At 31.1% G+C, this 72,089-nt stretch overlaps 2 protein-coding genes across 6 annotated transcripts; one reads left to right on the top strand and one right to left on the bottom strand.

The window, feature by feature from the left end:
* Nucleotides 1-10,388: 10,388 nt before the first annotated feature.
* On the top strand, nt 10,389-15,877 carry LOC120070072 (cytokinin hydroxylase-like). The gene is made up of 4 exons (XM_039021919.1): nt 10,389-10,695; nt 11,905-12,134; nt 13,720-14,337; nt 15,368-15,877. The coding sequence occupies exons 1-4, from the start codon at nt 10,389-10,391 to the stop codon at nt 15,800-15,802; spliced, it is 1,590 nt and encodes a 529-aa protein (XP_038877847.1). The 3' UTR covers nt 15,803-15,877.
* Nucleotides 15,878-41,923: 26,046 nt separating this feature from the next.
* Nucleotides 41,924-55,985, bottom strand: LOC120069040 (pectin acetylesterase 9). Of its 5 annotated transcripts, none has more exons than XR_005479426.1 (13): nt 55,747-55,985; nt 55,585-55,667; nt 52,436-52,565; nt 48,590-48,669; nt 48,420-48,506; nt 47,015-47,139; nt 46,831-46,891; nt 45,770-45,826; nt 45,584-45,661; nt 45,326-45,431; nt 44,763-44,814; nt 42,387-42,503; nt 41,924-42,288 (listed from the first exon to the last, which is right to left on the bottom strand). XR_005479426.1 is itself a non-coding variant. In XM_039020703.1 (13 exons), the coding sequence occupies exons 1-12, from the start codon at nt 55,877-55,879 to the stop codon at nt 42,399-42,401; spliced, it is 1,194 nt and encodes a 397-aa protein (XP_038876631.1). In that variant the 5' UTR covers nt 55,880-55,985; the 3' UTR covers nt 41,924-42,288; nt 42,387-42,398. The 5 variants fall into 5 exon arrangements, 3 of the variants coding, with proteins under 3 accessions (XP_038876631.1, XP_038876641.1, XP_038876653.1); XM_039020703.1 differs by having other exon boundaries at nt 44,763-44,911; XM_039020713.1 differs by having other exon boundaries at nt 41,924-42,503.
* Nucleotides 55,986-72,089: the final 16,104 nt, after the last annotated feature.

The following is a 72,089-nucleotide window of genomic DNA, read 5'->3' as shown; positions in this document are numbered from 1 at the left end:
CGTTGATTGATTATATCCACTGGACACATAAATATATATGTAATGCAAAAAAGTGCAACTGTTGATCTTTAATGGAGTGACCGACAGTTAATGAAAGTTGGTTAATTTAATTAAAGAGTTTAATTAATTAATCAAGTATCATTGGAACTTCAATCTATAGGTTCATAAGGTCCATTTGGTAGCTCAATTGAGATTTATGAGAATCTAATTCATTTTGGATTAATTTGAATAATTCAACTTAATTGAGGAAATTAATTATATATGATATAAGTAAAGGTACTGTGAGGTCCGCAACGAAAACAGGATCATTCCCAATTTCAATTTTCAGAGAATTAAATACAGTAAACATACAATTATACATAAATAGAAAATTTACAGCATGCTTTTTAATAAAATAAAGAGAAAAGGGTTAGGGATTAACTTACCCTTGAAGAACCACTTCTTCATGTAGTCCCTCGAGCCGGTCACAAACTCTCCTTGAAACTTGATCTTCCAAAATATTCCAACAAAACCAAGTGGCCATCACCAAAGTGAACCTCATGTATTCTTCTTACGGAGTTGAGAATTAATAGGAGGTGTGAGCTCTCCTATCTTCTGGGAAGAGGGAGAGAGATTTTTAGTGGAAGGAAATTTCTTGTAGGGAGATTATATATCGAGTAAAAAAACTCACAAAGACCTTTTCTGTGAGAAGATGAAAATGTGGAAATTGAACAACCACTCCCTACACATTTAATGAGAGAAAATTAAGGGGAAGGGAGTTACAACTCCATCCCTTTAATTTTGAAGTTAAATTAAAATTAAAATTAAATAAATTTAATTAATAATTAGCAGCTCACTTGGAACCCATTAAATGTATATATAACTATATGTTATATCAAATATAACACATAACCTATAGTTTTCGTATTGTATCAAATACAATATAACCTATTGAAGGAACTCGTATTGAAGGAAATCCTTGAGCGAAAGCGGATCGTCCAAATTCCATTAATTATTGAAAATATAATTTATAGTAAATATAACACATAATTTATAACCTATAAATTATGTTATATCAAATAACCTATAACACATAATTTATAACTTATAACACATAATTTATAACACATAACATATAATTTATATGTTATATCAAATATAACACATAACCTATAGTTTTCATATTGTATCAAATACAATATAACCTATGAAGGAACTTGTATTGAAGGAGATCCCTGAGCGGAAACGGATCGTCCAAATTCCATTAATTATCAAAAATATAATTTATAGTAAACATACAAGATATGCATTCAAAATAAATTACAACATGCTTGATGCAAGAAAATGGTTCAAGATACATTATCTTTGAAGATCTTTTCTCTTCAAGTAATATCCAATATTTTTCTAAAAAATTCCTAGACAAATTCAAATAAAATTAAAAAAAAAAAAAGAAAAAAAAAAAAAGAAAATGAGGGTTTGGGATGTGAGGTTAAAAAAATTTGTGTTGGAAGAGTTAATAGGGTAGCAGTAAAAAAATTCTGAAGTTGGTAAAGAAAAAATAAAATAAAAAAGTAAAAAAAAGTCATTGAACTGAGGGCTTTCCACGTGGCACGTGCATATGAATTCAGTCTTTACGATAGACTTAAAAAACCTGCTCTATTTTCAAATAATTTCCAGCCAACTTGCTTTTTGCAAATATATTTGCAAAGAATCCCATTTTTAAAATTAATTCTAGAAGCCATTAAACTTTAAAAAATTCCTAAAGGTCTTTTGACGAACATTTTTAAAATTTATATACCTATTAAACACCAAATTGAAAATTTAATAAATTAGTAGAATATACAATTCAATTTAATGAATAATAAAATTATTGATTTTAAAAATTTTGAATATGTTTTAAGACATTAGATATAAAAATTAAAAGTTTATAACAATTTAACATTTTTTAAGTTTACAGATCTATTTAATATAAAACTAAAAGTTTTAAATCTGTTAAATACTTTTTAATCTAGAGACTTAAAATAATAAAATGTAAAATTTGAAGACTAAAGTCTTAATGTAACCAAAAAAAAAAAAAAAAGAGATTAATTACTTCTCTAGATTTTGAATTAATACTCATCTTCCCTCTTTAATTTTGAAAGATTAAATTGCTTTGTACTTTATTTAATTTTGACATTTATCCTAAAAGTACTTACCGCCATGAATGGAACATTTTTTTTAAAAGCAACATCTAGTGCCAAAACACTTTCCTCTCTATCATTTGCGCACATCTTTTTAAATATTGTTACCTACAATACTATAGTATATTATATTATAACATGAAATGTTTTACTTTAACCTTTTAAGTATTTACATTCGAATTGTTATTTTATTTGAAAAATTATCGTACATGTTTTAATGATGCATTTTAATCATGTTGATTGAAAACTAGTAAGTTCTCAAAAATATTCACTTTCTTCATTTACCATTTTAAATATTTCTAAAATTTATTTTCATCCAAAATAAGCATTTCATATTTTTTATCTTGTAACTTGACCACATGCAAATCATTTTAAAGAGGTTAACATGTTCTAGGTATAAATGTAGATCATTTATTTTTATCAACTCATTCATATATATATATATATATATTACTATTTTTTGGACGGTAGAAAATGAGAAAAACATAATGAAAAATCAAAATTAAAGATATGCATAAATCTCTATAACAACATATTAAAAAAACACATGATTTGACGAAAGTACGAGAAAATATTTTGAAAAAGACTCAAATAACCTCATGATAACTTATGTGCAAAATACATGAGACCAAGTCAATTTTTACGTCATAGACTTATATCTCCAATATTTTTATTAAAAAAAAACGACCCTACTATATATATATATATTTTTTTTTGAAATATCATGAATCTCATGGTCCTATTATCCTAATAAATAAATAAAATAAAATAAAATAAAAAATCTCATGATTTTATCCGTAAATTTTCAACCGAGCTGAGTCAGCAAGCCCCATTTATAAATCTTAGAAGAGAAAAAGGAATTTTTAACTCATTGAAGTTGATACACTTTGAAAGTCTTTAAAAAGTAAAATCAAAATTAAATTAGAGATCCATAATTTCTATATCTTATTATAGAGTTCATCTTCGCCGTCCACCTGGACTTTGCACCAGTCAACTGACCGAAGGGTTGACCGTTATACGACATGAGAGCCACTTGCTGTTATATGGTGGCTAGGTAGTTGCTCATGTTTCATGCATGTGATTAATTGTTTATTTTAAATTATAACATATTCTTATTTTATCTGAATCAATTTTTATTTGCCTTTATTTCGCAAATGATTTATGTTGCTTTTATTACTTTATTACTTTATTTTAATGAAAATGTGACATGTTTTTGTTATGTCATGATTCATTGAATATTATAGAAAAAATAATATAAACTATAAAATTGATTCAATTAATCACAACCCTAAGAAAAAGATTTTTTTTTTTTTTTTTTTTTAACGGTGGTATAGAATATTTCATAGGCTTTTAGGATCAGAAAAATTTTGAGTCCACGTGTACTCGTTAAATTTTGGAGTTTTTATGATTGAACTACCGAAAAGGAATATGTGCCTTGTTAAAAAAAATTATAACTTTCAATCCTTAAATATCCTTCAAATCTTTCATATTCGAATGTGGTCTTGATTCATTTATATACCTTTCTAAACTTGGCGTTATATGTGAATTGTACTCACAAGAAATATCTTCAATAATATTCATGTTAAATGTATATTTTATTTTTTAACTTAACAAATGTGGTAGTTTTTTTCTTAAAAAATCAAATGTGTTAGTGAGAAATCTACTAAAAAAAAGGGACATCTTTCCATAAATGGATAGAAAAAAGATCGGATATTAAAGAAATATTAAAAATTTCAATATTTACATATATGTCTGCCACGAAATAATTATAAATTTTTTATATAATATGTCAAATACTCTAATTATCCTTCCAATATTGAAATTTTTTTATTTTTTTATTTTTTTTGCTAAAAAAAATTACTGAAAAGGAAAATTTTCCATAAATATATTTCTTTTTGTTTAAAGTTTGCCTACCTTGAGTTAATGGATTTATGATTTTTTAATATTTTTGTTTTAAAATTGCTATGATGTTTGTATTTGTTTAAAGTTTGTAATAAATATCATATATATTTGGTTTTTAACATTTAAATTTTATGAGATTTTAGTTATTAGTAATGTGCTGTAAATAAATTTACGTATTTAAAATTAATAAGAAAAAAATAAGTTATAATCCGACAACCCAACCCAACCAATCCAAATTTTAAAAATAAATAAAAATTTCAGTCGTTCGCCTTTTATGTGGTCCTTGGAACTTCCCGTGTAAGTGGCCTTCGTGCATGTTCGGTGATTGCACGCGTCCCTCTCCCCATCGGTTTTGCATAACCGTTGGCCTTCAAGGGCTATAAATACGCCAAATTCCTTCATTCTGAACAAACAAAAATTTTCTCCTCTCTTCTCTGCTTACTTCTATCTATTCTTTCCTATACTCTTACGTGCAATTTACATATTGAAGGGTGTGAGTATTCCGATCGGTTCTGGTATAGCTCCGATCGAGATAGATCTCATTTTTCTGGGCTGTTTTATCTTGGGGATGGCATGAAATTTTTTTGAACTACTTGCACAAGGGGTAGAGCCGCAAAACGTTTTAATGAGAACGAGCTCCGCGACTCAACCTATAACCGATTTTCTATTTTGTAGTTTTTTTTTTATATTAGATGTCGTTCGTTTGCAACCGTTTTCTGCCCACCGAAGGTAACTGTCCCAACAATTTTAATACGTTTTTCATCTGCCATTACTGCATGGCCCTTATAAATCAGAACGACATTATGACATCCGACCTCAACCGTCCATTCCGATTCGAAGGAGCGAACTTCAAATAGTGGAAACAGAATATGTTGGTTTTCCTCACAGTCAAGAAGGTTGCCGATGTTTATACTACGGAGAAGCCAACTGTCCTAAAAAAGATCCAACTAAACAACAAATAAAAGAAGCTACTGATTGTGAGTATTCCGGTCGGTTTCGGTGTAGGTCCAATCGAAACAAATTTCATTTTTCTAAGTTGTTTTATCCTGGGGATGGCATGACAATTTTTTGAATTGCTTGTACAACTTAAAAAGAGCGAGCTCCGTGACTCAGCCTATAGCCGATTTTCTGCTTTGTAGGTTTTTTTTAAGTTAAACGCCGTTCATTTGCAACCGTTTTCTGCCCACCGGAGGTAGTTGTTACAACAATTTTAAGACGTTTTTTATCTACCATTATTGCTATGGTCCTTACAAATCAGAATGACATTATGACATTCGACCTTAACTGTCCATTTCGGTTCGAAGGAGCGAACATCAAATGGTGGAAGCATAATATGTTGTTTTTCCTCACAGTCAAGAAGGTTGCCGACGTTTGTACTATGGGGAAGTCAACTGTCCTGAAAAACGATCCGACTGAACAACAGATAAAAGAAGCTACTGATTGTGAGTATTTCGGTCGGTTCCAGTACACTTCGATCGAGACAACTTTCATTTTTCTGGGTTGTTTTATCCTAGGGACGACGTGGAAATTTTTTGAATTACTTGCACAAGGGGTAGAGCCGCAAAACGTTTAAAGAGAGCAAGCTCCGTAACTCAGCCTATAACCGATTTTCTGTTTTGCAATTTTTTTTTTATTTTTTATTTTTTACTTTAGACACCATTCGTTTGTAACCGTTTTCTGCCCAACGGAGGTAGCTGTTCCAACAATTTTAAGACATTTTTCACTTGCCATTACTACAATGGCCCTTACAAATCAGAACAACATTATGACATTTGATCTCAATTGTCCATTTCGGTTCGAAGGAGCAAACTTCAAATGGTGGAAGTAAAAGATGCTACTTTTCCTCACAGTCAAGAAGTTTGCCGACGTTTGTACTACAAAGAAGCCAACTGTCTCAAAAGAAGATCCAACTGAACAACAAATAAAAGAAGCCGTTGATTGGGAAGAAAGGGATTTCTTATGCAAAAAAAATTATTTTAAATGATTTGACTGACGATTCGTATGATTATTACAGTAGAATGAAGACAACAAAAGATATGTGGGATGCCTTGCAGAAAAGTATGACACCGAGGAGATTAGTTCGAAAAAATATGTCATCAGCCATTACTTAAAGTTCCAGATGACGGATGACAAATCTGTGGACACCCAACCCCATAAACTACAGAAAATAGCCCATGAAAGAATAAGTGAAGGTAAGCCCCTAAATGAGTAATACTAAGTTGTCATTATTATTGATAAATTACCTCCTTTGTGGAAGGATTTCAAGAACACCTTGAAGCATAAGACCAATGAGTTTTCTTTGGAGAGTCTGATCACCTGACAGAGGATTGAGGAGAAGGGCCTGAAGCAGGACCAGAAGGAGGAGGTGAACATTGTTCCTAGGAAATCCTTTGCCGTGATAAAGCCTGACCAAAAGTCCAAAGGAACCAAGAGGAAAGGTCAGAACTGTGGTTTCAACAATTAGAACAATCATAAGAAGCAGAAACCCTCCTCGAGAGAAACGGTACAGTTCCTTAGCTTTAATTGTAATAAACCTGGACACAGGGCTAAGAATTATAGGAACAGACACCGTCCTGTTGGTTAGGCTAACCTGATAAAAGATCTGTTAGTAGCCATGATCACAAAAGTAAATATGATAGGTGAATCTGAGGGGTGGTGGATAGACATTGACGCTACATGTCATGTCTGTCATGACCTTAGTCTCTTTAAAACTTATATTGAAACTAAGGATAAAGACATTATGTTGGGGGATCACCACTCAAAGTACGTTGTTGGAAATGAGGAGGTGGAGCTAAAGTTTACCTTAGGGAAAACTCTCACCTTGAAGGATGTTCTGCACACTCTAAAGATCAGAAAGAACTTGGTCTCGGGCTATCTTCTCAACAAGGCCAAATTTACCCAAACAAAAGAGGCAAATTTATATACCCTTACTAAGAATAATTTATTTGTAAGGAAGGGTTATGCAACCGAGGGCATGTTCAAATTAAACCTTGATATAAATAAAATAAAATCTTCTATTTATATGTTGTGTTCTTTAAATGTTTGGCATGCTAGACTTTGTCATGTTAATAAGAGATTAATTTGTAACATGATTAAGCTAGAAATGATACCTAAGTTATCCACGAATCAATTTGATAAATGCGAGTATTGTAGTCAGGGTAAAATAACTAAGACTTCGCATAAATTTGTACTTAGGGAATATAAGCCTCTAGATTTAATTCATTTTGACTTATGTGAATTTAATGGCATCTTGACTAGGAACAATAAAAGATATTTTATTATTTTTATTCATGATTTCTCCAACCTTTCTATACTTATTGAAAAATAAAAGTGATGTGTTTGATACTTTTAAATAGTTTATAACTGAAGTAGAAAATTAGTATAACCGAAAGGTTGAAAGACTTCGTAGTGATAGGGAATTGAATTCGACTCAGATGACTTTAATGAATTCTTTAACTCACATAGAACAATACACGAAAAGACTACACCTTATGAGGGAACGGTGAAGTTCCATTGTGGAGGTGGGGATTGGCCCAATTCTTTATTTTTTATGGAACAATAAAATTACAGAGAACATTATGCATTATCACAAAAAATTACAGCATGCATAAAAGATGAAGAAAAGAGAAATAAGAGTTTGAAAAATTAAAAAACTTACCCTTGAAGAACCGTTCTTCACGAATTTCTTCCTCTTCGATCACGAACAATCACGATCCAAGATGGCCGCCACCATAAAAGTTTCATGTGTATTCTCCTTAGGGTAAGGTGAGAATATCAAGAGTGTGTGGGCTCTGATAAAATATATAAAGATATCGTTTTTGCACAAACGGCCAACTTAAATAAATCCAATTCATCGTTAATTCGAATATAATACAGTAGAGATAAAATACATTTTATCATTTTTTAAAAGTCAATTTGAATATAACACAGTAAATAAAACATCCATTATCTTCTCAAAAGGCAATTATTATGTCTTCATCCTGCAATTTGTTGATCGAAAAGGAAAAAAAAAATCAAAATCAATAACAAAAATGTAGATAAAACGCTTGCTTTCCATCCAAAAAGTCGATAATTCATTATCCATTTACAATGATTCATCTAATAACAAGAATAATATATAAATAAAATGCACCCATGACCTAATTACCCAAATAATTAAAGTTGGGTCTGTAGGGTCAGGATGTTTTTGTGTGTGTTTTTTTAATTAATTGAACATAAAAAGAACCGAAAATGACACTTTAAAAAAATAAAAAAGAAAAAAAAAACATCAAATTGAGTATCCAAAATGAAAACAATTTTAGAGACACCAAAAACAAAACATTTTAAACATTCACTAAACAACATAGGCTGTTCATGCACCGACAATATCAGAAACGTCCATACCACTGCCTAAAATATCAACTTAGCTTATTTTGTTTTTAGTTGTTTTTTTTTTTTTTAAATATTTATATATTTTTTATTTAAGACTTTCAACTATGATTTTCATATTGAAATTTTAACATTTGAATGGCTAGGTTTTTCTTTAATAATAAAAATAAAATTTGGAAACCACTTTGTTCTAGTTTTCAAAACTTAGTTGAATTTTTAAAATATTAGAATCTTATTTAGTAACCATTTTATTTTTTGTTTTTGTTTTTAAAAATTAAGTCTATTTCTTTCTAATTTCTTACAATGATTTGCATCTTTCTCAAGTACAATGATTAAATTCTTAGTCAAATTTAAAAAACAAAAACAAGTTTTTAAAAGTTACTTTTTTTAGTTCTCAAAATTTTACTTGTTTTTTAGACAATTGGTAAAAAGAAGATATAAATGAAAAAATTTAGAAATTGAAATAATATCTATAAACTTAATTTTTTAAGAATAAAAAATAAAAAATTAAATAGTTACTCAACGAAATTTAGAAGGTTGTGGATAACAATAATAGAAGCTTATAGGATAGTGCTTCTAAACATAATTTTCTAAAATTAAAAAAATTGAATAAATAAATAAATAAACAAATAGGTATCTAATGAAGCTTAATTAATTATTAGGTCAATTATATAACCATTTGTCGTTCTTTTTCTAAAATTAATAACAACATAATATAAAATTGTTCAATTTAATAGTGTAATGCATTTTTTTTTTTTATAATATATGGGATTGAGGATCGACCTCTAATTTTGAGGTTATTATACATATTTGATGTTGGTTAAGCTATACTAATTATGATTGTAACCCAAACTTTTGTATTCATAGTACTAACCCAAAATTTTGCATTCATGGTATGTAGTAGCAATTTTGGATTCTTTTTGTATATAGCGAAATAGCCAATTTATTTATAAATATAGTAAAATGACAAAAAAGAATTTAATTTGTCATTTTATCATTTTATTATATTTCAAAATATTTTTATTTTTTTTATTTAAAATAATTTCTCTAGAATTTTACTCATCTATTTTTGCCGAAAAAAGGAGAGAAAAAATAATTTTACTTTCATCTAAATTATTTGGTTTATTTATATTTTAAAATCCAAATCAAATTCCAAAAAGGAAGATAGAAAGCAGAGGGAGGGGCTGGACATTAGAGAGAGAAAAGAAGATTTTTTTTTCTGCTTGGAGAGAGAAAAAATGTAGTTCATTTTAGTTTTAATTATTGGGATTTATTAATTGTTATGTTATAAAATTAATGAGTCAAGATTTAGTCACATAATCTAACATTAAAAACAATCTTATAAAATTAACTTAAAGAATTCCCTCTACAATGTATTTTTTTCCTTTTTTTTTTTTTTTTAAGAAAAAGGAATATCATTTTGATGCATTTCTCAGTCAAATAGAAAGATTTTAAAACTAAAAAAATGTAAAAAATGGGACAATATAATGTTCATCTCAACCTTATCTTTTTTATAAAAAAAGAAAATAATCAACACGCGATAGTGAAGATTCAATCCTCAAAGATCAAATGTATGTTTAAAACAGAGGTTTCTGTAGTCTATTTTTTGTTGCATTATTCTCTCCAATATAGCAACATCAATATTTTCCATATTCACATTGAAAACAAATAAAAATTTGTCAAATACATTCACACAGTACAACAAATTTTTATTTACTAAATTATATATGCAATTTAATATATTTATATATTCATCAGTGGAAAGTCAAATATTCCCACAATTATTATTCCCACCGGACCCATCTCTCCCCTCTTTTTTCCTATATAAACCCTAGACCCAACGCCACAACTTTCAACTATATATTGTGTATATCCATACATAAACATACACAAAATTAAAACACAACTCTCTCATTTTGTTTTCTTTAACATAAAAAAGTTTTTAAATTTTAATAGAAAATGGAGTTGATTTGTGTGTTGGTTATGTTAATCATGTGGGCGATTAGGGGTACGATTATGGTTTTTTTTGGAAAAGTGGTGGTTTCATGGTGGATTTTGCCAATTTTGGCTCATAAAAATTTGAAGAGAAATGGATTTGAAGGTCCCTCTCCTACTTTCCCTCTTGGAAACATTACAGAGATGAAGAAGATAATCAAAGCTGCTGCAGCCATTAATGGCGGATCATCCCTTGCTTCTTCAAATAATCTCTCCCATGATATTCATTCAACTATCTTCCCTCACTTTGCTCAATGGCAGAATTCTTATGGTAAAATCAAACAAAATCCCTCTTTCTTATATATATTTGACTTTTTTAAATAGCAATGGTCTTTTGTTACTTTTATGATTCTTTGATGCACAAACTTTTTTTTTTATAGTAATAGATTCCATTTTCTCGATTTTGGGGTCAACTAAAATCCAAACCAAACTGATTGGTTTTATAAAATAGAGAACCAAATCGATATCCAATAAAGGACAAAACCAATAGTTTATATTTGATTGGTTTTGCTCCATGTTGGTTTGGTTTTTAGTTTTGGATTCAATTGGCCATTTTCCTTATTCTTGGGTTTTTTTTAAAAAAAAAATTATTTTCGATTTTTGTTTTGAATTGGTAATTTTTGTTTATCTCAAATTAGAATTTTACCTATTTCTTTTTTTGTAGATTGAAATTTAGTATTTTTGTTTCTTTTCTTTTAGATAATAATAATTGGATCTTTTCTAAATAGTAAATATATACTTACACCCTAATAAAGTAAAGTACTAAGAGTATAAATAATAATACAATCCATAGCCAACAAGAGTGTAGCTTAACTGGCATAGTGTTCATACTATCGACCTAGAAGTTTGAGGTTCGATTCCTCCACCCATGTAACGAAACTATACTTACCCATCCTACTAAATTGCCCAATCATAATTTGCCATGTAACAAATTATGATTACTTCATTTGATGTGTGATGAAAGTGAGATGCATACATATTGGTATATATTTTAATATGCATTCAAGTATCTCTCATCCTATCACAGAAGAAAAAAAAAACCTTGGAGCAGCATGCGCAAACGCACCAATAAAAATCTACCATGCAACAGAATTAAAAATAAAATAAAATAATTATTTTTATTTTGTTTTTTTTATCATGCAAGGACAATGGGATACATGGGATTAAAGTGTAGCCTAATTATTACCTCAATTATATACCAACTTTTTAATTGGCGTATTTATATTGATTTTAAATAAATAAAAGCCAGCAAAAATACGGCACAATAGAAAGTCACTTAAATGCACATGGAAGCAGCAAATTACTCAATTACCTAGTTTAATACTTCTAAATTTTTAGCTAATTTTAATATTACAATGCATTCGGAAATTGGAATAAACTTGTTAATTATTTTACTACAGAAATACTAGTAAGAGAATTATTAGAAATGCAGCGTAAGAATGATTTTTTTTTTTTTTTTTTTTTTTTGTTATTACGACAGGGAAGAAGTTTGTGTATTGGTTGGGGACAGAGCCATTTTTGTACATAGCAGATCCACAGCTTGTGAAGAAGATATCTGAAGCTGTGATGGGGAAGAGTTGGGGGAAGCCAGCTGTCTTCAGAAACGACCGAGAACCGATGTTCGGCGATGGCCTCGTCATGACCGAAGGCGATGATTGGATCCGCCATCGCCATATCCTCACTCCCGCCTTCAACCCCACCAATTTGAAGGTAATTTAACTTACATTTTTCACTCTTAATTTAAGTTTTCGTAACGAATCAGGTCTGTACATGTTTGCCAAAATACCTATCTATTGCACAATAATTTTACGTTTTGTTTATACTCTAAATTCAAACTCGTTAAAGTTGTAGTATTATTATGAAATTAGGCAGTAAGAAATATAATAATTATTGTTATTATCTTTATGATTATTATATCTTTTTTGGCAAAAGACAAATTTTATTTGTTTATTAATATATAATGTGAAAACAGACAAGCAACCGTTGGTGGGGGTATGACATCAATCTATTTGGACCAATATCTTTAATGACCAAATAAATTAGATGATTAGTTGATGGTTTGGTTGATAAGATTGATTTGTCTCTTTCTCGTAATAAAATAGTTTATATATTAAAAAACAAACTTTCTACTTTCTTATTGTTATTGTTATTTTTTTAAATACCCATTTCGTTCCAAAATTTTTACTTTTTTTCAGGTTAATATTTTCATTTGGTTTATAGTTTTCAATGATAGAAATAAACTCTATTTAGAGTTTAATTGACTTTCATTTTTTTTTTTGAAAATGTTACATTTTTTTTTCTTTTAATTTTCATTTTGTTCTCTAGATTTCAATATTTTATAATTTTATCTTCGAGTTTCGTCAATAAACTAAAGATATGGATTGAATTTTTAAGTATTTAAATAAGTGTTTAAGTACAAAAAAAAAATGTTTATAAACACTTAGAAATCAATCCAAACGGATCCTAAAACTCACTTTTGATTTTCAATATACATTCAATTAATTAATTTTAAAAAATTATGATGTGAAAATTTCTAATTAATTTTAATAGTGGCAAAAAATTAGTAAAGAGTAATTTTTTTGGTAAGGGGTTGTATTTAAAGTGTGAGGTGAGGAAATTGAACCTCAGACCACGAGATTGATAATATAAACACTATGTCAATTGAGTTACGCTCTTGTTAGCAAAAAGTAATTATAATTAACATCAAAGTTAATATTTAATGAAAAAAGCAAGAAAATTAATCATTGAAATCTAAGACCAAAAATAAAGACTATACTAAAAAGTCATGGATAAAAAACATAAATTATATTGATATGAATTATATTGATCTCCTTTTCTGTTATAAAAATTCGTGAATGATATATAAAATCTTATCAATGAAAGAAAAACAACATCGACATTAAAAATAAATAATAATCAAATAATAATAAGAGTTGTTTTCGAAGACAGAAAAATAAACTAAAATATCTATAAATATAAAAAAAATATCACAGTCTATCTGTGATAGATCGATATAGACTGTGATAGATTACTATTTGTGTCATGATAGTTATAGATAGTAGTCTATCATACTCTACCGTAGATAGACGATAACATTTTATTATATTTATAAATATTTTTAAATAATTTTGTCCTTTAAAATAATTTTTTTAATAAAATAATAATAACAATAATAAGTTTCGGAGAGTTAAGGATAATGTGCTTTTCTTTAATGATTTATATGATGAATATGTGTCAACTAATTGAGATATCCATTTTTCTAGTATTTTGTCTAAGAACATAATTTAAATTTCAGGCAATGACAAAGTTCATGTTGGAGTCCACCACGAAAATGGTAAAAGAGTGGAGAAGCCTCGTAAACTCCGGGCAATCGGAAATAGACGTGGAGAGAGAAATCACAGCAACCGCCGGCGACATAATCGCAAAAGCAAGCTTCGGAATTTCAAGTGGCGGCGGCGGCGAAGAGGCGTTGAACAGCCTGAGAGCTCTTCAATTGACTCTGTTCTCGAACAGCAGCTACGTGGGTGTCCCATTCAGCAGTCTGTTTCTGTACCCGGGCCGAACCCTAGCCGCCAAGAGACTCGGTGCTCAAATCGACCGCCTTTTCTTTTCCATCATATCTCACAGGAAACTCATCTCCTCCGGTTCTGATTCCGATTCCGATTTGCTTAGCCGCTTGATTCAGAGTCAAAGTAACAAGTACAAGGGCGGCGCCGCTCTGACGCCGAGAGAAGTGGTGGACGAGTGTAAGACTTTCTTCTTCGGAGGACATGAGACGACGGCGCTCGCCATCAGCTGGACGTTGCTGCTGCTGGCGACGCGACCGGAATGGCAAAAGATTTTAAGAGAGGAGATTAAAGAAGTGATCGGAGATAAAGATATTGATTTCTCCATGCTTTCTGCTCTCAAAAAGGTTTTCTACATATTTTCACTTTTTTTCCATTAACTTTCAACTATGCAAGAAAACAATGATTTTATGTTTATAACACAACTCATTGAAAATGGGTCGATAGCACGATTAGGTGCAACCATTTCATTTATCCAGTAAAAAAAATATATTTTTTTTTTCTTTTAAAAAAATAGGAGTTTTTATTGATGTGTCAACTTGCTAATTTTTTTTTTTGAGTTACCTTCTATATACAAAAATTGAGATATATATTTATTTTAAAATCAAGAAAAAAAATTAAAAACCCATTGTTGGATTTCGAATTACAAGATTTAAATTCATATTTTGATTTTTTTTTTCAAACAGACGATTAAAATTAAAGTGAAAGTTTAAGTCTAGTTTGGTAGTCATTTTATTTTATTTTTTATTTTTTTTGAAAATTAAACTTTTATTTCTAAATTTCTATATTATGTTTTCTATTTTTGTCTATATTTTCAAAAATCAAGTCAAAATTTTAAAAATTTGTTTTTATTTTTAGATTTTGACTAACAACTCAAATGTCTTTTAAGGGATAGTGTAAATTAAGAAGAGAAGAATAAGTATCGAAAACGGAAAATTAAAAACAAAATGACTATCAAATTGTTCTTTTTAAATTTCAAATTTATTTATGTATATATTTTGTTCTAAAAAATTATTTTTATTTGATATTTGAATTTTAAAAAGAGTTCTAATCCTTTACTTTTATCTTCAATAATAAGTCTCTAAATTTTCAATCAAAAGTCTAACATTTCATTGACCGATTCAATTTTTTTTCTTTTTAATACCGATTACTTAGACATCAAATTGAAAATTTCAACTCATGCTACTTTTTAAAACTTTTGAATATATCATGGATTTATTTTAAAAAAAAAAAAAAAAAAAAAAAAAAAAAAAAAAAAAAAACTAACAGTTTGGAATCTATTAGATAGAGTTATTTTTTACACGAACATGAAAATACATAAACTTTTATTAAATTTTCATAAATATGAAAAATAATGATAAGAATGTGTGGATGCAGATGGGATGGGTGTGGAATGAGGTACTTAGGCTATACCCCTCAGCCCCAAACATACAAAGACAAGCAAAAGGAGACATTGATTTAGGGGACATGAAAATCCCAAAAGGGACCAACATATGGATAGACATCGTCGCGATGCATCACGACCCGACCCTATGGGGCGACGACGTTAACGAGTTCAAACCCGAGAGGTTCCAACACGACACCATTCATGGCGGGTGCAACCACAAGATGGGATATTTGCCATTTGGTTTTGGAGGGAGAATGTGCATTGGTAGAAACTTATCTTCTACGGAGTATAAGATTGTCCTAACACTAATTCTTTCTACCTTTTCACTCTCTCTTTCTCCTTCTTATTCTCATTCTCCTGCTATTCTACTCTCTCTAAGACCCACCCATGGCATTCCTCTCATTCTTACCCCTCTTCACCCTTAACTTTTTTCACGTCTCACCTATATTTCTATTATTTAGTTCAACGTAACATTTGGAGGTCAGAGGATTCCAACTTCTAACTTCTTTTTTTCTTTTTTCCTATTTTTTCTTTACTTTACAGTCTATGATTCAAAGATATGTGCTATAATAAAATGTCTTCATCTAATTATTGGTCATTTAACATTAGGTTTTATGACCTTAATGAGAATATGAGACTATATATTTGTATTGTAATATATTTCTTTCTGAATTTTATATCCATTATTTTTCTTCTCTTCGTCATTATTACACAATTTTCTTTCCAATATGTTATCTCTCTATCTTAAATTCCTCACTCCTTGTAAAAAAAAATAATAGTAATAACAAAGAGTAATATTTTTAGATTTATGTTTTTCTTTAAAATTTTAAAAATCTCAAAATTGAACATGAATTAAGAACTCTGAATTAAATATTTCCATATGGATATTTATTAAACAAAACCTGATAATATATTATCAGATTATTGTTAAATGTGTGTTTATAAAACTATAATTTAATAATACAAATTTTTATTAATAGATTTCACTAATTTTGTATAAATAAATTATTTTAAATGATAAAACTGTTAAAAATATTTATAAATAATAGCAAAAAAAAATCACAGTCTATATGTAAATTATTACATATATATATACAAATAGTAGTCTCTATAGTAGATAGACAATAAAATATTATTTATAAATATTTAAAACTGTCTAATTTATTTTATCTGCAATCATTTTGAAAAAGTAAAGATGATATTAATAATCAATGAAATTAATAATTAAATTAGTTCCATCCTGATGTGTTTTTAGGAATTGATAAAATAAAAACAGACCACTTGCAAGTGTCGGGATATAAATGACAAAGTAGGGGAAAGAGAAAACATTATCCTCTTTTTTTCTTTTTGCTGAAAGCAACATTATCTTCTTCCTTTTTTTTTAAAAAAAAAAAAAAAAAAAAATTCTTAAACTTTATATATATATTCTTTTTATTTTTTCAATTTTTTGTTATGTATTATATGGGATTTATATTTTTAACCCTTTTTTCCTTTCAAAACAAACCTCTTTTTTAAAAACTAGTTTTTTTTACCTCATTGAAAAATTGTCCAAACTAATCCAAAATCTAAAAGCTTCTATATACTTTACCTCAATTTTTGAAAACATGTTTTTTTGGTCTTTGAAGATGTGAAATACCCACTTTACTCTCACTTTAAAATGAATCACTTCTCATTTCATCTTTAAATTTTGAGTTTCTCCTAAGTGTTTCTTCTTTGTTGAGATATTTAGGCCTTAATTTATGTATTTAGACTATAATTAAGTTATCGTCTTTTCTATAAATTCCCTATGTAAATCTCAAGTTAATATATAAAAATTATTCATTCATATATTCTTTCCACATTCTTATATTAACAAAACTTCACATACCAAAAATGATCTAAGTTTAAACTTTCTGAAGTCATTTATAAACGTAAAGGTGCTTTAATATTTTGCCCAATTTATAAGCATGGTTGGAAAGAACACGAAAAACATATAAAAATGAGTAGTTATTTAGCTAAAATGGAGTTGCACTACAAGAAAATTCATTTTCAGTGACAAAATTTTAGCGATGTAGACCATTTTTGTTGCTAAAAGCTAAGTTATAGTAACGCTTTAAAATTATGTCCCAAAATATCCTTTTTAACAACGAAATTTACACTAGCGTCACTAAAACAGTTTGTATCGTATTAATCAATGCCACTAAATGTTAAAAAATTTTACCAACGTATTTACCTTTGTTGGGATTGGTGTCTTAAATCTCTTGGTAGTCTGGTAGTTTGTAAACATATTGTTATAATAAAATAAGTATTATTTTATAAACATTTACTCAATCCAATAAACTAAGATCCGTAGTTATTTTATGTAACTTAAGCATGTATGTGAAGACATACAAGTGAATCATGCCTTAAGTAATAACCTAAATAGTCTGTAGTAGATGGATAAAGGAGGGATACCTTATCCTGATGACACTACAGATATGATCCACTTTGTAGATATTACAAGTATTGTAAAGTTCTACAAATGGTTTGATCCTGACCATTATGTGGAGACATGCGAGTGGAGATATCCTATATAAAGAGTTTATATAAGACTGGACCACGAAATGATTAGTCTCTTTATATAACATTGTTGATAATTGAGACTTACATTTCACTAGAATGACTGTAGGTGACATGACCTTAATCCTTAGTGAGTTGGGAACTCTTACTTACGAGGGCGGTTCTTTGATTTGTATGGGTGAGAGTGACCAGATTGCCAACTCAAAAAGCCTACCATTTTGGGGATTCACCTGATTGGGGAGCTAGGAACTCAGCTACACAAGACGAAATTCACTCATTCCCCAAAGCAAGGGTGAGTAAATAAATTGCTTCCTTAAGGGCTGATTCCGGGTCTTGAACTTAGTAGTCACACCCTCTTTTGGGAAGAGAGGACTCAGTCATAGTGGGACTATGACTTGTTATTCATTAGAGGAATCAGTGGTACTTAAGGAGTTAGATGTAACTACAGGGACAAAACAGTAAATTGGCCCAGCTGTACTTACGAGCGATTTATGAAGGGTCATCGTACTGTTGAAGGTTATATGGACACAGAAATATATCTGTAGTGTGAATAGTGCAGCTGTCAGTCTTTAGTAGAGTGATCGACAGTTAACGGATGGTGGATATCGTGATTAAAGAGTTTAGTCAGTTATTCATATACCGTTGGAGCTTCAAGCTACAGGTCAATAAAGTCCTTTTGGTAGCTCAATGGGTTCAAGTTGAGAATCAGATTTTGGGTTAGTTTGAAGTGTTCAAATTAACAAGAGAAATTTGATTATATATGATATAATTAAATTGATTTAGTTATATGTGATATAATTGATATGATGTATTTGATACATTATTAAATTGAAGGAATTAATATAAATATGATTTATATTAAATACTATAAAATAGAAAAAGAACTATGGTTTATATGTTGCATATGATGCAATATTAAAGTTATAGGTTATAAATATAATATGATAAGTTGGTTATTATATTTATTTATAATATATTAATTATGTGATAATTTATTATTATTTTTTTTAATAATCGACTTGAGTGGAAGGTTATTTTCTGTTTATGGTAATTGTGAGATAAAAAGGATCAAGTATTCGAGTATTTTATACGATAGTTACTCGATCGTATCGTCTCACAAAAAGAAAAACTATCGAGTAAAAGAGTTTTACTAAACGATAGTATCTCACAGCCTAAACGATCAAGTATTCGAGTATTCTATACGATAGTTACTCGTTGCTAGATGATCGAGTAGCAAGTCTATACGATAGGCTTTTTCTTACTACACGATCGAGTATCAAGTCTATACGATAGACTTCCTTCTTTTGTCGCATACTCGATCATTCACTTCCTCCATTCCTCTATCTAAAGCCATACAGAGCCCACAACTCCTAGATTCTCACACCGAGAATACTAAGGTAGCCTTTGTGGTGGTGTTTAGTTCCGTTCGAAGGTCGAGGATCGAGTTCTACTTGATTGTGTTTGAAGATTCTACAGTTCGTGTTGTTTGTTGTGTTTATCGTTGTGTTCGAGTTTCTGTTTGGACGCGTTGAAGTTTGATCGAGGGAAATACGTGAAGAAGAAGTTCTTCAAAGGTATTATACTCGATCCCTTGTATTTCATTAAGATGCATGCTATAATTTACTCGTTATGCATAATCTGTTCTTTTAGACTGTAATTGTTTGTGTTCTTTCTCAATGGAGTTTGAAACGATCCGCTTCCGCTCACTAGTTCTCTATTTAGATTTCTTTCAACCTTATCGCTTGAAGTAACAATATTTCGTAAGAAAATTAAGTGAAATTTTTAGACCTCTCCATAATCTCTCGATTTTCCCCTCTTATTTTGTTTTCCCTTCCATCTTTCCCCCATTTCAATTTCCCCAAACTCTTTCCCTTTTGACATCCATCTTTCTATTTCCCTAAATGTATCACGTCATCCCGTCAATTCACTCTTTTGGTGCCTGTCTCTCTTCTCGGCGATTCTCTTCTCCATCATTCTTCTAGTCTTGGCATCCCCCACAATCTCATGGTTTCTCTGTTCGACATCTCTCAAAATCATCAATCGATGAGTTTTTTTTCTCTCTCCTTGTTGTTTTCCCCCTCTCCCTTTCACCATCTTTGTCCTCTCAATTTATCAAAACTGCTCTTAAGAATATCAAAATTCAATTCTGATAGATGAGGGTAAGGTTTGGGTAAGTGAAGTTACTTTACTTGTATTCAACCAAAAACAAAATTCCCAAATAATTCATGAACTTTTTCAACTCAATTAACCCTCAATCAAGTATAAATTCCAGTACATTGAGGAAAAATGGAAACCTCACTTAAGAAGTATATCAACTATCAGTTACCAAAAGTTTAGAAATACGCAAATTTCACAATTTTTGTACAAATAAGAGATGAAAAACTACAAGATGTTAATGCATTTTTTTCAGTTTTTTTCCAACCCACAAAGTAGTGAAAGAAGCCATAGCTGGAAAAGGCCAATAAGAAGATAACTATATTAATAGTGTTCTTTCGGATGGATTAAAGTCGAAGCTTTCCAGCTAAGATGGAGTTGACATAACTTTTATTTATTTATTTTTATTGAATTTAATGTTCGGGGAGATTCATGATTTGTAAGGAATTAGAATACTATTCCTCCATGTTGGTCTATATATCACTGAAGTGTCTGATTGAAGTAGCAATCTTCTATAGTTGTTAGTAGTTAAACGTGTATGTGTAAGAGTATATCAGTATGCTGCGGAAGCAAAAATGATCAATAAGCATTCTAATTCATTAATTTTGGCTATAAATAAAGTATGCTCATACAATAATAAGAGGGTTTCAAGTCATACCTCTGTAGAACCTCTTGAAACTCGAATTCACCTGCAAATCTTCTTGTGAACTACTTCAAGGCCTTCCCTACTATTCTCTTGGAGCCTTAGATTGAGTTGTGAGACTCAAAATAAGCTTGAATAAAGAGAATTTGGAGAAGAAGCATATTGTTGCATCTATTGAAGAACACCTTCTTCAACTCAAGTTTTTCAGCAAAAAATCAACTAATGCATGCTCGATTCTTAGCTCAATCTTTCCTATTTATTGCAAGAACATCATGCAAAGAAGGGTTGGATAGTGGAAATCTCCCACTTTTTCCATTTATGTTTTTCAAATTTTGATTTCCAAAATGATTTCTAAAATCAATTTTGTTTTTCAAAATTAAAACTTTATTAATTTTACAAAATTAATTCATAAATTAATTTTCTAATAAAATTAATAATAATTAATTAATTAAACAATTTAAATAATTCTAATTAATTTAATATCAAATATTAAATTAATTTTACACAAATTCCACCATCATGAATCTCTATTCATGAATTTAATATTTAAATTAATTTAAGACCCGATGTCAGCACTTAAGGGAACAACCTTTCTACTATCCCTAAAAACGGATAGGAGTGAGTTCCATCTTGCACCCTATGTCCCCCGCTACCTACCCGTTCTTACCCTTGAAATGGAGGTTTATTGAGCTAGTGCTATTGAGCCAACCCTCATCTATGCAAATCTAAGGATGATCCTGAATAAACAGGAGTTCATAGTTAGCTAAGGATTAAGGTTAAGTTACATAGGTCATCGCTTTGAAATAGTCAGTCGTAAATAGTAAACAACGCTATAAAGTAAGAGTAACTGATTTCGTGGTCCGATCTTGTATAAGCTCATTGTACAGGACGCCCTCACTCCTTATGTCATAATATGTACGAATTAGGATCACATCGTCTGTAGCACTTTATAACTCCTTTGTTAAACTACAAATTTATAACTTCTTTGTAACAACTATAGAGTGGGCGAAATCCAATAGTGTTACCAGAATAAGACACCCAATCTCATTCATATACTATAGATCATTTTGACTATTTACTCAAACCTGATCTACTTTTATGTCTCCACATAAAATTCAAGTACTCATGTAATAGTCATGGATCTTTTAGTTTATTAGATTTCTAAAACGAAATAAGCAATTCATATATTCAATAACAACTTATTGAATTTTCAGAATAAGTTTTATTGTTTACAAACCACGAGTTTTAGGACATAAAACCCAACAAAGTCCCACTTAGACTAAAACTCCAGTGGTAACCTATATATCTTAATATATAATACTGAGTTTTTGAGTTTTACAGAGAAATACAATAAACTAGGCATCACATACCCATGGTTTACCATTCGGTTCATACCTTTGAAGAACCTCTTGAAACTTGAATTCAACTACAAATCTTCTCCAAATCTTCTTGTGAACCACCTCAAGGCCTTCCCTACTATTCTCTTGGAGCCTTAAATTGAGTTGTGGGACTCAAAATAAGCTTGAATAAAGGGAACTTGGAGAAGAAGTACACTGCTGCACCTTTTGAAGAATACCTTCTTAAACTTAAGTTTTTCAGCAAAAACTCAACTAATGCATGCTTGATTCTCAACTCAATCTTTCCTATTTATTGCAAGACCATCATGCAAAGAAGAAGGTTGCATGAAGAGCACCTCATGCTTGGAAGATTGAATCAAGAATAAGGTGGGAAATGAGTGAGCTATATGGTTGGATAGTGGAAATCTCCCAATTTTTCCATTTGTGTTTTTTCAAATTTTGATTTTCAAAATTATTTCTAAAATCAATTTTGCTTTTCAAAATTAAAACTTTATTAATTTTACAAAATTAATTCATAAATTAATTTTCTAATAAAATTAATAATAAATAATTAATTCTAATTAATGGAATATCAAATATTAAATTAATTTTATATAAATTCCACCATCATGAATCCCTATTCATGAATTTAATATTTAAATCATATTTAAATATTAATTTATTCTCCAGTTTCATTTAATTCCAAAATTAAACGTGTAATTATTGTTGGGATTGGTGTCCTAATTCTCTCGGAGTCTCGTTGTTTTGTAATGATACACATTGTTTGATGAATAAAATAAGTGTTATTTAATTCTGGCATTTACTCATATCCAATAAACAAAGCTCCTTGGTTATCTTATGTGAACTTAAGCATGTATATGTGATATACAGGTGGATCATGCCTTAAGTGATAACCTAAATAGGTCTGTAGTATAAGGATTAAGGTGGGATACTTGATCCTGGTAATACTACGTATACGGCTCCCTTTGTAGAGGTTTGCAAGTGTTGTAAACTATTACAGATGGTCGATCCTAATCATTCATTTGGAGACGTACGAGTGAGGGTGTCTTATATAAAGAGTTTGTATAAGACCTGGACCACGAGATGACTAGACTCCGTATATAACGCCATTGATACTAGAGACTTGCATCTCACCTAAACGATCATAGGTGACACGACCTCAATCCTAAGTGTTTTGGGAACTCTTACCTTTGAGGGCGGTCCTTTGATTAGTATGGGTGAGAGTGGCCAGATTGTCAACACAACATGCCTACCTTTTTGGGGACTTGTCTGATCTAGGTGCTGGGAACTCAATCCACAAGATGAAATTCACTTCTTTCCCGAAGTAAGGATAAGTAGGGCTGATTCCGGGACTTGAACATAGTGGCCACAGCTTCTCTTTGGAAGAGAAGACTCAGTCATAGTAGGACTATGACTATGTTCATTAGAGGGATCAGTGGTACTTAAAGAATCAGATGTAACTACAGAGACGGTTATTGGCCTAATTGTACATGCGAGTGATCTGTGAAAGGTTGTCACACTACTGATTGGTTAAGATGGACACATAATATATCTGTGGTAAGGAAAGTTCAGTTGTCGGTCTTTAGTGGAGTGTCTGGCAGTTAACAGATGGTGGATCTCATGACTAAAGAGTTTAGTCAGTTATTCACGTAGCATTGGAGCTTCGAGTTACAGGTCCATAAGGTCCCCTTAGTAGCTCAATAGATTCAGTTGAGGATCAGTTATTGGTGTTGATTTGAAATATTCAAATTGACAAAAGGTATTTTGATTATATATGATATAACCGGTATGATGTATGAGATACATCTAGTGGAGGATTGATGTAAATGAGATTTACATTAAGTATCATGGAATAGAAAAAGAACTATGGTTTATATGTTTCATGAGATGAAATATTAAAACTATAGGTTACAAATATAGTATGATAAGTTAGTTATCATTTATATTTATAATAATATTAATTATTGGATAATTAATTCTTTTTCTTTAATAACCAATTGAGTAGGCGATTATTATAGATTCATGGTAACCGTGAGTTAAAAAGGAAAATTGTTTTCCTAATTTTAGTAAGGTTTTTACAAAAGTTTTCATAAAAAGTTTTTTGAGATTTCTCTCTCGCAGAAAGGATCTCACGGTAGTCTTCAGGTAAATATAGATTTACTAAACGGCAGCTTGGGCGAGCTAAACTATCATGAAGTGGCAAACTAAACGATCGTGCAATGTTTACTAAACGACAGCTTGCCCGAAGCAAATGATCGTGTAGTGTTTGTAGGCGACAGACACCGAGCTAAACGATCGCATAGCTTTTGCTAGACGACCACATAGTTTTAGCTAAACGATTGGGCATCGACCTGCCCTATACGATAGGTCTCCGCCATCTCCCACTTGCCCAGTTGTGTACACGATCAATGTTTCCTCCTTCATCTACTTCATTCCAAGTCCGAACAGAGCCCACCTTCTAGATTCTCACACCGAGAATATCAAGGTAGCCTTCTTGGTGGTGTTATACTCAACTCGACACAGTCGAGGTTCTGTGGAGACCATTTGTATTGCTGAGGAGTTCGTGATCGAGGCAATCACTGAGGACGAGCGTGAAGTGTTCGTGCAGTGTTGTGGTCATGTTGTTCGAGCATTCGAGGATGCTATGTTCGAGTGTTCATGAGAAAGGTGCATGGAGACGAGTCTATAAATGTTTGTAGAGTTCTTCCTTGTTCATTTGTAGTGTTTATACTGTAATTTCTATATTAATTGCATAACCACATGTTTTGTATACGACTGTAATATGTAATGTTCATTCATGTTTGTAACTTGGAATGATCTTATTTTCACTGCTCATGGAAATCTCGAGTTCGATTTCCTTCAATTATATCATATATAATTACCAATTCCCTTAATTCTAATTTAAACGTTTCAAATTTACTTATCATGTTATTCTAAGGCTGATCCATTTACAAGCTAGTAGAGGGACCTCGTGGACCTACAGATCATGGGCTCCAACGATCCTAGATTAATTGACTAAACTCTTTACACTGAATTAACCCCCATTCATTAACTAATGGGTCACTCCACTAAAGCCCATAGTTGCACTCCCCTCACTGTAGATATATTATGTCCACTCGATATAACCATGATTAGTAAGTTAACTCTTTCATAGGTTGTTCGTAATAACGTCTGGGTCAAATGTCTATTTTACCCCTGAGATTACCTCTTGTTTCTTAAGTCCCACTGATCCTCTAATTAACAGTTGGTTTATGATTCGATCAACAAACCGAGTCCCTCTCGAGCTAATGAGAGGGTGAGGCCCCTTGTTCAAGACTTAGAGTTAGCACATAAGGAAACAACCTCTCTACTATCCCTAAAAGTGGGTAGGATTGAATTCCATCTTGTACCCTATGTCTCCAGCTATCTACCCATTCTTACCCTTGAAATGGAGGTTTATTGAGCCGGCGCTGTTGAGTCAACCCTCACCTTTGCAAATCTAAGAATAATCTCTAATAAACAGGAGTTCATAGTTAGCTCAGGATTAAGGTGAAGTTACCTAGGACATCACTTTGAATAGTCAGTCTTAAACAGTAAACAACGTGATAAAGTAAGAGTGACTGATTTCGTGATCTAATCTTGTACAAACCCATTGCACAGGACACCTTTACTCCTCATGTCATAACATGTAAAAATTAGGATCACATCATTTGTAGCACTTTATAGCTCTTTTGTAACAATTACAGAGTGGGCGACATCCAATAGTGTTACTAGAATAAGACACCCAATCTCATTCATATACTATAGATCATTTTGACTATTTACTCAAACTTGATCTACTTTTATGTCTCCACATAAAGTTCAAGTACTCATGTAATAGTCATGGATCTTTTAAGTTTATTGGATTTATTTCTAAAATAAAATAAGTAATTGATATATTCAATAAAAACTTATTGAATTTTCAGAATAAGTTTTATCGTTTACAAACCACGAATTTTAGGACATAAAACCTAACAATATGAATATGGCATTTGCGTTTAATACACAAAAATAGAAATGTGCTAAGAATTAGAGACCCATTTACATTTATATAAAAGTTTTGAGGGACAATTAGTAGGAGGGAAAAGAAAGAAAACATGTGCAATTACAAAATTTATAGTGATAAAGACTCTGTTAATCCTTTTCATGATTCATATTAATATATTTATTGTGAATATTTAAGAGAATTCAAATCACTTTCCAACAAGCATTTAAGCCCTTTTGGTGAAGTTTATTAGGTAAAAACTCTTAGGTAGACCAATGAAGAAAAATAGCAGATTGGTGGTCTGAAATGATGCCGCGTTGATTGTCTGCAACTCCCATTTTCATGGGTTCTTGAGGTTTAATCAATCTTGAAGACATTTCTGTTTCTTTTTATAGATTTTTGTAATGGATTTAGGGGTGATTTGAATGGCTGAATGAGGGTTGAGAAATTGTTTTGATTTCATTGGTTTTCTGCTATGAGAAGTTTTGCTTAAATTACGTATGGACATATGAGACTAGTCTATGATTAGTTGGTGTAATCTTCTGAGCTAGTTCTTCATTTTAACTATAAAAATGATCTCTTTATATTTTTGGACTCCGTAATACTCATTTCAGCGAATAAGGAAGCTTTTTTTTTTTTTTTTTTTGACAATTTAGGTATTAAGCTCTTCATTTCCTTAAGGACTTTGAATATAATTTTGAACTAGATTAATGTGTTTTAAGATCGACCCAAACATTTGGTTATTACTGAACTAAGTTTAATCTCTACAACTATATTTTTGTTGTCTAGAAAATTTTGCAATTGTTTTGGAAGTACAATAAAGAAGTGGAGTTCAAACTAGCAAGATGTGTTCCCTTTAAAAGGTAATATTATAAAACATTCTTCTTAAAATTTAATTTGTTTTAAAGTGTTAGATTAGAATATGTGTTGGAGTGCTTTGACTATCCTGTAGTTATGGTAGTCATAACTTAGTTATTGATTATGTTTCCATTGAGTTGTTATAATTTCTTGGCAAGGAAGGATTTGTAGTTATTTTAAACATTTTTTATTAGGTAAAAACTCTCTTTGGATCCTTGCAAACTCAATTAATGAGCTATAAAGTAGTTTATAATCTTGGGAAACTCTTTTTGTAGTTTAAGACTAGCTAGTTCAATGTTTGAATTAATTTGCAAGGTTATGGTTAAAGTAAGAACATTTTCTTTAAAAATTATTGTAGTTTAATTAAGATTATTGGAATAAATTCTCTAAACTATATTGGAAAAGAGGTTTATGTTGGAATTGTGAATATCTACCTTTGTGTTTATGTTTATGCATTTTACCAAATGAATTTGAGATTTATTAGTCTTTCTTCTTAGTTTGAAAACATTCAGGACGGAAGTAGAAAGATGCTTGAGTTTAAGTTGGGTGTGGTGATACTGACAACTTCATTAGAAAAAAGCTAAGTGTGGTGAAACTAACAATGAGACTTCTTGAAGTATTTAAGTTCAAAAAGACAATTATTTAGGGTCAACAAGTAATTTTAAGGTTTTAGAGTCTTGTACTTTTTATAGTTACTAATTTTTCTTTTCTTTTCTATTCTTTTTTTTTTTTTTTTAATCTTTGTAAGTTGATTATAGCTTGTGGAGGGACGAATAATTATATTACTTTGGTTGAAGTGAAAGAGTTAATTCCCAAGTTTTGTACCAGTGATAACAGGTTTATATATTAAATTGAATATTATTTTTTAATTAATGAAATACTTTTACCAACACTGACATATATTGCAAAAGATATTTGCAATGACTATTGATCCACATTTAGCAACAACTTTATATGTTGCTAAAATTTAACTTTTAGAGACAAATTTTCTGAAGGGAAATCAGTGACGGTTTCTGAGTGGAAGCGGGGATCAATCCCAATTTTAGTTTTACGGAATTCTAAAACTACAGAATAAATAGAATTATGCATTAATCAAAACTAATTTTACAGTATGCTAAACCATAAGAAATTGGGAAGGAGATCTTACCTTTGAAGCCAATTTCTTCACGAATTCCCTTGAATGAATCTCGAACCTCTTCGATCTCCAATTGGTAGACACAACCACAAAACGAACCCTTTGTTTTCTTTAGGGTTGAGAATTGGCAGGAGTTGTGGACTCTACCCAATAATTAGAAGAGTGAAGAAGAGGAAGAAGAGGAAGAGGAGGAAAAAAATAACTTTTTCTTCTCTGTGATTTTCTGCAGAGAGAGTTTTTTTGTGAGAGATTTCAATTCCACCAAAAAAGGAAGAAGATGACCCTCTCCCATTCTCCACCACCTCTTTGCATGTTTTTGTCAGAGAAATTAAGGACTCCCTATAATTAAATTAAAAATCAATTTAATCAATTTAATCAAATTAAATTAATAATAATAATATACATAATAATAACCTTATTATATGTATATATACTATATGTTATATCAAATATAACATATAACCTATTGTTTTATATTGTATCAAATACAATATAACCTATAGATTTATTTTCACTCCACAATGCATGGTATTTAATATAAATCACATTTATACTAAATTCAATTATATGAATCTCATCTATATAATTAATATTTGAATCATATCCAAACATTTAATTCCTCTCAACTATTTATGATATTTATTATAAATCATATTTATATTAAATTTAATTATATGAATCTCATTCACATAATTAGTATTTGAATCATATTCAAATTCTTCTAAAAAAACTTTATATATAGTATACATTATATTTATTATATCACAAATAATTAATTTAGTTAATTATATCATATATAATTAATTCCTTTAATTAGTTTGAACAATTCAAATTAATCCAAAATTAATTCTCAATTAAAACTCTGTTGAGCTACAGAGGGGACCTTATGAACCTGCAGATTGAAGCTCCAATGGTGTTTGAATAATTAATTAAACTCTTTAATTAAATTACCCAACATCCATTAATTGTCGGTCATTCCACTAAAGAACGACAATTGCACTCTTCGCACTACAGATATATTTTTATGTCCATTAGATATAACCAATAAACAATGTGATGACCCTTCACAAATTGCTCGTAAGTACAGCTGGGTCAGAATTACTGTTTTTTCCCTGTAGTTACATCTAACTCCTTAAGTACCACTAATTCCTCTAATCATAGTTCAACTATGATCAAGTTCTTCTCGGGCCACGAGAAGGTGTGGCCACATTGTGCAAACCCCGAATCAACTCTTAAGGGAGCAATTTATCTACTTGACCCAACATTAGGGAAGGAGTGAATTTCGTCTTGTGTAACTATGTTCCTAGCTCCCCAATCAGATGAATCCCCAAAATGGTAGGCTTATTGAGTTGACAATCTAGCCACCTTCACCCATAAAAATCAAAGAACTGTCTTCATGAGCAGGATTTCACAACTCACTTAGGATTCAGGTCATGTCACATATGGTCATCCTAGTGAAATGTAAGTCTTTACTGTTAACAGTGTTATATAATGAGATTAATCATTTCGTGGTCCGATCTTATACAAACTCTTTGTATAGGATACCTCCACTCACATATCTCCACATGAATGATCATTAGATCATTTGTAGCGATTTATAACACTTGAAAGCGGGTCGTATCTATAGTGTCACAGGAATAAGGTACTCGACCTTATCCATCGACTACAAACTATTTAGGTCATTATTTAAACAAGATCCACCTGTATGTATCTACATACTTGTTTACATAAAATAACCTATGATCTTAGTTTATTAAATTGAGTATATGTTCATAAAATAACAATTTGTTTATACAATGATTACAAACTACAAGAATACAAGAGATTTAGGACATTAATCCCAAAAATCTCCCACTTATTCTAAAGCTTAAGGAGCCTAATGTACAATATATATAAAGTAAAAAATGAAATAAACTAGGGCATACACTATACCCCAATAACATCTCCCACTCGTCCTATACAATATGCTGCAATCATAGACCAGACTTTTTAGATGACCCTCGAACCCTTTAGCCGCGAGAGCCTTCGTAAACTGATAAGTAACGTTATGCTCTAAAGCAATCTTCATGACAATCACGTCACCTCAATGCACAATCTTCCGAATCAAGTGATCCGTTCAATGTGTTTTCCTCTTCGATGAATTCATAGTTCCTTGGGAATTTGTTACAGCACCACTGTTATCACAATAAAGTGTGATGGGCAAAGAAATATCTGGAACAACTTTCAAATCAGTACAGAACTTCTTAAGCCAAACGACCTCTTTAGCAGCTTCACAAGTAGCTACATATTCAGCTTCTATAGTGGAGTCTGCGATGCATCCTTACTTGATGCTTTGCCAAACTATAGCTCCTCCATTTAGAGTAAATACTGACCCTCGTGTGGATTTTCGAGAATCCCGATCAATCTAAAAGTCAGAGTCGGTCTATCCTGTAAAAATCAAATCTTATCTCTATACATAAGCATATAGTTCCTCATTCTTCGAAGATACTTGAGGATTGTTTTGACCGTTATCCAGTGATCTAATCTTGGGTTGGATAGATATCGACGGACTATCCCTATTGCATAGCAAATGTTTGGTTTGGTACATAAAATTGCATACATAAGACTACCAACAACTGATGCATAGGGAATTTGTCTCATTTCCTCAACTTATTGAGGAGTCTTAGGACATTATTCCTTAAACAATACAATTCCATGCTTGAAAGGTAATAAACCCTTCTTGAAATTGTACATCAAATATTCGGCAAGCATCTTGTCAATATACGAAGCCTGAGACAAAGCCAACCTTTTGTTTTTACGATCTCTGACAATCTGGATCCGTAGAACATGTTGGGGTCGATGCCCTAAATCTTGTAGGGTTTTATAATTTGAAACATTATTTAACAAACTCATTGTGTATTTAATAAAATATATGATATTTTATTCAAACTCATTGTCTATTTAATAAAATATGTGATATTTTAGTTGCATTAACCACAAACCAATAAACTAACATCCAAGGTTATTCTTGTAACTTAAACATGTATGTAGAGACATACAGGCGGATCATGTTTAAGAGATAACCTAAATGGTCTGTAGTAGATGGATAAGGTTGGGTACCTTATCTTGGTGACATTACGAGTATGACCCGTTTTATAGGTGTTACAATTGTTGTAAAGTGCTACAAATGATTTAATTCTGATAATTCATGTATAGACATGTGAGCTGGGACATTCTATGCAAAAGAGTTTGTATAAGACTGGACCATGAAATGTTTAGTCTCATTATATAATATCATTCATAATAGAGACTTACATTTCATAGGATGACCATAGGTAATACGACTTGAATCCTGAGTGAGTTGTGAACTCCTGCCTATGAGGGCGGTCCTTTAATTTGTATGGGTAAAAGTGGCCAGATCGCTGACAATAAGCCTACCATTTTAGGGATTCATCTGATTGGAGAGTTGGGAACACAACTACACATGAAGGAATTCACTCCTTTCCCAAGGTCGCGGTAAGTAGATAAATTGCTCCTTTAAGGGCTTATTTTGGGGTTTGAATAATGTGGTGCCACACCCTCTCTTGGCTCGAGATGGGTTTAGTCATAGTTGGATTATGATCTATTGTTCATTAGAGGGATTCAATGGTACTTAAGGAGTTAGATGTAGCTACAGGGGTAAAACGGTAATTTGGGTCTAGATGTACTTACGAGCAATTTGTGAAGGGTCATCGTACTGTTGATTGGTTATATCCAATTGACATAAAAATATATTTGTAGTGCGAAGAGTGGAGTGCTTGACGGTTAACGGATTATGAATAATTTAATTAAAGAGTTTAATTAATTATTCATGTACCGTTGGAGCTTCAAGCTATAGGTCCATGAGGTTCCTTTGGTAGCTCAATAGGATTAATTGAGAATCAGTTTTTTGATTAATTTGAATTGTTCAAATTAATAGAGAAATTTAATTATATATGATATAATTAAGCTGTTTTAATTATATTTGATATAATTATTATAATGTATTTAATACATTATAGCTTTAGTGAGAGAAAATAAATATTTGAATAAGATTCAAATATAAATTCTATGCATTGGATTCATAGTTATTAAATTTAATATAAATGTGATTTATATTAAATGTCATATAAGAGAGAAAAGAAACTATAGGTTATATTGTATGTGATACAATATTAAAACTATAGGTTATATGTTATATTTGATATAACATATAATTTAATATATATAATATATGATAAGTTAGTTATCATATTTATATATATATATATACATATTAAATGTTATATTTTTAAAATAAAAATAAGGAAGGGAGTTACAACTCCCTTCCCGCTTTTTTCTCTCCACCCATTAAGTGGATGGTTGATATATTTGACATATTGAAAAAAGAGTTTTTCTTCTTCTTGCTTGATAAAAAGAGAGAGAGATCGTTTTTTTAACACAGTGAGAAAAGAAACAGAAGAGTTCTGTGTTTTTGGAATTGTTGTTGAACAATTTGCAAATCTTCTTTCTCCTCTCTACTAAGTTTTCCTCAATCCAAAATAGCTAGAGCCCACCACTCCTGGGTTCTCAGCCTGAGAATACGGAGAAAGTCTTTGTGGTCATGTTCGTTCTTGATTGAAATTTCCTTGAAGAAAGTCTTCACGTCTTCGTGTGCTATTCTAGGGAATCTTGAAGAAAGATCTTCAAAGGTAAGGTTTCTAAAACCTTTTTATAGCATGTTGTAATTTATATATAAATGCATATATTGTTTCTTTGTTTTACTATAAAATTTATATTCAATAAAAATGAGATTTGGGTTGATCTTTCTTCCGCTTACGGTTCCCTTCAGTTTGGGTTCCTTCAATAGGTATCAAAGTTAGGTTGCTAGTTATCTGATCCCAAATTTCATTTCTTTTATTGAATCGATTTTACAGTAATGGTGGGTTTTACAAATTCTGCATTCTGTTTCATATGATGAATGTTTGTGAATGTGGTTTTGTTGGTGGATGTTTCCCGATAAAATACTCTGCTTTAAGGCTTTGTTTGTTTATAAATTTGGTTTTTAAAGGCCCTTGTGTCTTTGGGCATATTCTTACTATAGAGTCTATGTGAAACCCGGATTTCCATTTTCCCTACTTAAGTAGGTGATAAAAGGAATTAACTAAGTGAAAGTTAAATCCTATGTTAAAAAGAAGGAAAAATCCAAGTGTTTAAACAAATTTGTTAAGTAGCTTTGAAATAAGCCTTAACTAGTGAAAATTGGGTTAAGTAGGAAGCCAAAACAAACTATGCATTGGAAGCTAGAAAATGGCTAAGTATTAGACAATGCGTTGGCCTTGCTCATTTTAGAGGTTATTTGGGCATTGAAAGTGGCTGAAGTATGGCTGAGAAGAAAGGCTATGCGGGGACAAGCATGCGGCAAACTATGTCTTGAGAGGTTAGCAAAGCATGCGGCAGCCTCAAGTTGCACGGACATGGGCGTTGGGCATTGGAGTTGCGTGCGCTAGTTGATCGTGTAGTAAATAAGCAGTGCTACACGATGAGGTGGACGATCGTGTAGCAAAGGAGTGTCGTTACACGATGAGGTAGACGATCGTATAGTAAGTGAGTAACGCTACACAATGAGGTAGACGATCGTGTAAGCGGGCGCTAGACAATCGTGTAGCAATGCGGGGAGCTAAGCGATGCGTTATGTGACGGATGATAGCGCTATGCGATAGGCGATAGCGTTAGACGATGAGGCGTTGACACTGCACGATCGACATCAGCATTAGACGATGATGCTGGGTGATGGCGCTACGCGATGGGCGGGTGTGATAGACGATAGTCGTGCTTCGCTAGATGATGGGTGCAACACTACACAATGAGCAAGAGCTATGTGGTAGACTGGTACTATGCAGCAACACTATGCGATGGTGCTACGCGACAACACTATGCGATGGTGCTATATGGCAACGCTATACGATGGTGCTATGCGACAACGCTATGCGATGGTAAGTACAACTGGGCCAACTTACCGTTTTGCCCTTGTAGTTACATCTAACTCCTTAAGTACCGCTGATCCCTCTAATGAACAATACAACATAGTTCTACTATGTGTGGACACCTCTCGGGCCATGAGAAGATGTGAGGCGCCACATCGTTCAAGCCCCGAGATCAGCCCTTAAGGGAGTAATCTATCTACTTACCCTTACTTTGGGGAAGAAGTGAATTCCATCTTGTGTAGCTGAGTTCCTAATGCCCAAATCAGACGAATCTCAAAAGTGGTAGGTTTGAGTCAGCGATCTAGCCACTTGCACCCATGCAAATCAAAGAACTGCCCTCAAAGGCAGGAGTTCCCAACTCACTCAGGATTGAGGTCATGTTACCTATGGTCATCCTAGTGAAGTGAAGTTTCTGTCATGAACGACGTTATATAACGATACTATAATACTTTATGATCTAGTCTTATACAAAATCCTTTGTATAGGAAACCCCCGCTCACATGTCCCCACATGAATGATCAGGATCAAGCCATCTGTAGCAAGTCACAACACTTGTATCTATTCTACAAAACTGGCCACATCCATAACGTTACCAGGATAAGGTTTCCCTCCTATGTCCATATACTACAGACCATTTTGGTTATCCTTTAAGACATGATCCACTTGTATGTCTCCACATACATGCTTAAGTTACAAACGATAACCAGAGATTTTAGTTTATTGGTTTGTGGTAAAACAAATAAACCATCTAATGTTCATAGACAATAAGTGAAGAAAATATTATATATTATACATCACAAACGCTTGTTCAAAACTGTGTTTACAAACTATAGGACACGAGAGTTTAGGGCATCATCCCCAACACAAGAAGCATGTTGTAATATAGTCTTTAATGCATAACTATTTGGTTTGATTGTAAATGTTTATGTTCTTTTACAATGGGCTTTGGAACGTTCTGCCCACTCACTGGTTCTCTAGATTTAGAGTTCCTTCAGTATAGACATGCAAGCGGGGATATTCAATACAAAGGAGTTTGTATAAGACCGGACCATGAAATGTTTAGGCTCACTATATAACGCCGTTCATAATAGAGACTTTCATTTCACCAGGATAACTATAGGTAACATGACCTGAATCTTGAGTGAGTTATGAACTCCTGTCTATGAGGGTGGTCCCTTGATTTGTATGGGTGAGAGTGACTAGATCACCGACTCAACAAGCCTACCATTTTGGGGATTCGTCTGATTGGGGAGCTGAGAACACAGCTACACAAGATGGAATTCACTCCTTCCCCGAAGCAGGGGTAAGTAGATAAATTGCTCCCTTAAGGGCTGATTCCAGGTCTTGAACAATATGACGCCACACCTTCTCCTGGCCCAAGAGGGGTTTAGTCATAGTGGGATTATGATTTATTGTTCATTAGAGAGATCAGTGGTACTTAAGAAGTTAGATGTAACTATAGGGGCAAAACGTAATTTGGCCTAGCCGTACTTACGAGACATTTGTGAAGGGTCATCGTACTGTTAATTGGTTATATCTAATGGACACAAAAATATATCTGTAGTGCGAAGAGTGCAGTTGTCTGTCTTTAGTTAAGTGCCCGACAATTAACAGGTGGTGGATAATGTAATTAAAGAGTTTAATTAATTATTCATGTACCGTTGGAGCTTCAAGCTACAGGTTCATAAGGTCCCCTTGGTTGTTCAAATGGATTTAGTTGAGAATCAGTTTCTGGGTTAATTTGAATTGTTCAAATTAATAAGTGGGATTTAATTATATATGATATAATTAAATTGATTCAATTATATATGATATAATTGTTATAATGTATTTGATACATTATAGTTTAATTGGAGGAAATAAATATTTGAATAAGTTTCAAATATATTATCTATGATACAATATTAAAACTATAGATTATATGTTATAAAATAGAGAAAAGAAACTATAGTTTATATTGTATATGATACAATATTAAAACTATAGGTTATATGTTATATTTGATATAACATATAGTTTAATATAAATATAATATGATAAGTTAGTTATCATATTTATTTTTATTATTTTGAATAATAACTTCCTTCTTTTCTCTCCAACCATCTTAGTGGGTGGTTATTGTTTTTGTGGCAAAAGGAATAAAATAAAATTGGTTTTCTTCTCTTCCTCAACGATTGACACTTTACTGAACGATTGAGATTTAGCATAAATGTTATGTGTGTTTCCTCAATCTTCTTCCTCCAAACTCAAACAATCCCTCCTAACCAAAATAATCAGAGCCCATCACTCCTTGGTTCTCTCCCTGAGAATACCAAAGGCTCGTTGTGGTTGTGTCTTTTTTTGGTTCGAGAATTTCTTGAAGAAGGTCTTCAAGAGTTGTTGAGTTCGTGACTGTTCGAGGGAGTTACGTGAAGAGAAAAGATCTTCAAAGATAATGTATCTTGAACCATTTTCTTGCATCAAGCATGCTGTAATTTATTTTGAATGCATATTTTGTATGTTTACTATAAATTATATTTTCGATAATTAATGGAATTTGGACGATCCGCTTCCGCTCAGGGATCTTCTTCAATACGAGTTCCTTCAATAGGTTATATTGTATTTGATACAATATGAAAACTATAGATTATGTGTTATATTTGATATAACATATAAATTATATGTTATGTGTTATAAATTATGTGTTATAGGTTATAAATTATGTGTTATAGGTTATTTGATATAACATAATTTATAGGTTATAAATTATATTTTCAATAATTAATGGAATTTGGACGATCCGCTTTCGCTCAAGGATTTCCTTCAATACGAGTTCCTTCAATAGGTTATATTGTATTTGATACTATACGAAAACTATAAGTTGTATGTTATATTTGATATAACATATAGTTATATATACATTTAATGGGTTCCAATTGAGCTGCTAATTATTAATTAAATTTATTTAAATTTTAATTTAATTTCAAAATTAAGGGGATGGAGTTGTAACTCCCTCCCCCTTAATTTTCTCTCATTAAATGTGTAGAGAGTGGTTGTTCAATTTCCACATTTTCATCTTCTCACATAAAAGGTCTTTGTGATTTGTTTACCCGATATATAATCTCCCTACAAGAAATTTTCTTCCACTAAAAATCTCTCTCCCTCTTCCTAGAAGATAGGAGAGCTCACACCTCCTATTAATTCTCAACTCCGTAAGAAGAATACAGGAGGTTCACTTTGGTGATGGCCACTTAGTTTTGTTGGAATATTTTGGAAGATCAAGTTTCAAAGAGAGTTTGTGACCGGCTCGAGGGACTACATGAAGAAGTGGTTCTTCAAGGGTAAGTTAATCCCTAACCCTTTTCTCTTTATTTTATTAAAAAGCATGCTGTAAATTTACTATTTATGTATAATTGTATGTTTACTGTATTTAATTCTCTGAAAATTGAAATTGGGAATGATCCTGTTTTCGTTGTGGACCTCACAGTTCCTTTACTTATATCATATATAATTAATTTCCTCAATTAAGTTGAACTATTCAAATTAATCCAAAATGAATTAGATTTTCATAAATCTCAATTGAGCTACCAAATGGACCTTAAGAACCTATAGATTGAAGTTCCAATGATACTTGATTAATTAATTAAACTCTTTAATTAAATTAACCAACTTTCATTAACTGTCGGTCACTCCATTAAAGATCGACAGTTGCACTTTTTTGCATTACATATATATTTATGTGTCCAGTGGATATAATCAATCAACAGTGTGTTGACCTTTCACAAATTGCTCATAAGTACAGTTGGGCCAAAATTACCGTTTTTCCCTTGTAGTTACATCTAACTCCTTAAGTACCATCGATTCCTCTAATGAATAATAAGTTATAGTCCAAATATAACCAAACCCCTCCCAAGCCAAGAGAGGGTATGGCACCACATTGTTCAAACCTCAAAATCAACCTTTAAGGGAGCAATTTCTCTACTTACTCTAACTGTAGAGAAGGAGTGGATTTCTTCTTTTGAAGCTGCGTTCCCTGTTCCTCAATCAGAAGAATCCCCAAAATGGTAGGCATATTAAGTCGATAATACAGGCCACTCTCACCCATGCAAATTAAAGAACCGTCTTCATAGGTAAGAGTTCACAAGTCACTCAGGATTCAGGTCAAGTCATATATGGTCATCCTAGTGAAATGTAAGTCTCTTCTATCGACGATGTTATATAGAGAGACTATTCATTGCGTGGTCAAGTATTATACAAACTCTTCGTATAGCACACCCTCGCTCATATGTCTCCACCTGAATTATCAGGATCAAATCATTTGTAGCACTTTACAACAATTATAACAATTATAAAGTGGGTTATATTTGTAGTGTCACCAGGATAAGGTATTCAGCCTTATTCATCTACTACAAATCGTTTAGCTTATCACTTAAACATGATCCACCTATATGTCTCCACATACATGTATAAGTTATAGAAGATAACCTTGGATCTTAGTTTATTGATTTTGTGGGTTAATGCTACTAAAATATCAAATAAAATACCTCTTATTTTATTAGATAAATAAATTGTTTGTACAATACAATTACAAACTACAAGACCCACGAGATTTAGAACATCAACTTCAACATTGAAAACTTAAACCAAACATACCTTTAGTTAAATTCTAAAAGTAAAAACTACTTTTCTTTGTGTTATGGGTGATTTTGGACTAAATAATATAATTGACATAAAATAGAGAGAGAAGTAACGAGGCCAAGAAAATAATAAGAGTTAGTTTGTGTCAAGTCCCAAATCAACATGCTCGAAAAGGTCGAGACCAAGCCTAGCGAAATAGCTAATGGGGCATGTCACGTGCATGCTCCAACCTAAAACATCAGTCTAGAAGCAAAATGGACCTAGGCGAAGATGCTTGATGACTTATAGAAATACATGTTATTGTTCTCTCAAAGTTGGAATAATTAGGATCTTTAGTGATATAAACGCATTCGTTATAAAGAAAAATGCAAGAAATTCCATACATGTAGTAAACTCATACAAAAGTATCTTTTTTAGTAAAAAGCTACTTCACTAATGCATTTCAACGCAGGAATCAAAGAAATTTACCAACATAAGGGTATGCGTCCGCGAATATTCGACGCATGAAGGATACATTGGCTCATGCATTTCATATCAAATCATCACTTGCAGTCATGGTGGCAGCGTTTGAGCATTTAAGAAGTAGCAAAGGGCTATTCCAAGGTATGAAATTTAATGCAAGTTCAATCATCAAGTTGTTGGAATTTGCCTATAAAAGGAGAAGCCACCTTCAGAATAAAAAATTAGACACCTTAGAGCCAAAAGTTAGAAACTTTCTTCAGAACCAGTAGATAAACTCTGTCATTTGCAAGCAAAAAGTAGGAGAGAAAACACCATTTCACCCTTAATCAAGAGGTACGGTTGTAGAGAAGCTTGAGAAAGATATCTTCTTCAACTCTTCAGCCACGTTGGTTGTAGCAAGCATTAAAAACAAGCCAAAGAGGACAAGAGATTGAACTTGCAGCTTGACTCTTCTTTTTACACTTCATTTCTATTCACCGTTTCATTTCATTAAGCTGAAATTGTTTGTATAAACACTTGTTATCTTTAATTCAATCTCATCTTTGGCCATATATCATTTCTCCATCTGTTTACCTTCGACATGTGTGTGTTTGTAAATTTTCTAACTTAATGAGAGTATGAAATTTATAGCTTAAATCTCCATGCTTAGTTAATTAAAGTGATTAAGTAGTTAAGTCACTCGAGAGAGCAATTTAACTATTGAGCGCATTAAGTCAGGGCGTGAAGTCTAGAGATATAGTTGCTCACGTCTTTTGTCTGTTCTTTATGACCAACGCATGCACCCTAGAGATAGAATTACATGTGGTTTTCGCATCGAGAGATACTGAACTTAGCATGAACTGAAGAATATAATTTCCAATGCATAGCACATATATTTAGATTGTAAACAACCATCTGTTTCATCTTCATCTCATCTTCATTGTGCTCACATAGGCTTGCTAAACTTGCTAGGAAATCAACACATACTACTTACATTTAGAACCATTCATCCATAAATCTCTTTCTCCCTATGAAATTTTATTTCTTCTTGTGTGTGTGCAATTAGCTTAGTGTAAATAAACAACATTTTTTAAGTTAATTAGGAAACATCTACATTAGATCCAAAAACAAGGTTTGCGTTAGAACATTCTATAGTTCCTCCGTTCGACCCTGGACTTATCAGGAACTTAAGTTAGATTTATACTTGGTCTAACTTGAGAGAACTTTTACGCATTCGCAAGGTGTGAATGCATCTACTATCAACGCATCGTCTAATTTTCTTTCCAAAAGAGAAATCAATCCGTCAACCAACTCCATCCCTTATAATTATTTATCACCATTCTCCTTCATCATTTTAAGCACTTTTAGAATCAAAATCACGGGGCAAACAATGCTCAGCCTCGATGGAAGTCGAAGAAGTCCTTAGCCAAACACAAAATAGGGTATGCCCCTCGGCCTAATACATTGAAGGATTTTTAAAGTGACTTTGAAGTTCTGTTAGGACAACCTAGGTTAACCACTTCTATAACCACTTCCATATTGAGCTTAGATTTTGAAACTCAATATGGTTAAATATTGTACATTTAGAGTTTTTTTTTTCTTTCTTAAGATTTTAACGTTACATTCATTGAATCTGATGCTTAAATTCCCTAACTTCTATTTCTTTCACTCTCTGAGTTAAGCATTAGAGTGTGTGTGGCAGGTACTATACTAGTGTATAGGTTTTCTCTTTGGCAGCCACATTCTTTTTTCCTTCAAATAATTCACTGCTGGTGTCATGTGAAGGTTAAGTTCATGCATTTCTTCTATCAAAATTTTGGAATCAACACTTTGGTTTTTAAAATCTAACTTATTTTTTTAAATATTAGTAGAAAGTGATTAACAAAACATAGAAACTTTTGTTATTAATGCTTAATTTTCAAAAACCAAGATCGTCTTTTATAACTATTTGGTTTTTTAAAACTAAGCCTCAGTTTCTTCAAATAGTTTTCATCTTTTTTTAGTAAAGAGTTGATTTCTTAGCCAAATTCTTAAAATCAAAAATAAATTTCTAATTTTTTTTTTTTTCGTTTTCTAAACTTAACTTCGCCTTTAAAACATTGGTAAAAAATATATAACCAAGCAAGAAATTTAGAGGTGCGGAAGATGTGTTGGTAGGCTTAGAGCCCGTATGGTAGGCAATTCATATCTACTTAATTCAATGAATATGCTATTTATTGGCATTCTATTTTCAAAAATTGTTTCTGGATTATGTGATCCAAACCATGCAAATTTTTAAAACAACTTTGTTATTCTTTAAGTGTATCCAAATTTTGAATTCAAAATTTTAAAAGAGAAAATTATATTAAAATGATAAAAACAACAATAAATATATTATTTCATCTTATAAATTCAATTATTTGTCAAATTAAAATATATAATATATTATACATTATATAGTATATAATATTACAAAATAACAATTATACAAAATTTTTAACATAAATTAATTAGTAATAGTTTATATTCAACCTCGTATTTAGTGAATAACTAAATATACTTTCCAACCCCTTTGAAAATTTGTTTAAATTGGAATTTAATTTCTAAATATACTACCAAATACATATTTGAAAACATTAAATACAACTTTGTTTTCTTTGAATCTCTTATTTTAAAATTGTCTACTAAAAAGGCACCTAATTTAAAAAACTAGTATCCAAATAAAAAAAACCTTTTGATTATCTATTAGACAAATATCGAGTGAGCTATTATTCATAATAATCTTAAAAGTTTATAACTGATTAAATTAACGATATTAATAACCAAAACTTTGTTTAAGTTCAACAAAGGGTAACGGTTGAGATTGCCTATTTAATCAAAACAATTATTTAAAAAGAATTACAACAGAGAGGTATGTCCAAAAATACAGTGGGAAAAAAAAAGAGAATATAAATAAATGGAATATTACACCATAATCATACTTATAACTCATACATTGAATTTGAATAATGTTACATGTAACTTGAAGGAAAAGGGAAAAAAAAGAAAAAAAAAAATCAAAATCAAAATCAAAATTCTTTTTAGAAAATAGTGTGGTATAAATTAATGTGTGTATGTGTATTGGTAGATTCTGTGTCTCCTCCCTTGTGAAAAAACTGCCATGGACACTGTCTAGCTTTCTTGTGTTTTCGAAAGAATGTTATATAAATTCTGTGCCTCAACCTGTAAATGTTTCTTAATGTGGATTAGAGCCTAAGAGAGGTGACCATTGATATACATATATATATATATAAAGTAGTGATTAGAAAATTAATTATTACCATAGAGTTAATTTATGGTATAATATTATGGCAAGTAGAGTCACATGGATAAGCACAATCAATTTCCTTTATGTTTCTTCTGCTAAAGTACCAATCTCCAACTGCTTCTGCTATAGTCTGCAAAATATAACCTCACTTTAATTTCACTACTTAAAAAATAAAAATAAAAAAAATAAAAAAAAAAATTGGTTAAATTACAAGTTCAATCTCTAATGAAAATTTGTACAGATGGCCCCTATTTAGGATCCACTCGAAATTTGACCTCACTTCTAAAAACAAATTAAATTTGGCCTTTTGTTGATGTCATCTGGTTGTGAATTTACAATTTTAACGCTTCTTTCTTCTTCCTCCTAGTTCTTCCTCCTCTCTTCTGCGGCACTTTTTCTTTTTCTTTTTCATTTTTCTTGCTTTTCTTCATCTTCTTTTTTATCCTTTTTTCGTTTTTGGCAATTTCTTTCGTTTACGCCGCTCTCTAGCCGATTTCCCTTTTTTCTTCTCCGACGATTTTTGTTTGTCATCCTTTTTTTCGTTTTTCTCTCTTCATTCTTTGTTTTGCAATTTTTTTCCGAAGAAAAAAGTTGCAAGTGTGTCTGATGAAGAACAAGACAAAGGAGAGAGGAGTGGGACCGAAAGTGAGGAGCGGGGAGCAAGGAGCGAGGGCGAGAAAATGAGAGGAAGAATCTGAACAAATGAGAAGAAAATTGAAGAAAAAATTATAATTGTCTTATGAGGATCAAGACGAAAAAGCGAGAAGCAAGAGCAAGGAGCGGGAGCGAGAAGTGAGGAGCTAAAAACAGGCCATTGCACATGTTTTGATGTCAAATGGGTACTTTCACATGTGGATGACGTCAACAGAAGGCTAAATTTCAAGAGTTTTTAAAAGTGATGCCAAATTTCGAGTTGGCCCCTCGTACAAATTCGCCAACTCTACGATTCTATTTTATAACAGTTTCATTTTTTTGTTTTTTAAGTTTATGTTTGTTTCCTCTCAATTTTTCAATTATAGTTATCATTTTTGTCAAAGAAATAATTGAATTTTTAGTCAAATTCTAACAGTAAAAACAAGTTTTTTGAAAATTATTTCTTTTTTTCCTTTTTAGTTTTTCAAGACTTGACTTGACTTTTGAAAACATTTAATAGAAAGTTAGAAATGATTAGGTGCAACCTAGCCTTTATACTTAGGGATGGCAAAATTCCCCACGGGGTCGGGTCCTCCAGGGTCCCCAACCCAATCGGGATATGAAATCCCTGGTTTGACTGGGTATGGGGATTTAAATTGGGTCTCTGGTCAGGGACGGGGCGGGACGAGAAAGGGGAGATCCTCCCCTCCCTGACCCGAAACCTGATCCCCCCCCCTCGATTTTTTTTAATTATTAATTATTAATATACAATATATTAAAAATTTTATAATAAATTTAATTTTATTAATTAATAATAATAAAATTAAAATATTTTTTAATTGTTAATTTAAACAAATATATGCAACAATAATACTAATTTCTTAAATGTAAATACTAAATTTAGTTAATTTAAATTAATAAAATAAATACAATATAAATAAAAAGTTGGTATTTTTCCGTGAGAACCCAAATCCCGAATGGGGATTCCTTGTCCCCAAAATAGGGAATAGGGTGGGATGGGGATTAAAAATCCCCACACAGGAACAGATAGGGAATGCATCCGTGACCCCGATGCCATCCCTACTTATACTCCCCACATATTAACCACATAAAAATAGAATTAGAAAAAAAAAATATCTTTTAAATAAACAAAAAAAAATGCCACATGGCATTATTTTATTGGACAATACTTGAGATGCACAAAATAGGTGCATCCATCTAAGTTTCTTTCATAGAAAATGAATAAAAAAATATAGAATCGAATCAATGAAAGTAATTTTATAAGTTTAATTTTTCAATACCAAAAATTAGAAATCAAATGGGATCAAATATTTTGTTATTTTCCATTAACAAAATATCAAATGAGACTTAAACTTTCAAATTTGTGTTAAATAAATCTCAAAACTTTAAAAGTGTCAAATAGGATCATGAGGTCAGCATCAAGTTAGGTAACTCTAAAAAAATTGTACAATAAATCCTTAAACTTTTGATTTTATGTCAAATAAACTCCTTAATTAATTTTGTGTCTAGTAGGTTATTGTTGTTTAATCTATTGTACATTTATTGGACACAAAATTGAAAATTTAATATTTTATTGGACACAATCTAATTAGATGAGTCTAATATATTCATCGACTTTAAAAAGTAATGAATATATTATGGACTTAGATGACAAATTTAAAGTTAAATGGCCTACTAGGCACAAAATTCAACTTATCAAATACTTTTAAACTGAAAGGAAAGAAAAAAAAAATACCTTGTTGTCTATTGTTGGGGAGTCATCTGCAAACCATGTGTCTTGTGACTCACTTTGGCAATGAGCAAAACATGAATTTATGAACATTCCTCCTCTGCTCGAGTATTCATAGAATAATCTTAATGCAGAAAGCATACTGATTCTTAGACCTAAAATTTTTCGATTAAAAAAATTAACTCAAACCAATTAATAATCATTTTTAGTCCCATTTGGTAAACAAAATTAGAGAACTAAGTTCCTGTTTGATAACCATTTTATTTTTTCTTTGTAAGTTTTTGAAGATAAAGAACAGTCTTCATCATTCTTAAGTAAAATAATTGAATTTTTAGCAAAATTTCAAAAAATAAAGACAGGTTTCTAAAAGATTACTTTTTATCGTTCCAAAACTTGGCTTGACTTTTGAAATATTGGTAGAAAATAGACAGCGAAGCAAGAAGTTTAGGGGTGGAAGGGATGTTTACCAACGTAATTTTAAAAAACCAAATATTCAAAATGTTTACCAAACGGAGCTTAAATTTTTTTGTGCAATTAAAATAGGGAAGAAAGGGGAATGTAGAGAGTACCTTGCAGTACCTGAATCTGTAGTTCACTGCACTCTGCTGGATTGAATTTGCAGTGGTTCCAGTGTCCATGTAAATCAGCAGATGGTGGCACCAATCCATGATGAAACTGTTTGATTCAAATCACTTTGTTCGATAACTATTTTATTTTATTATTACATTTTTAAATACTTTGAGATTGAAAATGAAGAAAAGATAATAATTTTCAAAAACAGAAAACCAAATATAAGATAAGATAAAAGGGAAGGAAGTATTCATTACTTGGAAAACATCATATGCTGAATTCAGAATGAAAAAGGGTGTTGTTATGTACTTCAATGAATGCTGAGGGAATATACACTGCACATAATCAAGAAATAAGAATTTTAGAACCATATTTAATTTAATTTAATTTATATAGTGATCTAAAATGAAATGATGAGTAGATTTTGGATTATAAACAAGTACCAATTCTGGAAAGTAAGAGGAGGCTTTGCAGTTTTCATTCAAATTTTGCTCCATCCCCTGTCATCCACACCTTGCACCACATTAATCTATGTTCAGAACATATACAACACTACTTTTTATCACTTTTCATTCTTAAACTTTATCGACCCGATGAATCCAAAAGCTTGATCTGATAAATTACGATAGGAATATTTACTTTTCTTTAGTACCATCCCTTTAACAAATTAAACCAAAGAAAAGTTTCTAGTCCTTCATCTTAGAATAAATATATGAGAAGTTGATAGGTTTTAGGACATCCTTAAAAGAATTATTATGGTGAGAAGAAAAACTCTAGTCCATTACATTTAGTAATCATTTAAATTTTTATTTTTTAGTTTTGAAAATTAATTTTTATTTTTTAGTTTTGAAAATTGTGCATATGACACCCTTTATTCATCATTCTAAAGTGAGTTCTTGGCCAAGTTTAAAAAATTGATACAAGTTTCTTAAGTCCCGTTTTTAGTTTGTTTTCTTTCTTTCAAAATTAAGCGTATATATATTCATTCCATCTCTAAATTTCTTGATTTGGTATCTATTTTTTACCAATATTTTTTAAAAACCAAACTAAATTTTAAAAAGCTAAATTTTAAAAAGTTAAAAAGTAGTTTTTAAAAGTTGGTTTTTGTTTTTGAAATTTGGCTAAGAATTTAACTCGTGTACTTAAAAAAGATGTAAATCATTGTAAGAAATTGAGATGAAATAAATTTAATTTTCAAAAACTAAAATCTAGAAACAAAATAGTTACAAATGGGACTTTAAAAAATTGTCTTTTTTGTTTTTTAAAACTTGGCTTGGATTTTGAAAACACTCCTAAAAAATAGACAACAAAATAAAGAAACCAATAAAACGAAAGTAACAATCGTAGTGTTGATAAGATTAATTTTTAAAAAACTAAAAACCAAAAAAGTTATCTAATAAAACCTAAACTAATACTAATTCAGCATGAATTAGAACAATGCTTCCCAAAAAACCTGAATTAGAACAATCAATTGTGTTAATATTGATGGGAAAAAATAATGTACCTGAAGAGCCACAAGATCCTTGTAAAAGTTCCTCATTGTGTGGTTCAAACCTATGTCTCTTCTGTGAAAATGGAGAAAGCAAACAGGTAACTCCATAAGCATTATATCTAAACAATTTATCCCTTAAAAAGACATACAAAAATATGATCTTTCAAAATAGTTTTAAGAAAGAAAAATAACTCACAAGTCAAGAAAAAATCCAGCATCACTCAAGCATTTGACACTGGCATTCCTTGGCAAATACTTGCTGAAATTTTCACAATGCAGAAAAGCTGCTAATCCTCCAGCAGAGCAACCAGAGAGCAGAGCCTACAAAACAAACACATTCAATTCTATAGCATCTTATAGCTTTTGAGATATATACAAACGAGTCGATTCCCAACATATATTGAAGCCATGTAAGAGTAAGCAAATAACCAGATATTATGTATCAATTTTGTCATGGATGGATTCTGAAATCAAGGGTAAAATAGTCAAAGGAGAGCAAGAGAAGATCGAAGGGATAGAGCCAAGGATATATTGGGCCTGGTCGGCCTCAACCCCAACCGAGGCTAAGCCTCTTATATTAGCCCAATGGCCAAAGATCCAGCATACCTAGATTTTAAGGGATGAAAACCTAATATGCCTAGCAAGGATGTTAGGTCGGTTGGCCTTGGCCTTGATCTCGACTAAGAATGAGGCCAAAATCGAGGCTCGGAATTTGATGAACAGGGCATGCTAAATACACGCCCTAACCTATTTGGCTTGAGAGATAACCTAGCTCATCTAGGATTAGGAAACTCATGCCCTAATCCTAGTTGGACTAAGATAAATGGAACTTTTGACTTCTCTATTATCTAGTTCTCTTACTGACTAGCATCAGAGCCATTTTTCTTTGTTTTGCAGGTCCTCCCTTCCCCGAATTACAAATTTACTCTTGATACCACGTGGAGGTCAGATGCGTTTTCCCTTAACTAAAATTTGGCGTCAACAAATTTAAACCTTGAATTTTTGTTAATGTATCAATTTAGGTGTTGTATCAATTTAAACCTTAAATAATAATTGTATCAATTTAAATCCTAAAATTTGTTAATGTATCGATTTACACCCTCAATTGCATCTTGTTTAGAAAAACCACGTCTAAAATTTATAAATGTATCGATTAAATCCATATACTTTCATAAATGAATCAATTTAAATTTATAAACAAAATTTCCTTTGAAAATTATTCGTACATTTAATTTGATTGTCCATTTTGTTAAACGGGCATTTGAATAACTCTACACACATTTGTGAATTGATGCATGGATGATTTTCAAAGATAATCATAATGGAAAGTTTAAATTGATTGGTTAATGAAAAATGAAAAATTAAATAAACCCAGATTATAAACCTCACACAATATTAGTCGAACGAAATCTAAAAGATGGTGTAAATTGATATAACTCCATAAACTGATATTTCCATTTTCTTTCTGGTTGGAAAGGAATCTAGCCATCAATTTGGGACAATTGCAATTAGTCACATAGGAAACCAAATGATAATTTAGAGATCAAATCAAGACATAAAATAGCAGCATTATTAATATTTTAAGATATTTATATTCATACCTTCCTTGCTGTCCCCAACCCATTTGGTAGAAGGTCTAGAATGATGGATTCCCATATCTTTTGCCCTTTGAAATAAAGCAGTGATGTCTGTGGTAAAAAAAAAAAAAAAAAAAATGTTACAGCAAGGAAAAATGAACACAAAACAGAAGCATAATGTCAGAGAAAATTACCCCATTGTCAAACAAGGCATCTCCTGCAAATGATGCTCCATCACAATACCTGAGTTTCACACGGTTCCAGTTATAAAAGTCTGGTCCACAAAGACGATTCATCAACTTTAATGGGTAAATAAAGGTCATTTTTCTTTAATTCTATGAGTAGAACAAGATTATAAAAGATTACCGAATTTGATGTCAAATTATGTGTGTATATTCTCATTCACAATCATAATTTCAACTTTAATTTTACAACTTATTACTCCTTTATTCACGCCGGATCATCTGAAAAGAGTTTCAACTTTTACCCAATAACTTTTCCCATTAAAGTTAGGCTCAATTTTATCGATTTTAAAGTCAATCAAAATTAAAACCTAATCGATTGGTTTTATAAAATAGAGAACCAAACCAATGTTCAGCAAAAGACAAAACCAATGATTTGGATTTTGATTGGATTAGTTCTATATTGATTTGGTTTTCGATTTTGGACCCAAGTGGTCATTTTCTTATTCTTTTTTTTTTTCAATTTTTTTTCGATTTTTTTAATTGGTCATTTTTGTTTATCCCAAATTAAAATTTGGCCTATTTCCTTTTTTATAGATTGAAATTAGGTATTTGTTTCTTATTTAAAGATAATAATAATTGGATCTTTTCTAAATAATAAATATACAATTACACTCTAATATGTAAAGTATTAAGAGTAAAAGTAATAACACAATCCATTGTTCATCCAATGAAATGAAATACTAAACGTACATTGTCAATCAAAATTTAAGTGTGCATATATTATTTGTTCGATTTAGTTTTGATTGGTTTTTCAATTTAAAAATCAAATCGATCCAATGACCTTTGGTTTTCTTTAAAGACAAATCAATATGTCCAATTTCATACTAAAAAATCAAACCAAATCAATAGATCGATTTCGATTGTTTCGATTTGTCGATTTTTTTTATTTTTTGTTGCACTCCTAGTAGAAATGAAACTGTTGAAAATTAGAATTTAGTTCGTATATAAATATTTCCTCTTTAAAGTAACGATTAAGCTTATGGTGTAGTCTGTATGCTTACAAATCGTTAATAATTAATAGCTTTAAACTTTTAATGAATCTTAAAAATAGGTTGCAATTATTAGTTTAGTTCTTGATTTTCTATCTAAAATATTCTTTCTATATTAATAGAAAAAATGTCAAACTATTTATAGAAATAAAAATATATATATATTAATAGACTACTATCGGTGTCTATTAGTGATAAACTTCTATAAGTTTTTATACTAATAGACACTGATAGACTTTTATCAGACTCTTCAAAGAAGATTAAAATTTTATTATTTTGTGTAAATAATTTTCTTTATTTTTCTATTTTTGAAAATCTCCAACATTTCTTTATAAAAATTTAGAAATACATCTTCGTAGTCTTTAACCAATTTTTATTAAAAAAAAATAACTTGAAAAGATAAGTTTTAAGAGTTCACTAAAAATACATAGGACTAAATATTTAATATTTATTAAAAATATAGAGACTAAATTTGAAGTATTAAAAATATAATAACTAAAATGGAATGGAATCCAAAGTAAATGTATTAAAATGAAATCTTAAAACATTTTAATTTTTTTTATGTAACAAATATGTATAGTATTAACTTTTCTTGTCGGCATTTCTTCGGTCAATATTTCCACATTTCAATGAATTCAAATAAAATCAACATTTTTCATTATATTATAAAAAATTTTGTTGAAACACAAAAACATGAGCAACAAAATATCAATAATATAAATTAAAATATTAAACGAAATAATTTACATATTTTAAATTTAATCAATTTATTTATTGTATGATTTAAAAAATTTATGAACACATCCACAAAATCTAGCATTGATGCAAGCAACATAAGTTGGAGTTTGGTGATAAAGTGGAATAGATGTCAGTTTTGGCACACGCAACTCATTCACGTGAAGCCTACAGACAAGGACTCAGGACATAGACCCCACCCAATTTACTACAACCTGACTTGATAATCACTTTTTACATTTTCCAACTTTCCAAATCTACCCCTCTTTTTTTTTTTTCCTAAATTATCCAAAATGTTCTTTAAAATACTAATGCATTTTTAACCTTGGGTTGTATCATTTAAATCTTAAATTAACAACGGTATCAATTTAAACTTTAAACTTCCATAAGTATTTATCAATTCAAACTCTCTATTGCTTATAATTTTGTCAATAAAAAATTATTTTAAATGATAAAATTACTGAAAAATATTTATAAATAATAACAAAATATCACTGTATATCTGCGATAGACTATTATCTATATCTATCATGACATAGATAGATAGAGATAGTAGCATATCGCAGTCTATTAGAGATAGACAATAAAATTTACTATATTTGTCATATTAACGATTGTTAATATGATACTTAAGACCGTGATAGGCTACTATCTCTATTATTATGATTATATTAAAAATTGTTAATATGACACTTAAAGAATTCTACACACATGTAATAATCGAGTGTATTAAAATTTTTTGTTTATTATCCTAATAAATGTTCTAAATTGATTTATTTATAATAGTTAAAAAAAAATTTAATTGAAAAAACTTAAATATTTAATATGATATTTTTTAAAATTAAATCTAAATGAGATATAAATTGATATATTTAAGAAAGAATTTAAATCGATAACATCAATGATTCAGATTTAAATTGATACCATGCCAGATAAATTAAAATTTTTAAGGATAACATTCATAATAGAAGCTGATGACAAATTAGTCAATCATGTGACCGACCTTTTGAAGTCTGTCGCACAATATTCATTTTCTAGCTAATGTTGATCAAATAATGTATTGAATATTCAATGAAGCCATGATTATAGTTTTTATATATTTGGGTTGAAAAACAAAGGAATCTTCATGAGCATCCAAGAAAAAGGAAACAATAAAAAAATGGTTACATTACATAAAATATTCCTAAATTTGAACTAAAGTTTCCAATTATGTTGTTATGTTCTTATATTTTGAAAGCTCCCTTTTTATTCTTGAACTTTGTTCTTTAAAAGAGAAAAAATCAAAATAACACGAAAATTGACAAAACGATAAATATATAAAAATTATAAAGCATATATGACATCAGCTACAAGATCATTCACATGAATCTTCATAGAAAGTTGATGTGTAAAATTTGGTTAATTTTTATGATATCTTTTGCAATTAATTTTCTATATGTGAATATTAACATTACGTAGGTCTGTTAATTTTTTATACACGTCTTCTATCACATAATTTTCATATCTTTTATTTTAAATAAGTTAAAAAGTTTTAAAAAGTTTAGGGACATGGAAGAAAATGGATGATAATTTATAGGTTGAAAGACACTTTTGATCCTAACCCTTCGCAAAAGTAACCATTTATACTTTGATTTGTAATAATTTGGTCTCTATACTTTCAATTTTGTAATAATTTAGTCTAGACTTTAATTTGTAATAATTTGGTCATTGTACTTTTAAATTTGTAACAATTTAGTCCCTCATATAAAAAAATATCGAAATTAGACGTCAATTTCAATTTTTTTATGATGTAGACTTTATATTGAGTCTCTAATTTGTTTGTTGGTTTATTTATGCAAAAAATCTCATTAGATCTTAACATAAAATTTTATAATAAGGATTAAATTATTACAAATTTAAAAGTATAAATACTAAATTGTTACATAGTAAAATTCAGCGATTAAATTGTTATAAAATTGAAAAATCATTAAAAACTAAAATTTAAAAGCCAAATTATTTGTTTTATAAAAATTTAAGGATTTTTAAAATTTATACCATTGAGATAAAAAAAAAAAGGTGAGGGAAGAAATACCTGGGTTAAGAGAAGCATTGTTGCTAAGAATGCCAGAGAAGTCTTCCCATTTGGTCATCAAACGGGTTGATCCTCTTCGACTATTCGCTCTCTCCAAACAAGACTTCACATCATTGCACCACCCACCACCCTATTGTTACATCATCGTATTGAAATATGTAAATCCATTACATTAGAAAGATCGAGCAATTTCATAATTTTAATAAAATAGATGAAGTATTTCTCTTATAATTAATTGATTTTGAGATAAAATCTCATATAGTCTGTATAATATTAGGTTAAAAAAAAAATAGACACCATCTTGATAAGACATATTAAGAATCTCATATTAAAAAATTCAAGAGACCTCAAAATTTTAAGGATGTTTGGCCCACCAACTTCAAAATAGTGTTATATAATTCAACTTCGATAACAAATACTATTAAAGTTTATACATTTATTGAATAACTTTATCTTTCCATCTTTCTCCATTTTGCACATGTATCGAAAAATTTCATCAAATTTGTATCTCAAACACAAGCTTTTTAATTTCAACATATTAATTCCAGATTTCATAATTTAATTCAACGTCCTAAACTGTCCCTTAATAAGATAAATCGACTATTCTTCTTCTAACTAATTGATTTTGAGATAGACTTGATAATCCTAACCTAAACTAAGGCATGAAAGGTTAGTAAGTTTGACCCATTAAATTAAACTAAACACACTTACTTACATTTAATGTAAATACATATTTGTGCATATATTTATATATTAGTGGGACCCACCAAGGCCAAATAATTAACTAAAACTAGTGAATTTCCCCACTACTCCATCCATTCTTCCTTGAATGTTCTTACTTTCAGTCACTTTCCTTAATTTAAAGTTTCGTGTACATTACTCATTCTCTCTCACTAACACCATCGATTGGGACCATGCAACAAACCAAACCATCAATTCTCAATCCTACTTTTACACTTTCTTTCGTTAATTTATAGGTCGATATTATAAATTTTTTATCAGTTGAAAGACTTAATTTTAGATCGTTGAACTTTCATATATTGCCGATCAAAAAGTTTTCATTTTTTTAATACAACAAATGTGAGATGGGAATTGAACCTCCAACTTTTGGAGTAAAAGGTCATATCAATTACCGTATAGCTAAGTTCATTTTGATTCGACCAAAAAGTTATATATGATCAAATTCATACACTATCCAATATATTATTGAATTAAAATAGATAAAAGAAAATCTAAATGAAATAATAATGCATCTATAATGGTGGGCGGGCCTGAAATGTTCTAAAAATTCGGTCTTGCATGAAACACTTTAATCAGCTTCTAATTATTTAGTTATATATTTGTATATGATAACGACTAGTGATTCTTTTTAGCATTATTTAATTTTATCGTTAATTTTGGGCATGGGGTACGATTCCCTATAAATGAAATATAATGGAAAAATTACCTTTTTTTTTTCTTTTACTTGTTTTTTTAATTTCTATTTTGATTCTTTATTTCCATCCTTGAACTTTGAATTTTTGTTTACGATTTTAAATTTTACATTTTGTTCCTTTTATTAAATACTCAAATTTAGTTGTTCTTGTTTATTAAATTAGTTTTCATAAATTTTTTTACTATTATTAAAACTGATTTATAAATCTACTTCATAATTATTTTAAATTAATTAAATAAAAGTTAACGTCAAATATCAATATTATTAGTGAAAATTTGGAATAAAAATATAAAATATTGAAATCTAAAAACCAAATAAAAATTAAACTCAAAACTAAAATAAAAAGTGTAACATTTTAAGAATTAAAAACAAAAAGAAAAATAAACTAAAAAATTTAGGAATAAAAGTGTTAAAATGATAATACTTAATATTAATCTTTGAGAAAAAAAAATAGGTTTAAATCCTATTTTGATCTCTAAACTTTCAATCTTGTTCTATTCTAGTCCCTAAGCTTTCAAAAAAAGTCTATTTTAATCCCTAAACTTTTAAAAAATGCTTACCTTGGTCTGATTCTATTAACTTTTAAATAAAAAGATGAGAAGACTTGTATTTTTGAATGACTAGGATGTCAAATAAGTTAACTACACTAAAAAAAATCTAGGATTTCAATTTTGAATTAGATGGTAAAGTAGCTTTCTAGTATTTTGATGCGTTGGTTATTGACATTTTACTGTAACTTCATTTTACTTTAGCACATGCTAGACGTAGTTTCATAAAAAAGAATCGAACCTCAAACCTCGAGGTCAATAATATAAATACTATGTCAGTTGAGTTATGCTTTTATTGGATATCGTTTTTAAAATGTAGAGACTAGAATAGAACAAGATTTAAAATATAGGGATTAAAATAGATTTGAAAAAAAATTATTAGGGAGACACCGCGCAATCCTCGTCCAACCAAGCATGGGAAATAAATATACGCAACATACGAATACCGACAACAGTCCCAACCCACGGCAAGCCAAACACACCACTGTGCAAACAAATCTAAGAAACGATGTCGTACTGATTTCAGAGAAAACAGAGAGCATTTTTGGAAACCTTTTTTTTTTCCCTCTTCCAGCATAAAGATTTGGATTATTAACAAAATAATCATACCGGAATATACATAATTTTATTCAAATATATGTTTTCTTTGACATTATTTCGACTGGAAGTTGAAAACCTTGACATAGTAAATTAGTATATACTAATTATTTGACAATATTATAAAAAGAAATCATTACTTTTAAATTTATAACTTGTGTCATTATAATTCAGTTGGTTTGATGAAGACATTATATTCGAAATTTAAATTGGGTTGCCGTGATTTGAAGAGAGTAAGAATTTAATTCATATGATTTAATAAAAGCTCATAAATAATATATATGGTTGGATAAAAATTCTCATTAATAGACTATTTTTAGAAGGGTCAGAATTTTAATTATAAGCCATAAGTTTAAATTTGACGTAAATTTTTAAAAAAGAAAAATTTGTGAGTAAAAGAAAGGGAGTGTTCAATCCCCATCCAAGGGGCTAATAATTATGCCAGATAGAAATCAAACGTGTCGTGTGGGCATTGGAGGAGAAGGCAATCAATTATAATTCCCACAAAAAAAAATAGAAATAAAAGAAAATAAAATGAGAGTAAAAAGAAGAGGAGAGATGATTTTCACCTCGAACTGTAAAAGCCAGTTTCCCGCTCCGGCGCCGAATCCTCTGTCCAGGTGATACGCCGGCAAGCTCCCATCCAAACAAACTGATCCAAATCAAATCCCAAATCAGAGACCAGAAAGAGAAAATAAAAGGAAAAAAGGAGCGGAATCTTTTTCACTTACAGGCTCCGATGGAAGAGGCGTTTCGAACCACCGTCATCTCCACCAGAAGGCGCGCTCCGGCGAGCGGGCACCGTAGCGCTGCAGCAAGCAGAATGAGAAACAGTAACGGAGCTTCGACGGCGGGTGGACTCATGTTGAGGCGTCGCCGGCGATTAGCGACGGTGCATTGGAATTGGAAGTGGAAAGTGAAAAATGTAATTAGAGAGAAGAAGAAGAAGAGTGTTTGTGTTTGTGTTTGGGCTGGAGTGGGGGATTTATTACGTAGTGGTTGGATAATTATTTGACACTGGAAGAGGATAATATTTACGTTTGTTGCCATTGGAACAAAAAATGGGAGCTTGCCCTTGCGGCTGTAAGACTCTCAAAAAAAAATAAAAAATAAAAATAATAAAATAATAAAAAAAAACACCCTTGGGCGAGTCTGCACTTATCCTTTACACGGCCTACTAGACAGTGATAAAAAAAAAAAGTGTTAAATTCGTGAAAAAATATGGTGATGTGTTAAATTCAGCTATTAAATTTCCATTCACAATCTCAATATTTCTATTAATATTTTTATTTGTTCATGAATTCGTGAATCGATATTTTTAATATATCAAAAAAATTTCACAAAACATAAAAAAAAATAGATTAAACTATAGTGTTAGTCCTTATAATTTGAAGTTTGTTCAATTATAGTCCCAAAACTACTTAGGTGCATCTTGATTCACTTATATTTGTATATCCCATCAAGTTGTCCGTTCACAATTTGTAATGTGACAAATTATTTTTTAATATTTTAATTCTTTTTTTTTAATGGGTGGTGAGAATGAGATGCGTAAAGATGAGAGTCTCTTAGCTGCATTCAAGTGTTATTCTTTTAGTTTAAATACTTTGAATTGTCCAATTTAAATTTGTGTGCTTTCAATAAATTAGGTTTATTTCTTCCACATTAAATTTTATCAAAATTGGTTAAATAATATGAAGAATTTCATGCAAACAAATATAACAAATATAAATAATTTGGTTTTAATTAAATAGTATAGATTTATATTCTCATTTGTCACTCTTGCACCATAACTCTAATGACGGTTCTTAATAATAATAATAAACTTCATTAGAACAGAGAAACCCATGAGGCAAATTCATCGGGACGACAACAGGTGCAGACGATGGAGAAATCCATGAGCGAAAAATTGACTTCGACTACGACAACTCATGGACGACAATAGGTACTAAATCAACGACAAAGAAACTCACAAGCAAGGGGTTTGAGCAGAGCGAGTAGGATCATATATGGACAATCACATTTGTGGATCTGAACGATGACGACCAAATATGGAAAGAATGGCTAGTCGGCATGGCTGAACTGCAATGGAATAAGATAAACTTGAACAGGTTGAATAGTCCCAATGGTTATCAGATCTAATTTACAAGCGGTTGGATCTGAAAAGCAACAATGACTTTAGGAAGAAGAGAATGTTGGGGTTGGGTGTCTTATTCTAATAACACTATGGATACAGCACACTTTGTAATTATTACAAGAATTGTAAAGTGTTAAAAACGATTTGATCTTAATCATTATCGTGGAGACATGCGAGTGAGAGTATCCTATATAAAGAGTTTGTATAAAACCGAACCGCGAAATGATTAGTCTCTCTTTATAACACCGTTAATTCATTTTGTAGGATGACCACATGTGACTCAACCTTAATCCTGAGTGAAGTTTATGAACTCTTGTTTATGAGGACGATCCTTTGATTTATTTGGGTGAGAGTGGCCAGATTCACCTACTCAATAAATCTACCATTTTAGAGATTTGTCCGAGTAGGGAGTTGGGAACGTAGCTCAAGATGAAATTCACCCATTCCCTTCTTTAGGGTAGGTAGATGAATTGTTCTCTTAAAGGCTGATTCTGAGTCTTGAACATTGAGGCCTCACTCTTTCACTAGCCCAAGAGAAATTAGTTTATAATTGGACTATAAAATATTTGCTCATTAAAGGGATCAATGGTTAGATATAACTATAGGAGTAAAACGGTAATTTGACCCAACCGTAGAAACAAACAATTCGTGAAGGGTCAACTTACTACTGATTGGTTATATCTATGGACACAAAAATATATCTACGGTGCAATTTGGGTCTTTCGTGGAGTGATCTGCAATCAATGAATGTTAATTAATTTAATTAAATAGTTTAATTAATTACTCTTGTACTTTTAGAGCTTCTAATTTGTAAGTCCATAAGATCCTCTTGCGAACTTACTATGGGCAAAACAAGACTCAATTAATTTTGGATTAATTTGAATTGTTCAAATTAAATAGTGAATTAATTGTATAAGATATTATTAATATAATGTATATAGATACATTATAACATAAAATTAATTTTGAATAAGGTTTAAAATGATACTTTATAATGTGTGAGAGATAAGTATTTGAATAAGATTCAAATATTAATCATATGAATAAGATTTATATAATACTATAGGTTAAAATTAATATGAATGAGATTCATATTAAAACTATAGATTATGATTAATATGAATGAGATTCATACTAAAACTATAGGTTATGTGAGAGGTTGTTATTTGAATATGATTCAAAGTAAATTAAATATATGATATTTAATCTATTAATTAATTAATATTTATTTAATCATATATTAAATTTGATTTATCTTATAATTTATTTAGACTCCCATTGGGAGTTATTGGGAGTTAATGGAGGGAAGTTTTATCTCCCTCTCCAACCAATTCGCTCTCAAGTAAAAAGGGAGGGATGAGGTTCATTTTGAGAAGCTTCAATCCAACACATAAATCATTCAGAAGAGAAACAAAGTTTTCTCTGCATTTGTCAACTTCTTCCTCAAGAAATCTCTTGTACACAAAGTTACTTCTCCCTTACACATCCTTGATTCTTTGTATGGAGAATAACGAGGAAACCAAGTGGTGGTGTTACCTATTCATGACTTGTTTGTTTGTGATAGGCATTTTTCAGTTTGAGGGAGATTTGTGTTCGTGCTGTTCAGTTTCGAGGAGAGGAATTACAAAAAGAAAAGTCTTCAAGGGTTAGATCTTTTCATCCTTTTCTTCCTAGAAGTCTGCTATAATTTATAAATATTTATCATGTTCTTCTATAATTTCTCTCTCTTTTTTTGTTTTTAGTTTTTCAAATTAAATTACATTAGCATGTGCATTCACACGCTTCAACTATGGAATTCATTTCCTTCAACTAGTATCAGAGTCTGGTTGTACCTCTGTTTTTCATTTTCGAAACGAAAAATTACCGAAAAGATAAGTTGTTTTCTACATAATATATTTGGGTTTGCATAATAGATGTTTACAAATATTGAAACTTAGATTTACAATTTTTTACTTTGATTTGATCAAAATAAAGGCCTAGTGTTTTGCGCATTTATTATGTAAATCGAGTTTGTAAGTTCGGGTTGCTCATCGCGAAGTGTTTATAGTGAAATATACCAAAAATAAAGGTGAAAGATGATTTTTGGAGTGTAGAATCGACAGCTTTCTATGCAGATTTCTGTCGTCCATCATGTTTTGTGCGTAATTAAAAGTTTTTCACTGTCCTTCATCATTTGTGTGTCATGGAAGGGTCATGACAGTTTTCAACATGAACATGGCAATTTTTTTCGAGCTTGAAAATGGTTGTTTTCTTCTAGCAATTGAAGGTAGTTTTTGTGTTTTTAAATTAAATTGATAAAATTTAATTTAATGATTTTATTAGGGTGCCAATATTTGGTTTATTATAGTTATCATATAGCTTTTAATATGCATGAGATGTCTGTTTATTATATTAATTATATGTCATATAGTTTAAAATCTCAGATTAATTATATGTCATATAGTTTAAAATCTCACCTTAGGATAAACATATTCATACATTATACTTAATATAGATGTTGCATGTATTAATTAGCATGTCCATGCATCATATCTTAATATAAATGTTATATTGTATGATGGATTATGTATGATTTTCATTAGTGATTAATATAATTATTATATTATATGATGAAAATAGAAATGCATTGAGTGTGACATACTTGGTAAATATAATAGTTATATTTAATTGATGTCATTAGAATGCATGTTATAAATTTTAATAATTCATTAAAATAATAAGTGTTATATGTTTAATATGATAGATCAAAATCTATAACAAAGAGTTGCATGCAAAGGTCTTAATTAATTTTAAATGGTTTAAAATTAATTCACTTAGACTTATGTTAAAGTATTTCTAATATGATTAGAATTAGGTTAATATTTTGTTTTTGTTTTAATACGATTAAAATGAATGCATAAAAGATTGAATTTATAAAATATTTGACTATAAGAGACATTTGTCTAAGGAAGGTTCTATTTAGGATTTGAGTATTTAAGCTAACAGAAACGGGATACCCCTAACTGGAAACCGACCTGGAAGGTGAATTAGTCAAATATTTTATAAACATGCAATAGATTATTAGCTCTCCTTCAGAAGTTGTTTGCATAGATCAATATCAAGATGAATGGAGAGTGACGTGTGTTAACACAACCCATGATCTCCTTCATTGGCTTGCAAGTGAGATTTCATGCTCAGCTTTGTGGTGCCTCGATTTGTGTCCCCCCTTCGGAAGGTGTTTGTATGGAATCAATCTCAAATTCCGGTAATGAATATGGTCGCTTTAGTTTTTGGCCAACCGATTTTTCTCTTTAGTTAACTCATTGGGGAAGAACTCTAGGATCTAAGATGGAGGGTCACACCTACGGAAAATTGTTAAGTAAGTTGATAATTTTTTTACCAAACAAATGGTTACTAGTTATTATAGGAACAAGAGTTGTTTTTGTGTAATAATTGGTTGAGAGTGTCTCGATTTGGTGAAGGGTGACTGACCACCCTTCAGTGGCTTTATCCTAAATCACTGAAGCATCAATGCAAAATTAGATGTCACATAGGGTTCATTAAAATTGTTCTAAATTTGATTGAATTAATAAGTAATACATTTTATAATATAAAAAATTTGTTTGGTTTTAGCGAACTTCAATATGACTAGCGATAATTATACGACATGAAAAAACATGATTAACATTATACTAATCATTGACGATCTAAAGGTTGTCTTAGTGGAGGAGTGATAAGCAAATAATTGACAATGATTAGGAGCTAGAGCATCAAAAGATTTGCTTCCAAGATAAGCTTCCAAATATGAAGAGTTGCAACCCTTCAAGAATCAAAGCCACCAAGAGACATAATAAACCTAGAATTTTAGATCCATTCACATAATTAATCTTACATGTATTATTTAATGTTATGTATTATATTTATAAGAGTAGTTGAAAGGATATTAGATGAATGTAGCCAATATAGGTGAAAGGATGCATCTTTTCATGGTGTTCTTTCAATTAATTTAAATAGGGCAGCCAAACTCCACATTTTAAAAACAAGACTTTGAATTTAAATGAAATTTTCTTATAATTTATCCTCTCAAGTTTTAATTTTCTTTGTATTATTGGAACGTGTGTTTTTAGGACTTTCAATCTAGTTTGATCAATTAGATTGTAGAAAGTTCGGAATCTTGAAGATAGGAACAAGTTTTCCTTTCTTCTTAATCATCGATCAATCTTCCAAGCCAAATTTATTTAGCTTTCTTGGATTGCTTACTAATTAGTTAATTGGAGTTATTCTTATTACTTTTGTGGGGGTTCACCTAGAATAAGGGGAGTTCTCAAACGTAATTAAGGTAGTTTCTTTTATCATTTGGTATCAGTTGGCTCTACACAAATTATATCCTTACTTGTTTTCTTTTCCATGTTATCTTTATTTCAATAAATCACTTCATCTATTTCCATCTTTCATGTGACTCTTCATCTTCTCATTTTTCTTGTTTTATTTTTTATCGTGCTTGCTATTTTTTTTTATAGAAAAAAGTGATTTATCGTTTTCTTGTGGCTTTTCAACTTCTTTATTACTTCATATTTCAATATATTTGCTGGACAAATTAGAAAAAAAAATTGTATTTTGCATCTCTCTCTCTACATAATTTTTTTTTTAAAAAAAAAACTTCGAGATTTTGTGACTTTTCGCATTCTAGGCTATATTGGATTTTTTTGTATGATTCTCATAAGCATACTATAAGATTTTTGAAGTTTGAGATACTAGAAGTCTTATAGTATGTTTCAAAAAGAAGAAATCATTGTGTGTCCGACATTAGTGATGATAATTTTGGAAGAATATTCAAGGTATTGGGTTTTATGCCATAAAATTCATAAATAGTAAATGTAATTAATTACCGCATTAATAAAGAGTTATCGATGTTATTCCATCAATAAAGAGTTATTGATGTTATTTCAATAAATGTTATTGGTTGTGTAATATTCTATTTTGTCTTAATAACCCTAAATCCAATAAACTAACATCCTAGACTGTTTTATGAGCCTTAAACAGTATGTGGAGACATACAGGGGTCAATGTTCAAGATACAACCTAAAAGGTCTATAGTATAAGGATAAGGTTGGGAACCTTATCCTGGTAACACCATGGATACGGTCCACTTTGTATTTGATAAAAACGCAATGATCCAATGCTTTCGTGTACATGAATATATTATGAACTCTTGTTCATGAGGGATTGTCCTTTGATTTGTTTAGGTGAGAGCAGCCAATTCGCCAATAAGCCTACCATTTTTGGGACAAGAATGAGCGGGGAGCTGGGAATATAATAATACAAGATGGAATTCATTCCTTCCCGACTTTGGGGTAAGTAAAGGGTGTTCCTTTAAGTGGCATCTCCGAGACTTGAACAAAGGGTCTTACCCTTTCATTGACCCGAAAGGGGTTTTCATTTAATGGTTGGACCATAAATAGTTTATTCATTGGAGGAGCACTAGTACTCAAGGATACAGAGGTAAGCCAAAGGTAAAACAGTAATTTGGCCTAGTTGGTGTTATGAACACTCATAAAGGACTAACTTACTATTATTAGTTTATATCCATAGACATATAAATAAATCTACAGTGAAAAGAGTGCAACTGTAGGTCTTTAGTGGAGTGTAACCACAGTTAAAGAATATTGATTAATTTTGTTAATAAGTTTAGATAATTAATATCATATCGTTGGAGTTTCTGATTTGTAGGTTTATAAGGTCCCCTTGTTAGTTCACTAAAAGATATTAATGAGGAATAATTTGAATATTCAAATCAATTGAAGAAATTGTATACTAATGTGATTAATATATAATTAATTATAGACATGATCTATAATTCACATTATGTGAGAGAGATATACATTTGAATGAGATTCAGATATGATTCCTAAAGAGAAATATACATATAAATATGTGATATTTATATGTTAATTAACTCTATATTAAATATGACTTAATATAGTTACTTAATTGATTTATTAATGGTTAGTTAATTGATTAAGAAATGATAAGAGAGGTGGATGAATATAAACATGTGATGTTTATATATATTAATTAATTAACTATATATAAATTAGATTGAATGGTTATTTGATTAATGTGCCAATTAATTAAATAAGGTGTTACTTAATTCATTGACATCAAGGGTAAAAAGGGAATTACTTGGAGAAGAGGTAAACCCTTCTCCATATATAGTCATCTTATTGGCCTATTTAGGGCAAAAATTGATTTGGTGAAATCAATATCCTAGCCTCTGCAAAAATTATTTTCCTTTCCATAATTTATCTCTACAATCTCTCCACCTCTTCCTCTTCCAAGAGTTGGAGACCATGCATCCAACTCTTGGAATTCCTAGAAGAATAATAAGGTATTCTTGTGGTAGTGTCAGTGAGTTTGTATGGAGATCAAGAAGAATTTCAAAAGGCCTGAAAGTCTACAAAGGTAAGAATGGTTCTTCCCCTTTATTTCTCATTTTATTGCATGTTAAGCATGTTATTTATCATACTTATGTTCTATTTAGCTTGTTGTTTTGTTTCTTTAAAAATGAAAAACTCGAATGCAAGACGACTCTAACATTTCTGCTTGGGATTCGATTCCCAATAATTGGTATCAAAGTCTCACCTTAGGATAAACCTATTCATACATCATGATTAAATATAAGTGTTATATTTTATGGATGAATGATTAAATTAGCATGCCCATGCATCATAATATAAGTGTAATATTTTTTTTTATGTATGATTAATTAAGCATGTTCATTCATCATACAAAGTTATAAATGTTATAATGTATGATGGAATGATGAATATGTATGTTTATTTTTCATGGATGGCAAATATAAATGTTATATTTTTCTAATAAAAGTGAACCTTGCATTGAGCATGCCAACATTAGATAAATATAAGTGTTATATTTGATCGACATTATTAGATACAAATTATAGGTTTTAATACGACATTAAAATATAAGTGTTATATATTTAATGGGTTAGATTAAAATCTATAATCAAGAGTTGCATGCAAACATTGGCCCAAATTATTTTAAATAGTTTAAAATTAATTCATTTAGACCTATGTTGGAAGTATTTCTAATGAGATTAGAAATAGGTTAATTTTTTTTAATAGGATTAAAATGAATCCTGCTAAAAGATTAAATTTATGAAAAAATTGTCCATAAAGGACCTTTGTCTAAGGAACGTTCTATCTAGGCGGAGGTATTTAAGCTGACGAAAATGGAACACCTCCACCTGGGAACCGACCTGGAAGGTGAATTGGGCAAATATTTTATAAGCTTGCAATAGATTTATTGATTTTATTAAAGAGTTTAATAAATAAAATCAAGTATGTTGCAATATAAATGTTATATTAACCAAATTAAGAGAATTTAGATAAATTCATTAGCCGAAGTTTAACTAAGTATAATAAAACCCTAAAGTTAGTAGAATACCTTAGTGGGAGAAAAATGTTATATGAGATACATCAATTTTTAGCTCTCACGTCCCTAAGAGTTCACACCGTGAGATCCATGCTTAGTTTCATGTCACCCTAGGTGTGGCCTCCCTTCGGAAAGTGTTTATATGGGTCAATACAAAGGTGAATAGGGAAAGTATTCATAGTAAGTGGGAGAAGGACGCGTGTCAACGTATCCTATGGTCTCCTTCATTAGGTTGCATTGTGAAAGTCCTATGGTCCGCATGTGTGTCGTCCTGGAGCGATCATCCCTTCGGAAGGTCTGATCATAGGATTTGAAACAATGAAAACTCCAGTAATGGATAGAGTTTCTTTGGTTAATCTTCAACAGTTACCTTTGGTAGCCTATTGAAGCATACCTCTAGGATCTGAAAATGGTAGGGTCACACTTACGGGATGAATTAAACTAGTTAATGAATCCTTGATCGAACAACGGTAGCTAAGATTGTCTCATTTCAGGGGAGGGGTAGCTGATCACCCTTTGTGGTTGTTGCTCTAAACCTCTGAAGTATCGTTGCAAAAACTAAATCAATAGTTTAATTAGGGCTCTTTGATTACTTGTTGTTGAAAAATTGATTGGATACTTGTTTTTGAAATATAACGAAAACGGTCTCTATCCTCGTCCTCGTCCCCATTTAGCTCACGGGAATTTTTTCCCCCACTCCCTCCCCCATTCTCCGCCTAATTGGAGAATTCTCGCCCTGTTCGAGGCGGGGCCTCGTCCCCGTGGGAAAATTTGACATCTCTATGTCTAGGTCATTCTATTGAAATAGAAACCTAACTAGTCAATGATGTTACATCTAGCTGTTACTATTTTGCGGTTCAGTCTTATGCAAACTCATTGCCTAAGATACCTCCACTTACATGTCACCTACACGAACGCATTGGATCATTGCGTATCTATCCAATACAAAATGGGTCATATCCATAGTGTCACCAAGATAAGGTACCCAATCTTATCCCTATAATATAGACCCTTGAAATTGTATCTTAAATATTGATCCATGTATGTCTCCACATACAGTTCAAGACTTATAAGACAGCTTGAAGTAACTAATAAACATATATAATTTATGTCTATTGAGTTTCCAGATGGTGTTGTGGTGTAGTTGGTTATCACGTCAGTTTAACACATTAAAGGTCTTCGATTCGAGTCCAAGTGATGACATTACTTGTTTTATTTATTTATTTTTGTTTTTCATTTAAAATTTAAGCCTAATAATAAGGTCCCTAAATAGGGGTTATTCTTTATAAAGATGATATATAATTTATTTAATAAAAAATTCTCTGAATTTATTTAATAAAAAATGCTCTGAATTTATTTGTATAGTACAATAATTTTACTGTTAAGGTAAATTTAGTTATGCACTTTTCACACTACAGATATATTTCTGTGTCCATTGGATATAACCAGTCAACGGTGTAATAACCCTTCAACAAATTGTTTGTAGGTACAACTGGACCAAAATTACCATTTTATGTTAGTTTATTAGATTTGCGTTTATTAAGATAAAATGAACATAACACGATCAATAACACTTATTGAAATAATATTGATAACTCTTTATTGATGACAATCAATTATTTACATTTACTATCTATGAGTTTTAGGGCATAAAGCCCAACAATTATGACCATGAGATATGGAAAATGGACGTGAAAACTACCCTTTTGAAATGGTAATCTTGAAGAGACCATTTACATGCAACAACCAGAAGGATTCAATAAACAAGGTTAAGAGGTAATGATTTGCAAGCTTAATCAACCAATTTATAGATTGAAACAAGCATCTCGATCTTGGAATATAAGATTTGATACTGTGATAAAGTCTTGTGGCTTTGACTATAATGTTAAGGAACTTTGTATCTACAAGAAGATCATCATCAGTTCAGTAGCTTTCTTAGTGTTGTAGGTGAATAATATCCTACTCATTGGGAATGATATAGATTTACTGACAGGTGTAAAGAAATAACTAGTCCCCAATTCCAAATAAAAGATTTGAGTGAGGTGTAGTTTGTGAAGGAACTCATATTTAAGAGATCCTTGAGCGGAAGCGGATCATCCAAATTTCACTAATTATTGAAAACACAATTTACAGTAAACACACAGTAGTTATGCATGTAAAGTTAAACTACAACATGCTTTTACAAGAAATAAAGGGTTCAAGTAACATTAGCCTTAAAGAAGCTTTCTTCACGTAAAACTCCCTCAAATAGTCACGAACACCACAACCTCTTGAAGACCTTATTCAAGATATCCTCAAACCAAACAAAGAGAACACTACCAAAATGAGCCTTTGGTATTCTGGTGAGAACCTAGGAGTGGTGAGCTCTGACTACTTTGGTTAGGAGGGATAGTTTGGATGGAGGTGATAGAAGATTGAGGGAACACACAGAACTCTTCTGCAACTCTCAATCATTTAGTGAATCCAACATTAGTCATATTGGAAGAAGAGAAAACAAATTTTCTTTTATTCCACTTGTCACAAAAACAATAACCACCCACTAAGGTGGTTGGAGAGAAAGAGGGAAGTTATTATTCAAATAATAATAAAATAATATAGATAAATATGATAACTAACTTATCATATTATATTTATATTAAATTAGTTATCATATTATATTTATATTAAATTATATATTATATCAAATATAACTTATAACCTATAGTTTTAATATTGTATCACATACAATATAAACTATAGTTTCTTTTCTCTATTTTATGGCGTTTAATATAGATCATATTTATATTAAATTTAATAACTATGAATCACATTCATAGAAAATATATTATGACAATTATATCATATATAATTGAAACAATTTAATTATATCATATATAATTGAATCCTTCTTATTAATTTGAACAATTCAAATTAACCCAAAAACTGATTCTCAACTAAATCTTTTTGAGCTACTAAGAGGACCTTATAGACCTGTAGCTTGAAGCTCCAATGGTACATGATTAATTACTTGAACTCTTTAAATACATTATTCATCATCTATTAACTGTCGAGCACTCCACTAAAGACCGACAGCTGCACTCTTCGCGCTATAGATATATTTTTGTGTCCATTGGATATAACCAATCAACAGTACGATGACCCTTCACAAATTGCTTGTAAGTACAACTGGGTCAAATTACCGTTTTTCCCCTGTAGTTATATCTAACTTCTTAAGTACCACCGATCCCTCTAATGAACAATACATCATAGTCCCACTATGATTAATGGCGCCACATTGTTCAAGACCCGGAATCAGCCCTTAAGGAAAAAATTTATTTACTTACCCTTACTTCGGGGAAGGAGTGAATTCCATCTTGTGTAGTTGTGTTCCTAGCTCCCCAATCAGACGAATCCCTGAAATGGTAGGCTTGTTAAGTCGGCGATCTGGTCACTCTCACCCACACAAATCAAAGGTCTCTCTCATAAATAGGAGTTCATAACTCACTCAGGATTCAGGTCATGTTATCTATGGTCATCATGGTGAAATGTAAGTCTCTACTATGAATAGTATTATATAATGAGACTAAACATTTTGTGTCTGGTCTTATACAAACTCCTTTGTATAGAATATCCCCGCTCGCATGTCTAATTCATGAGTGATCAGGATCATATCATTTGTAGCACTTTACAACAATTGTAATACCTATAAAGCAGGTTATACTCTTGGTGTCACAAGGATAAGGTACCCAGCCTTATCCATCTACTATAGATCATTTAGGTTATCACTTAAACATGATCCACATGTATGTCTGCACATACATGTTTAAGTTACAATGATAATCTTGGATGTTAGTTTATTGGTTTGTGGTTAATGCAACTAAAATATCACATATTTTATAGATAAAGTGAATAAAATATCATATATTATTAATCACATAAGAGTTTGTTTATATAATGTTTACAAGCTATAGGACCCTACGAGATTTAGGGCACCAACCCCAACAGTTTGTTCAAGGGATCCAGATCATTAAAGATCGCAAGAATAGAATGTTGACCTTGTCTCCTACATAGTATATTGACAAGCTGTTTGTCAAATTATATTGTCTAAAGAAGAATGTCCTAAGACTTCTCAAGAGGTTGAGGAAATGAGATATATTCTCTATGCATTGGTTGTAGGTAACCTTATATATACCATGTTGTATACAAGGCCTGACATTTGTCATGCAGTCGGATAGTCAGTATGTATCAATCCAATCCAGGATATGATCACTGGACCGCAATTAAGACTATCCTCAAGTATCTTTGGAGAATAGGAACTACATGTTTATGTATAGAGCTAAGGTTTTGATCCTTACAGGATACACTGACTCAAATTTTTAGATTGATAAAGATTCTAGGAAATCCACATTAGAATCAATGTTCACTCTTAACATAAGAGCTGTAGTCTAGTGTAGCACAAAGCAAGGCTAAATTGTTGACTCTACCATGGAGGTAGAGTATGTAGCTAGTTGTGAAGCTGCTAAGAAAGCTATCTGGCTCAAGTAGCTTCTGATAAACCTGGAAGTAGTTCCTAACATGTTAATGTCCACCATCCTTTATTGTGATAATAGTGGCATTGTGGTAAATTCTAAGGAGCTATAAAAGAGGAAAGCATATAGAGCGCAAATATCATCTGATACAGGAGATTATGCATCAAGGAAGGAAATCAATACAGAGATCTCCATGAGCAGTGGAAGTGGATCGTTCCAAATTCCATTCAGAATTAACATAATAATTACAGTCTTAAAACGGAAACAAACAGATTATTCATAATCAGAAATTACAGTATGCTATAAGAAAATACAAGGGATAGAGTGTGTGCACTTTTGAAGAATTATTCTTCAAGTATCCCTTGATCAGACTCCAATGCGTCCAAATGCAGCACTCGAACACAACGAACAGAACACCAACAACATGAATAACTTGATGCTCCTCGAACCCAATCGAGTCCAAGTCGATCCACGAATGGAGTTAGAACACCACCATAAGTGTTACCTTGGTATTTTTAGTGTGAGAATCCAAGAGTTGTGGGCTCTGTATGATCTTGGATTGAGGAAGATGGGAGGTATACGATCGAGTAGACAACCGAGTAAGTGGGAGATATGAACACTGTCTATCTTATAGACAATGTACTCGATCTTTTAGTAAATGGAAGCCTATCGTATAGACTTTGCTACTTGATCATGTAGCAACAATCAACGAGTAACTATCGTATAGTCAACTCTTAAACGATCGTGTATGCTCTCAATAGCTATCACTTAGTAAAACTCTTTTTACTTGATAGCCTTTTTCCATGAGAATTTTTCGAATGAATTAACTACCAATTTTGGAAACCAATTTTTCTTTTATCTCACGGTTACCATAAAACTTCCAATTGTTGGGGATGATGCCTTAAACTCTTATTGGGTCCTGTAGTTTGTAAATACTGCATTGAACAAATGCTTGTGATGTAATAATATATGACATTTTCTTCACTGTTGTCTATGGAACATGGGATGTTTTATTTGCTTTATCACAAACCAATAAACTAAGATCTCTGGTTGTGCTGTAACTTAAGAATGTATGTGAAGACATATAGGTGGATCATGCCTTAAGTAATAACCAAAATGATCTGTAGTTTATGGATATAGTAAGGAAACCTTATCCTGGTGACACTACGAATGCGGTCCGCTTTGTAGAAGAGTTACAAGTGCTGTGACTTGCTACAGATGGTCTAATCCTGATCATTCATGTGGAGACATGCGAGCGAGGGCATCCTATACAAAGGAGTTTTTATAAGACCAGACCACAAAGTGTGTCTCGTTATATAATGTCGTTCATCACAGAGACTTCACTTCACTAGGATGACCATAGGTAACATGACCTTAATTCTGAGTGAGTTGGGAACTCCTGCCTTTGAGGGCAGTTCTTTGATTTTCATGGGTACGAGTGGCCAAATTGCCGACTCAAACCTACCACTTTGGGGATTTGTCTGATTTGGGAGCAGGGAACTCAGCTACACAAGATGAAATTCACTATTTCCCTGAAGCAGAGGTAAATAGATAGATTGCTCCCTTAAGGGCTAATTCTGGGGCTTGAACGATATGGTGCCACACATCTTCTCATGGCCAGAGAGGTCCACACATAGTAGGACTATGTTGTATTGTTCATTAGAAAGATCAATGGTAATTAAGGAGTTAGATGTAACTACAATGACAAAACGGTAAATTGGCCCAACTGTACTTACGAGCATCTGTGAAGGGTTATCATACTGTTGATTGGTTATATTCGATAAAAACATAAATATATCTGTGGTGAGAAGAGTACAACTGTCGATCTTTAGTGGAGTGCCTGACAGTTAACAGATGGTGGATCTCGTGGCTAAAGAGTTTAGTCAGCTATTCACGTATCGTTGGAGCTTCGAGCCATAGGCCCATAAGGTCCCCTTGGTAGCTCAATGGATTCAAGTTGAGAATCAGTTTTTGGGTCTGTTTAAAGTGTTCAAATTGACAAGAGGAAGTTTAATTTTATATGATATGATTAAACGGGTCGAATATATATGATATAGTTGACATGATGTATGAGATATATTAATTGGAGGAAAATAATATAAATATGATTTATATCTAGTGGAGGAGAAAAGAACTATGGTTTATATGTTGCATTTGATGTGATATTAAAACTATAGGTTATAAATATAATATGATTATATTTATTTATAATTAAACAATTATGAGATAATTGTTGGTGGTTTTTCTCCATAACTGTATGTGAAAGTGGGAGGTTACATTCAGTTTTCATAACTGAAGGATAAAATGAAAATAGTTTTCATTTTACAAAGAAATTGAACGTACAGTGCTTATCGTCTAGCAAACTAGAGCCTACATGAAAGCTCAAGTTTTACTTAACGTTCGTGTACACACGCAGTCAACCTAAACGATCACGCACGAGAGCACAATTTCCTAAACAATCGTTTAAACGATCAGCCCCGATTTACTAAACGTTCGTGCACCTTTTTCTAAACAATCAAGCACCTGTCTATACAATAGACTCCAAATCTTTCCCACTTGCTCGGTCATTGTAAACGATCGTAGTTTCCTTCTCCCCTCTAACTAATTCAACAGAGCTCACACCTCTTGGATTCTCACTCCGAGAATATCGAGGTTACTGAGTGGCGGTGTCCTCCTTGCTTCTTGTTCATGTAGAAGACCATGCAGTGGTGAATGACAACGAGATTTGATGGACGATAGACTTGGCGATCACAGCGACAGTGAGAGTTGTTGATATTGATGATAACGAAAGATAAAGAGAAGAAGAGTTCTTCAAGAGGTATGTTCACGTTCCTTTGTATTTAAGTTTGAAAAGCATGCCATAATTTGTGAATAGATGCATAACTTGTTGTATGTTTGTGAATGCGGTATTTCTGTCACAATGAATTTGGAACGATCTTGCTTCCGCTCATAGGTCCTCTTTGATAAGAGTTCCTTCGCCAATAACCTCCCATTAAAA

Source organism: Benincasa hispida, chromosome 1 (genome assembly GCF_009727055.1).
Source record: "Benincasa hispida cultivar B227 chromosome 1, ASM972705v1, whole genome shotgun sequence".
NCBI classification, from domain to species: Eukaryota; Viridiplantae; Streptophyta; class Magnoliopsida; order Cucurbitales; family Cucurbitaceae; genus Benincasa; species Benincasa hispida.
This window is presented reverse-complemented; position numbering and strand designations above follow the sequence as displayed.

What these genes read in the sequence shown, in the direction of transcription:
- LOC120070072 (XM_039021919.1), top strand. Translation starts at nt 10,389, where the DNA reads ATGGAGTTGATTTGTGTGTTGGTTATGTTAATCATGTGGGCGATTAGG. An exon ending in TCAATGGCAGAATTCTTATG is followed by an intron (nt 10,696 to 11,904) that starts GTAAAATCAAAC and finishes TTATTACGACAG; the next exon opens with GGAAGAAGTTTGTGTATTGG. An exon ending in TGCTTTCTGCTCTCAAAAAG is followed by an intron (nt 14,338 to 15,367) that starts GTTTTCTACATA and finishes GTGTGGATGCAG; the next exon opens with ATGGGATGGGTGTGGAATGA.
- LOC120069040 (XM_039020703.1), bottom strand. Translation starts at nt 55,879, where the DNA reads ATGAGTCCACCCGCCGTCGAAGCTCCGTTACTGTTTCTCATTCTGCTT. An exon ending in ACTGGCTTTTACAGTTCGAG is followed by an intron (nt 52,566 to 55,584) that starts GTGAAAATCATC and finishes ATGTAACAATAG; the next exon opens with GGTGGTGGGTGGTGCAATGA. An exon ending in AGGATCTTGTGGCTCTTCAG is followed by an intron (nt 45,827 to 46,830) that starts GTACATTATTTT and finishes TGTGGATGACAG; the next exon opens with GGGATGGAGCAAAATTTGAA.